Source organism: Echinops telfairi, unplaced genomic scaffold (assembly GCF_000313985.2).
Source record: "Echinops telfairi isolate 266 unplaced genomic scaffold, ASM31398v2 ScPeMD7_7424;HRSCAF=8462, whole genome shotgun sequence".
Lineage (NCBI taxonomy): Eukaryota > Metazoa > Chordata > Mammalia > Afrosoricida > Tenrecidae > Echinops > Echinops telfairi.
The window spans coordinates 62,760,717-62,832,805 of NW_022111324.1; the positions used below are offsets into that span (position 1 = coordinate 62,760,717).

At 39.7% G+C, this 72,089-nt stretch overlaps 1 non-coding gene across 1 annotated transcript; it reads right to left on the bottom strand.

The window, feature by feature from the left end:
• Window positions 1-41,529: 41,529 nt before the first annotated feature.
• Window positions 41,530-41,693, bottom strand: LOC115872461. The gene has a single exon (XR_004047861.1). It is a non-coding gene; the product is annotated as a U1 spliceosomal RNA (small nuclear RNA).
• Window positions 41,694-72,089: the final 30,396 nt, after the last annotated feature.

A 72,089-nucleotide genomic window follows, 5' to 3' on the forward strand; every position in this document is an offset into this window, starting at 1 on the left:
CATAACTAAAAGATACATAAAAATTTGATAATGTAACAGTAAAAAGAAAAGTGTGATAGGTTTTGTGTCAATTTCTCTTGGCCCATATTCTCACTGGTTTGATAGTTGAGGCCTTGTAACAACCTAGGATGTGACCACAAACACAATGTAATTAACTCCACAATCGAATCTACCGTAAATAGGCAAGCAGCTGTAAGATCATGGTGGAGTGTAACCCCCTTAATCAGGTCACCAGCCTGATGCAATTGAAAGGAAGTTTTCTCAGAGGTGTGCTGTGCTTCCTATATACGTGGATACTTTGGGAAAGCTTATTTGCTTTTTGCTGGGTCTGAATCCTACAACTAGCTCACTGACCTCTACACCAGTGGTCGAGAATCCACCAGTGGCCTGCCATCTGACCCACCAACCTTGACTGTATTCACCTCTCAGGTCATAAACCTCACCTGCTGAACTTGGATTTGCTCACATCTGTAGCTAACAGCTGTGGTCTTCCTGCTAATCCATTGATAAAATTGCCAGAGGACTTGAATGGACATTTCACCAAAGAGAACTTTAAATGGCCACCAAAGAAAAGAAAAGATGCCCAGAATTACTAGCCTTCAGAGAGATTCAAATCAAAACCACAATGAGATGCCATTTCACCCCGACTAGGATTGCTAAAATAAAACAAATATTAATAACAGAAAATAACAAATACTAATGAGGACATGGGGACATTGACCTCCCCCAACCCATTATTTATGGGAATGCAAAATGGTACAGCCATTGTGAAAAGCAGTATAGTGATTTTTGAGAAAACTAAAAATATAACTACCATTTGGACCAGCAACTCCACTGCTAAATGTATACTGAAAATATTTGAAAGCAAGGGTTCAAATAGAGAACATCAACATTTATTTTAGCCTTAAATATTATGCTCTTTTGAGATCTACCTATATGCAATCAAATTGATGAAAATAATTTGAAAAACTAGATAGGAACCTTGAGGAATAGTGAGCTTATTTTAATGAGAAAAGAACAACTTAGAAAAGAAAGGTGAAAATATTTCCACAACTAAAGAGTGGAGAGAAAATGTTTTGAGAATGATGAGGGCGATGAATGTACAAATGCGCTTTACACAATTGATGTGTGTATGGATTGTGATAAGAGTTGTATGAGCCCCTAATAAAATCAATTTTTTAAAAAGTGCAATCAATGTTACTATGTAGAAACAATTGAACCAGTCAGTGTATGTCTTGCTGTGTTTATTCTCAACAACAGGAATACAAACTAAAAGTTAGAAGAAAATATTAAATACTGACTGATTCTTGTGGGTCCAGTGGCGGTGGAGGCATCTCAGCACTGGCATGGGTCTCCACATGGCTCCTCCATCTCCAGTGCTCCGGCTCTACCAGCATAGCTCCATCTGGCTTGTCAGCAGGAAAATGAAGCAGAAAGAAAGTCAGTGAGTTATTTATCTCCATGGTGCCTCCAAATGAGGTCATCAAGCTGCCACCTGATTGACAGGCTAAGCTCCATCCCTTCACTCTTAATATCCTCAAGTTGCCACCAGATTATGTAACTACCGCAACGTCCATGAGACAATGTCCTACAATCCTCAGTTCTAAGGAGTCGTCTGACTAACTTCTTTCATGACAGATTTGTTCATTCTTCCGGCATTCATGACATATTCAATATTTTTCTGCAACACCGTAATTCGAAGTCACCAGTTCGTCTTTGATCTTTCTTATTCATTATCCAGCTTTCACGTGCATGTCAGATGATTGAAAATATCCTGGCTTGGGTCAGGCTCATCTTAGTCTTTAACACTTTTTTTTTCTTTCTTTTTTTTAAAAATCACCTTATTGGGGGCTCTTACAGCTCTTATAACATTCCATACATCAATTGTATCAAGCATATTTGTACATATGTTGCCGTCATCATTTCCAAAACATTTTCTACTTGAGCCCCTGCAAAGAGAATTTCTTTCTTTCATTCTTTTTTAATCATTTTATTGGGGACTTGTACAACTCTTTTTAATATTTTAAAGAGATCTACAGGGAAGAAACCTCAAATTTCTAAATTTCAAGTGATATATACAGTTGGTTTTTTATTTGTTTTTATTAGCAGAAAAGAGATATCAATGGATCTGGAATCAGAAGTTTCAGTTTCAATAGTAAATGTAAATTATTATTTTCTATTTGCTTATGATATTAATAATACTGAACAGAAATGGGTAAATCTTTAGTTGAATAATTGCCTAGTTGGTTGAAAACTTAACTGGTATGGTCATAATAGAAGCAAATTCATAAAACCTAAACCTTAAATTCACTATAACTTTTTTAGGGGACAAGAGGTGGGATTCTGTTAAAAATAAAAAAGTAAATTAACTCTATGGAGGCATATAATCTCAGGGAAAGAGGAAAAAAAATAATTGCACAGGAATCTTAATGTTGCTTTTAAATAGTTTGTCATTTTGCTTTGCTCACGCAGACAGGTTGTGCCCCAAATCTCCAGACAACCAAAAGGCTGCCAAGAGGGAGGCATGCAAGCCAAATAGCATCAACTGTTCTGTGAGTGTTATATTGATCTGTGACCCAGCCAGCCATATGGTGACAGCAAAATGAAAGCCATTATTATTATTTATGGAAAAGCAATAGCAAACAGTAGCAGATTCTCTATGGGGCAGTGCTTACCCTTCTCCAAAATACACAAGTCCATGCTTATGCTAAGGAACTCCAGTGATACCGTGGCTAACACCGTGGGGTAGTCCCAAACCCTGAGCCACTAGGCAGGGGAAAAAGAGGTCACATTTGGTTTCCTTCAAGATGTATGTCTTGAAAACACGTTGAGGGTAGTTCAAGGCTCTTGTCAGTGGCTAGTATCACTTTCAAAGTGTCCAGTCCTACCCTAGAGTGACCGACCCTGGTCAAGAACCACTCCACGTTGGGCAGCAAGACAGATAAGTGATTCAGTAGAAAATCAAGCCCCAGGAAACACTTTCACTGTAACCAGGACTGTGTCTGCGGACTTCCCAGTTTGCAAGGATTACAACATTTTTTACACTTGCCTGTTCTCTTACCATTACTGACCTATAGGTGGGAATTCACACAAACAAAAATGATAAGGATTCTCTTACAAATATTGACACACAGGTAAGACTTACCATAGGGGAAATATATTTCCCGTAGACTGTCTGGCTCTCTTGCACATATCAAAGGCTGCCTCCTATGGTCTACACCTCAAAAGATTCATGAGACTAGGAGTTAATGTGAAGACTCTTTTTTAACATCTCAATTTCCTGGTCTCTGGCTTTAGCAGATCTGCTCATTGGAGGCTAGAGCTACCACACCATATATTGCCAGGTTTGTGCTGTATGGTTCTGGATCTTCACTAGAAGTTCAAAACCAATTTCACTTGATCAACCAAATAAACAAACTCACTGCCACTGAATAGGTTCTGACGCATAGTGACCCTGTAGGACAGGGGAACCTAGCCCCTGTGGGTTTCCAAGACTCTAACTCTTTACCATTGTTTTTCTCCCACAGAGAAGCTGGTGGTTTCAAACTGCTGACCTTGAAGTTAGTAGCCAACACATAAGGAGTACACCACCAGAGCTTCGACTCCACTCGACAGCAATGGGTGATTATAGTGTGACGGGGCAGGCTCTCAATGGCTCTGGGCAGATGCTATGCCCGTGTCATTTCTGAGGAAGAACAGGGAAAAGCTGCACGGCTCCCGAGGTTGTTGCTCTTTTCTAGGCCTCTGCTTCAGGATCCACACCCCCCCACCCCCAGGCCTATGACTCCTGATACATTGGCTGGTATTGGCCATGGGGTGCTAAGCTATCCCAACATAGGGCTCACTCTGGACTCTGCCCTGCCCAGACAAGTAGGCTTATGCAGTTCCACTCACAAGCCTCCTAGATGATGCGTCTCAGCCCTCTCTGCGTGTGCCCGCAAACCTAGCGCAGTCACTTCTCTCTGTCTCTGTGGGCTGGCGTGCCTACTGAAGCCATTGAAGAATCTTCCTTCTTTCAGCATCTGCTGTCTGGTGTGGTCTGAATATGCTGCTGTGTTCTGCATCTTTCCAAAGTCAGTCTGGCTTCCTGGATTCAAATTCTGATTCTTGATGGGTTCCCATCCTGTTGACTGATTGAGACAGTACCCTGGGAAGCTGTTGCAAGCTCCAACTTTGAGGATTCTAATTCTGGGTTTCTACAGCCCCTTTCTGACCAAGTCATGTGTTCTACCTCCTACTGTTACCTGGACCAAAGGTCAGGAATTGCCTATCACGGTCTTGCCCAAAGACAGAGACAAGGTTGATTAGAGAATAAACTAAATTTATCTGCAAGCACAAGACAGAAAGAAACAATGAAATTTTCTACCTCTGCACTACTTAAAAAAGCCAATGGAAATCCAGGAAGCTATATTCCCCAAACTAAGTGACAAAAAGCAGGTGTTTCCATGCCACAGGAAACAGTTACCTATACCTACAAAGGGGTACCCTACCCCTACCCCGCCCTCCACACACACAAAACCCACAGAAAAAAGCTCCATTGATGTGAGGGGGATAGTGCATTTGGAGTTTGTTCCACCAGATCATACTGTTAATCATACTTTCTATTTAGAAGTTCTGAAAAGTTATGTAACAGTGCACGACAAAGAAGGCCTGATTTGTGGCAAGCGGGGGACTGGTTTTGGCACCATGACAATGCACTTGCTCACATAGCCATCTCAGTGCATCAGTTTGGGGCAAAAAACAGCATGACTCTCTTGCCCCAGGCACCTTACTCACCTGAACTCATTCTGTGTGACTTCTTTTTGTTTCCACAGATGCGGAGGGACATGAAAGGACAGGAATTTGACAATGTAGAAGAAATAAACAAGGGATGTGCTGTCATTCATCCAAACAGATGAGTTTGAAAAATGTTTCCAAAAATAGAATTGAAAATTTGGCAAATGTATTAAGTGTAATGAAGGGTACTTTGAAGGTGATAAGGTTGTTTTATAAAAATATTTTAAATGCATAGCTTTGAAAAAAATCCATTTTTATAGGTACCCCCTCATATCCAGGGGTTACCTGACCATCATAGCCTGAAATACCTTTGTCCATTTCTTATCTAGCTTACCACCTTCCTGGGTTAGAACATTCCAAATGATTAAGCATAAAAGGAATTTTTACTGCACAGGAGGAAACGAACATTTTGAATTTCCAACAACTGTATCTTAATTTATGTGGTATTTCTAGTATTTTTATAAACAGCAAGGTCATTATTTCACCCCCCTCTATCATGGCTTCTGGGGTTCAGTTAAATCTTTGATAATGAACAGCACAAATAAATATGAAGCACCCAATGTTTTTGCTTTCTTTTTCCTGAAACCATAGTATTCATCTATTTATTTATTATTTATATTTAATTATTTTATTGAGGTCTCTTAAAGATCTCATAATATCCCATACTTCAATTGTATCAAACATATTAGTACATATATTGCCATCATCATTTTCTAAACATTTACTTTATATTTGAGCCCTTGGTATCAACTCCTCTTTTTTCCCTCCCTCCCCTGCCCCACCCTCATGACCCCTTGATAAATTATAGTTTACTATTGTTTTTATAACTTACACTGACCATTGTCTCCCTTCACTCACATTTCTGTTGTTCTTTCCCCCCTCACCAGGGGGGGAGGGGGAGGGTTATGTGTCGATCATTGTGATCAGTTCCCCCTTCTTCCCCTCCCTTCCCTCACCTTCTGTCTGGTATTGCAACTCCCATTTCTGTTCCTGAGGAGTTTATCTAACCTAGATTCTGCGTGTTGAGAACTATCTGTACCAGTGTACATGATCTGGTCTAGCCAGAACTGAAAGGCAGGACTGGGGCCATGATAGTGGGGAGTGAGGAAGCCTCAAAGCACCAGAGGAATATTATGTGTATCATCAGTGCCCTAGCTAGCTCAACCCTTCTTTGTAACCCTTCTGTGAGGGGAAGTCCTATTATCTACTGATGGGTTTTGGATTTCTGCTCCGACCCACCTCATTCTCAACACTATGTTTTGTTGTTGTTGTTGTTTTGTTTGGGGTCTTCTGGTGCCTGTTACCTGATTCCATTGATATCTCATGATCGCACAGGCTGGTGTGCTTATTCCATGTAGGTTTGTTGCTTCTCTGCTAGAGGGCCACCTGTTTAACTTTAAGCCTTTAAAACCCCAGATGCTATATCTTTTGATAGCCAGGCACCATCAGCTTGCTTCACCACATTTGCTTATGCACACATTTGTCTTCAGAAATCCTGTCAGGAACATCACAGAATGTCATATTGTTAGAACAAAGTGTTCGTGCATTGAGGGAGGCTTTAACAGAGGCCCAAAGTCAGTCCATTTCCTCAATGTATTGCCATATAAATATAGGTATATAGGCCAATACCTGTATTTTTATGAATTAATATATTTACATAACTGCACACCTATGTTTATACCTCAATCCATAGATTTGCTTCCTAGATTTTTCCTGTTTCCTTTTACCTTCCTCCTTTCTCACCATCACACTTGCCCTTCTTCTGTTTCTTAGTAATGCCTCTCAGCTGGATTGCTGTTGCTCCGACTCTCCGGGATCTTTACATCCTCCTCGTTGTTGCTTTAAATTCCCTAGTTGTTCCCCTGTCTATTGTGTTGTTTGCTCACTGCTCCTTCTAACCATCACAGTGTCTGTGGGGAGAGTCCTATACATTAGCAAATTCCTGTCCCCTGTACAGATTTGTACCAGGATCCCTGGTACATCCTGGTTATGCATTGGGCTGCTAAATGTGGGATTAGCAGCTAAAAACCACTTGCCACTCCACAGGAGAAAGACAAGGCTTTCTACTCCCATAGAGTTACAGTCTTAGAAACGCAACAGGGGCAGTTCAACACGGCATCACCTGGATGGCAGTAAGTTTCTTTTTCCTTTTTGGTACAAAAATGGTGTGTTATGAAGGTCATGGAAAGGTAATTTGAGTTTAAATAATTCTCCAAATCTCTGATGTGATGAATTCCTCTGTTTTCCCTAGTAGATTATTCTAGGGGAGAAGTATGGAGTGAGATGGATTAAATATGAGGCCTCGCTCTCCCACTTATTAGTTGTATATCAATTAAAAAAAAACACGATTGCTGTCATACAATTTCTGACTCGAATGTCATCTGAATGGAATGGAGTCTTCTGACTTCTCCCACAGTACCACCAGGTGACTTCAAACCATCCACCTGCAGGCTGAGCAGAAACGAAATCACTTCATTTCCAGAAGTCTCAATACCATGTGGATTATATATCTATGACTGCTTCCAAGAAAAGGTATGTTTTTTAGCACTATTCTTTAGTCAATGCCTGGTGTCTATCCTAATCTCTTCTCGTGTTGTGCTTTACAGCAACTTTAAATAAAAGAAAACTCTCCTCATAGCCATCACTCGAGTGTTTATTCCTCCTTGTACTTACCTGGTCAGGTAAAGAGACAAAGCTGATATTTTCCCGCCATGTCTGACCCAGGAGTCGCCTGACTTTGGCCATTATCTCTGCAATCATGTCAGCTAACTTGTTAGCTTGTAAGTAAAGTAAATTCTCAACCTTCACAATCCTTGATAATCTCTTAGCTAGAAACCTGCATGGCTTAATTTTAAGTTCATTTTTCTTTCAGCTTGTTTTTGTTTTGTTTTTAATGGTCTTTGTACCTAGAGATGATAATCCAGCCCTAAAACCATATTTTGCATATTCCTGCTTGTTTTTATCTTTACTTTGCAGATAAATGTAAAAGCAATTTCTGGTATTTATTTACAAAAATTATCCATTTTGTTATCGACGTGAACAAACATCTTTTATGATGCTGACACATATGCATTTTTAAGGTCTAAAATCAATTGATGCCATTACTTCCCTTTGCTAAAATTAAGGTAGCTTTGTAATTCACAAAAGGCATAAGCGGACATTGTGATTAGAATGAACAAACAGGGAAAAGGGTCTGTTAAAATATGCATGTTCCCAGCAGTTTGGAATGCGTCAGAATATTCTCTTGCTCCCAATTGTGCCTGTAACAAGATCTTTGCTGTAGTGCAGGTGTGTTCCTGATACAGTCATCTTTGAAGAGAATAAGTACTGTACCAATCAATGAAAATACTTTTCCATTTTCCCATAGGAAAAATGTAATGGAATGGTACATAGTTTATAGAGCTTCATCAAAGCAATGCATTAATGCATGTCTTTCTGCCATTCTTCCTTCTCTAACACACTCACTATTTTGTCTGTTGCTATAAATCACTCACTGAAGCAAAAGAGTAAAAAAAAAGAATAAATACATAGTTCTACAGAGCCAAATGAATTTTCCATTGGCTGGCATTGACAAATTCTCAGTCTCTAAGGGGTTCTTAAAACTCAGCTCTTCAATATTGATTCTGTCAGGATGTTATAGTGAAGTCTTTCTCTTGGTCTTAATAAGTAGGAACATATTGAAGCTGTTATCTAAGAGAGCAAAGAGGTATAACATTGTTGCTATATCTCTAAAGCACTGTAATATTTGTTACAGTTAATGGTTTATCTTTGTTTCCCCACATTTAACGGAAGATATTTAAGGGATTTATCTATTTGTTCATTTCTAGCAATGGCAATGTCATTTTCCTAAAGGAAATTTAGTCGAAACTTTGAATGGTGGTAGCGAACTGTTTTCTCTCTGTCCCTTTGCCTTCCTGCTTGCTGAGACTCTGCTGCTAACCACGAGAGCTGTTGGCACTCTGCCATGTTTCCACCAGGTTGGGACCCATATGACTCTGCACCCACTGGTCTGTGATCTTTCTGCTTTTTGGTTCACCATTCTATGTCACCAGTATATGGCTGTGTGAGTCTTAAGTGGAACTATTGGATGCGCATCAGACTTATGGATTTTAATTATACAGTAGAACCCCGGTACACGACAACATCAGTACTCGACATAATCAGATTTTCATGTGAAATGTAGAGAAATTTTTGCATTGTAGCGCGAACAAACCCAGAAACTGGGTTTGTTCAACACACGTGATTTTTGTAAACAAAAGTAGTTCACGTTTCGGTCACTTAGCATTAGTTAGTATGCATTGTTTAAACCTTTTCCAGCTGTGTTCCAAGGTTTTTGCTATAATTTTCTTAGTTTTTGTGGATTTTTGTACTGTTTTTAGATAAGAAAAATCATGGATCCTAAGAAAGAGATTTTTTAAAAAGAATAATCATGATAAGGAACTGGCTAACTGTGTTATCAATATTGCTAATAATAATTTAGTAGACCCTTTTAGAAAACAGTTAAGGGAATGCCAACAACAGACCACATTAGACAGATTTTTTTTTTTAAGGGAAAGCCAGCCAGGTCCTAGTGAAAAAAAGGTAAATAAGGGGGGGAAAGCCTCTTGAATAGTAGCTACAAGTTGATTTTATGGAAGAGGATTCACTTGTCAAACAATGTCTCTCTCCATACCTCCTCTCCACATTCATGTTCACAGATCGAGATCCGCATCAATCTCAAGGTATGGACCATACTGAAGTTGTTAAAAAAAAAGTTGTTTCTTATTTAAATTATATTATTTAACTCTGAACTTATTCAACTTTGAAATTTCTGTATAATGTTTTGTATAAAAAGGCAAGGTTAGGTAAAAGGTTGGTGGTCAAGAGTGGATTAATCCATTTTCCGTTATTTCTTATGGGAAAGATTGATTCAGAACTCGACTGCATCGCATCTCGATGCTCCTTCTAGAAAGGATTAACATCTAGGTCTGGGGTTCTACTGTACTGGGCCAGAGATCCTTCTTGATGTTAAATTGCTTCTTAATGTAAACTTTTTCTGATGCACACATGAGTGTCACTGGATTTGTTTCTATAGACAACCCAGTCTAACATCCAGACTATCATAACTAACACACCAGCTACCATATCTAATAAATCAATACATAAAGTCAAATTACAATGAAGTATTCAATATTTTAATATTCTCTCTAGTTCTCAGCTGAAGACTTTTGTACCTGAATGGGATAATGAAACTCTGGTACCTACATATGATAGCATACTATGCATCTCAAAGAAATCATGATGAACCCAAAAAGCACCCCAGGACATGGATGGGCCTGGAGAATATGATGCTGACTGAAATTACCCAATCACAAAAAGACAAGCATTATATGAGACCACTGACATGAGGGGAAAAGAAAAACAAAACAAGGTAAAGATTCTCATACCAAAGAGAACTGGCTTTCGAAGTTGCCAAAGCAAATAGGAGTGGAGGAGGAGAGATGTGAAGGGCAGAGGAGGGAGATGGGGCAATGAGCTAGACCTGTTGATGGGTATTGACTTTGTGAAATGTATGGTGATCCACAGCGGGGTTGAGAGTGAATGGGGTTGGCTTATGGAGGGTTTAATTAGTGGTTTGGACTATGTAATGCAAAGTTGATGGTCTGAAATATAAATCCCCATGCAATTTACAATAAAAATCTGTTCAAAAAATAAACAGACCCCTTGAAAAAGAATTTCCATAGCATTACATAAAATAAACATTTTATTACAAATACAGATTTAAGTCATACACTTCACTAAAAAAACATCATTTTAAAAAAGCATAAGTGACCTATTTTAAATGCCCTATAATAGATTTTTCCCCAAATTTAAGCTATTCCTGATGTCTCACAAGATGAATTTCACACTTGAGAAGTCTCTTTGAACACTGACCTAATTAGTTGATGCACCCAAAACTGCCGTAGCAATTTCATGTAACTGGGAATAGTGTAGATCTCTTGGCATAGTGATTAAAGCACTTGACTGCTAACCTCACCTAACCAGTGGGTGATTTGAACTCATCAACTGCTCCATAAGAGAAAAAAATGTGGCAATTTGATTCCATAAAGATGTACAGTCTCGGTAAGTCAATGGGGCAGTGAGAGGCTCATCATGTGTTGGAACTGACTTGTTGGCAGTGGGATTTTGAAGGGTTGAAAATATTGTAGTTTTTTGCCCAAAATTCAATAATACTTTTTGTGTTTGGCTGGGTCCTCTAGAGAAGCAAAAATGGTGACGCATGTATGTGTATATAGACATTTCTATCATGAGATGGCTCAGATCATTGTAAAAGTAGATGAATCCAGTGTGGTTCGAGTGCAGGGGTCTGATAGTAAGCAGGAGATTTCTCCTGACTTGTGTAGCTGTAGGGGCAGATGAACCAGGAAGTGGGAAGACAGTGCAGGAAGGCCATAAGCTGGTGTATGCAGGGTCAAATGTATCCAATGTCGACACTCCAGTGACATCAACTGACAATATGGCAGGAGGTCAAGGAACCAAATGTAGGATCTGGATCCAACAAAGATGGAGCTTGCCCACAGAGTCCGTTTTTAAAAAGAGCAAGCCACATCCCTGATGAGTCTTTCTGCCAATTATATCAAGGCTGTGACCAAGTCTAAAGGACTGCATTCCACCACCGATTCTGGCTGATCACAGTGAATGGTGTTAGCTTTGATCCCATCTTGGAGCTGATTACATTGTATTATTATATCACACTGTGAGAATTTATGGCCAAACTACTGAGAACTCTGGCCCAGCCACGTTGACACAAAATCTATCATATTTTCCCCCTCTATACTCTTTATACACCATCAAAGCATATTAATAGAGTCAATATTAACAGTACAGGAATGTAATCTAAAGCTGGCTTTTATTCTTGTATTTTGAGAAATAATTCCAACCTATCAATGTCATCACTTGAAAGGAGAATAATTCCTGAATCACTTTCCCTTGTTACACTCGCAGTATTTTTCCTTCAGATTTTTTTATCATTTGCACAAACACTTTATAAATGCCATATGGTCTTCCCCTGAAATTCAGAACTAATTAGAATTTAATAACAAGGATCTAGATAAACTGCTCCAAATATGCTACTATATTCAATGGCAGCTTTCCCCTGACATTACATTTTTTAATTAATCTGTTCCCCAGTGTATGATTCCCATACCCATTGCCATCAAATGAATTCAAAATCATAAAGACCCTACAGGACTGTGTACAATTGCCACATTTCCAAGGGTGTAAATATTTAATGGAAGTAGACTGCCATGTCTTTTCTCCCAGCAAATGTTTGGTTGGTGTGAACTGCAGAACTTTCAGTCAGCAGCCAATTGGTTAACCACATGGTACCATCAGGGCTCCTAATGGATTATGAAGAATTCTTAATTCTGGCTTAGTTTCCACTCACATACCAAAAATATTGCTCACGGCTAATTGTTCACTTTGCAATCTTATTGAAACTTTCATTGGAGGTTTTTAAGTTGCCAAGATTAATTTGGCGTATACTATTTATCATTAGAAAAGTAATAGATTATTCTCTGCTAGTAGTTCTCAGAGATCTTTGCCTCCTAATAGGGGTTCTAACATGTTACAACTGTCTCATTTTATTGGAACATTACAGCTTCCTTAAATTCCAATTCATCTCCAGAAATTTGGTAGACAGTGTCAAAATATGAGGTATTCATACAAGTTCACCATGTTCTCCTAAAAATGATTCCTGTTCAGAAAACTTTATTGCATTTTTAGCAACTAATTAAAGTGTATGTTCCACACATTTTATTCCAGTCAATCTTTTCTTATAAACTTTGTCGTTCTCACCACACTCTCTGATTGCTAATGTCTGCAAGGCAGAGTCTTCAAAAATTGTCATTTCGCCCTAAAATTTGCCATTTAATTTCATAATGCTTCTTAGCAAAAATTTTAAATTAATCATATTAAATCCACTAAAGAGTAAATCTGTTGTAAATTAATGTTGTACTTCTTTAAAATTTACATGCAGTACTTTTTTATGTACAGAGTGTGTATCTATCTGTCTTTTAATTTTTTTCAACTCTAGTTTCAACAGATCTGTGTTACCACCTTGTGTGAGCTGAGAATTTATTCTTAGAATTGACCAACTCAGTTGGGGGAAATGGTAAGCTAAAAACAATGAGTATAAGAACAAAGTAAATGTTCTGAAATTTATTATGGTGGTGGTTGTGCAACCTGCTTATTATGAATGAACTATTGAGTTGTATGACATGAATTATATGCCATTGAAACTGCTTTTTAAAAAGACTGAACACAAGAAAATTGTGCCATAATTTCTATCTTTTCATTAAACCATCACACTTTAAGTTAAATGTGAATAACTTACATGTAACATATTTAGAGTCACCTGATAAATAACTGTTCACACTTGATAGAGGCTGTGTTCAGCAATTGCTCCATCTTAACCAGCTCTTTCAGATTTTTTGTTTAGGAGTGCTGTCACTCACCAAGCATTTCACCCAGCTTCAGTAGGGAGAGCTCACACTACTGAGAGAGAAGCCGAGCACAGACTGAAATCAGCAAATAGTCCCTCTGAGCGGCAGACATCACCTATCATTTCAGATGCACAGCGTCACTTGCTGAAACAATGGACAATGCCTTCACTGGCCATGTGCTCGAAAATCCTCCAGCATAAAAGGGCACCAGATGCAAATCAACCACATGGGGCCCAATGGTCTTAATTACAACTTAAAACATTGTCATTGAACCAACATTCGTGGGATGGTGGGGGGCGGGAGGATAATGCTTTTCTATTTGGTTTGGGGTTCAGAAACAAACAAATTAAAAAAACAAATAAAATTTGGGTTTCAGCTTTACTTCTACGAAGATGATTTTAGGTAACAGTTTTGTATTAGTTTCAAACTCCTGACAGAAAATATAAGACAACATTCTGAATATGTATGACTAAAAGATATTTTTTCCAAACCATTTAATTAGGAATTAATCCAGACATCATACCACTCCATAGTTTCACATCAGGTAGTATTGGATATTTGCTGAAATATATTTCAAACTTGATAATTCAATGATAAATCAGAATTATACAACATGCAATGTCAGAATATGTATGATTTTCCAACACTTTGATGATTCTAACTTCATGGGAGGGTACAAAGAGTCAGCTTCAGGGCAAGGCCCAGGAAGCTGCTTTACCATGAATGGGAGTGAGATGATTCCAAACTAGAATACTAGAAAATGTTTTACTGTGTCCAGATGATAGGTGACAAACTGCAGGTGGCAGGGCGTGTGGTAACGCTTTGAGAGATATCTTTGTGCCATTTAAGAAAAATCTTTTGAATTCACTTCAGAGGACAACACTGCAGCTACAGCTCAGGGAGAGGGGCACACCTGATCAGAGCACACATGAGTAAACGAACAGGGAAGGAGAGAGAGTGGAGCGCATCATCCCCACCAAACCCCAAGGACGATATCCTGCTCAGAGGAGCCAATGCACAGACAGGACCAGAGGGCCAGCCACATCACGTGACACAATATCCCTCACTGACCCATAGTACTATGAGGGACAACACTGGAGGCACACTGCGGGAGTTGTGTCCGTTCTGACCCCACCACACCTGGACCAATCGCTAAGGGCAAACAACAGAGTAGCAAGGGGAGTAGAGCAATGAAGTCCTGAAGGACTACTAAAAATAGACTTGGGGTGTTGCACCCTGTTTGTTTGGCCCTAAAGGTCAACAAGCAGACCTGTAACTATTTATAGGCTTTTCTTTTTGTGGTCGATGGTTTTATTTGTTGTTTGGGTTTTTTGTTTTCATTTGTTGTTTTGTTTTTCTCTGTTTTGGTTTTGTGCTTATTATTGTCTCTGCATGTTTATCTAGATAAGATAGGCGAGATAAACAATCCGGAGGGAAAAACAACAGCTTGGGTGGAGGGGGGGGTGAGGACAGGAGACGGGGAGGCGCGGCGGTGGGTGGGGGGAGATGTTGAGGGAGGAAATGGGTGATAACAAACCCAGGGACAAGGGAACAACAAGTGATCTAAAACCAATGGTGAGGAGGTCATGGGATGCCTGGTAGGGTTTAATCAGGGCAATGTAACCAAGAGGAATTACTGAAACCCAAATGAAAGCCGAACATGATAGTGGGGCAAGAGGAAAGGAACCTGATAGTGGGGCAAGAGAAAAGGAAAAAGAAATAGAGGAAAGAACTAGGAGGCAAAGGATATTTACAGGGGTCTAAATACTGGCATGTACATGTTATATAATATATATAATGATAGGGAAATAAATCTATGTACATATATTTATATGTTAGGTATTAAGGTAACAGATGGACATTGGGCCTCCACTCAAGTACTGCCTCAGCAAGAACACTTCGTTCTACCAACCTGGCATTCCATGATGCTCACCTTCCCCATAAGATTGCTGAAGAACAAATAGGTACATAAGCAATTGTGGTAAAGAAAGCTGATAGTCCCCAGCTATCAAAAGATATGCCATCAGGAGTCTTAAAGCCTTGAAAATAAACAAGCAGCCATCCAGCTGAGAAGCAACAAAGTCCACATGGAAGAAGCACACCAGTCTGTGTGATCATGAGATGTCAATGGAGTCAGGTGTAAGGCATCAAAGACCCAGAACAAAAAATTGTATCAATGTGAATGAAGGGGAGTGTCAAGTGGAGACCCAAATCCCATCTGTAGACAATTGGACATCCCCATACAGAAACAAGGAAGAGACGAGCCAGTCAAGATGCAGTATAGCACTAATGAAACGTACAACTTTCCTCTAGTTCTTTAATGCTTCCTCCCCCCTACTATCATGACCCCAATTCTACCTTAAAAATCCGTCTAGGCCAGAGGATGTACACGGATACAGATAAGAGCTGAAAACACAGGACAGATAAACCCCTCAGGACCAATAATGAGAGCAGCAATACCAGGAGGAGGAGAGGAAGGCAGCGGGGAGAAAAGTGGAACTGATCACAATGACCTACATATAACTCCCTCCCAGGGGGATGGACAACAGAAAATTGGGTGAAAAGAGTGATCAGTCAGTGTAATACATGAAAAAATAATAATAATTTATAAATCATCAAGGGTACATGAGGGAGGGGAAAATGAGAAGCTGATACCGAGGGCTCAAGTAGGAAGACAATGTTTTGAGAATGATGATGGCAACATATGTATAAATGTGCTTGACACAATAGATGGCTGAATGGATTGTGATAAGAGCTGTACAATTCCCCAATAAAATGATTTTTTAAAAGAAGAAGAAAGAAACGTCTTCCAAGAAGCAGAGTCATCAATGGTCTCAGCAGCTTCAGACAGGATTTACAATCTTTCTTCACAAAATCGATCTCAAACATCCTTGACTAGAAAGGCCACAACTGCATAAATAAACAGAGGCAGCAGCAATATATAAAAAGGCAGTAATACACAGACACCTTCAAAACACCTAAGAAAACTCACAATTTCATCCCTTCCATATGATCTGATCATGCACACAGTAATCATACAATTCTTGATACCATAAGAGGAATATGTATGTATGTATGTATGTATGTATGTATGTATGTATGTATACATATATTAGGTAAAAGAAGCAAGTTAGCCTTAATCACACTGCAATTTTGTGATGGTGAGTCTTGTTTTGAATCATAATAATCCTCTTTTAATGTTCTCTACCATAATTAGACTTGAGAAAACGTCTGTGTCAGTTTAGCCTTGGGCTTATATAAAATACTTTTATGGCCTGTATTTTCAAAGGAATGCCACTGACTGCCAACCAATCTGATACTTGCTGATCAGGTATACCCAAAACAGCCTGCCAATGCAAAATAGTGATTGTGAAACTCGCACATGTTCATACTAGGGAAATTTTGATTGTCCGATTTGATTTTTTCCCCCCAGGACTAATAAAAATGTTCTATCTCCTTTCTTTGAGCTTCTTCCTATTCAATAACATAAACACACAGGTTTCTTAGGACAGTTGGTTGAGCTGATTCAAAACAGAGAAGTGAGGTCAATTGTTTTGTGCTTGCCACACAATACCAGATATTATTCAAAGCTGTGCTGTATTGCTGATGAGATTGTTTTTACATGAAAAATTGTATATTAAATTTAAAACACACCTGTGAGTACTGCAAGGAGCTGGGCTAGTTCTATGCAGAGAACCAGCAAAGAATGGGGAAAAGAAATCCCCAAGCTTAGGTTGATTATGTTGATTTAAACATTTTAATTGATTCACCTTGTCAGAAATCTGGTAACTTCAGATATAGAAGATCGTATTACAAAAGCTAGTGCATATTACAGTTATAATAGAATGTGATTATCAAATTCAAGATGAAGAAAAAAATCAACAAAATAGCTATAGGGTATAATGTAACTACCAACTTCGTGACGTATTCTTTGGAAAATGTTATGGCCATATTGCATCATGTGATAAATGAAAGAAAAGTTATTACCAAGACAGTGTTCTGATGAATGCAATTTACTACAGACTTAGTGACTTTATTTTAAATTAATGAGTCCCTACAAACTGAGCCATGAAAAGCCCTGATTTGGATGTGGACATGGTAGGAAGAAGGAAGATAGGGTACTGCATGACCTAGGTCCTTAAAGAACCAAATGCATTAATGCTCCAAAAGTATTAAGATAGCACTTCAAATGTAGAGAACATGAGCTCCTGAAATGAGCACGGGGGGCATGCTGGGGGGGTCAATTACAGAAAGCCTCGGGTGGCACCTGAGCAATTAATTGATCCTCAGGACAAGTCTGGTCATTCTATTTCAAAATGGATTGCATTTTACCCAGGGAGAGGTTCTCTGTGTTATAAAATTCATTCAACAAAATCTGGTGTGGTAAGTGCTACAGGATGAGATCATAATTAAACGTGAGAATTGAGTAAATAAACTTGTAAACTAGCAAGTTTTGGTCTTGTTAAGGAGGGAAAGGGAAGATAGATAATATATGCATCTCTACTTAATATATATCTATATAAATATCTCTCTGTATGGATACATATATACATACATACATGCAACACATTCTTTATTTCTTCTTTGTTTAGTTCATCTATTAGATCAGATTACTTCATTTAAAGAAATGGACATCAAAGTACCTTAAGTCGGCTTCATAATCTGTGAGGGTTTGGGTCACAACAGATTAGTAATGATAGCGATAGAACTAATAATAGCTATCGCCATCCTTTTTATAAGCATCTCACTGAAATCCTTATAATAGTCCCTAGTAGGCATAATCATACTTGTCTTTTTCGGAAAATTATGCAGTAAAATATGGTTGACCAATAGGATGATTATTAATAAATCTGACAAAGTATGATTTATGTTTCCAGCAAGGAAATTCTGCTAATTCATGACATAGTTCTTATTTTCTGTTCACAACTTGGCAAGGATGTCATGTTTCAGCAGTTACTTATTCTCCTGGATTTTCTTGGAAATATGTCGTTTAAACAATGATTATAAAATTAAAACCTTAAAATTAGATGAGAGAAAATCCAGCAAAATGAACAGAAAGAAATAATTTCCCTGAGGGCAAGTTTATCTAGGTCAGCATCTGGCACATACATAATAGCTGCTCTGTAAATGTTTAATGAATGGGTCAATGACAGTAGGATTCAAATATATTGTTTGAATGTAAAGCTTCCAATTATGTATACATTTGTGAGATGTGGGCAAAAAATCCACACTTCTCATCAAATTGTCTAAAAGTATCAGTGAATGTGAGCTATGATCGGCTGACTGGAGGAAAGAGGGATGCTTACATTGTGGAGAGAGTGGGTCGGATGGCCTCTTAGGATGCCCAGAATCCCTAGGAAGTGCACAGTGTTAAATGGTTGGCTGTGAACCCAAAGATTGCCTATTCGAATTCACACAGAGGAGCCATAAGGAAGAAAGAAAAAGAATGCTAAAAAGAAAAATAATCTCATTCCAAAAAATCAGCCCGTGAACTCCTTGTGAAACAAAATTCTCCTCTAATTCATGGGATCACCGTGAATTAGAACCACCTCCAGGACAACTGGCTGGTAAGGGCTTTCCAGCTTGAACACTTGATCTCAAACACAATTATACCCCTGTTTAATATCAGTGTGTTTACACCTCACGCTGCCTTTGAACAAAAATTCTGACTTCTAATCATGAAATTGAAGATTCTCTTCCCATAAAAGTATTTTAACTAATAAGGAGCCTTGATGGCATAGTGGTTAAGCTTGGGGCTGCAAAGTCAGTAGTTCGGAACCACCAGCTGCGACGACGTGGCTTTCAATTCCAGTAAAGAAGCTCACAGAGACCCTTCTACTCCGTCCTTCAGGGCTGACGTCGACTTGATAGCAGTGATCTTGAGTATTGAACCATTGGTGAGTCCCAGGTGTTTCTAGAAATCTCATCACAGAAGGGACTTGCTGCCCTTTTGATCCAGGAAGACCCATCCTCCTTTTCCACTTCAGGATGGAGACACCAGATGCCCTCGACAGCATGTATTGGGAATTTTCAGGAATTCAAGTGGATTTGATGCAAAGGGGCAGCATTTCTTAGAGGATTGTCTTTTGTGATCAACAACTGCACTGTTATGCACAATTTCTAAGGAACGAATTAATGTATAGAGTCTGAAATATTTTTCATGTTTATCATATGGATCTAAAAATGAAATAACATAATTATAGATTTAACAAGTCCTCTATGTGAAAGAAGAATATGGAAGTAAGTCAAAAAGCATTGATACACAATTATAGAAACCTTTATTGGACACAAATATAAAAACTTGGACACAAATATAAAAACATGAAGCTATTATTGCTCAATATATTCTTCACCTAGGTCTATACATTTCTGGGGTTAGAGTCTCCATCTCTCTAATGTATCCCTAAAAAAGTCTGTACTCTGATTTACACCACAATTAAACAGCAGTTGGGGCACCCATGAAGGACTCAAATTTTGTTTTTTGGAAATTTATTTTTAGTTTGGGGAACAAATAGCAGTCTGAAGGGGGTCATGGATGGAGAGGCACGAGGTCAAGTTTCCCAATTAAATTCTCTTAGGGCCACTCTCACTACACTACAAGAGTGAGGTGACGCATTGTCATGTTAGGAAAAATTCCTTGGAACCACTTACTGGCCTTTCTTTCATCAACAAGTTTCCATTTTCTTAAACTTCATAATAATCTCATAGCCACCCTGTATCCTTCAAGAAAATCTATCAAGATGATTCCTTTGAAATAAAAACAGAAGTCACCCAAATTTCTGTGCTGACCTCTCTGCCTTGTATTGAAATGGCCCAGAAGTTCCCCTTCGAAGGCACGTTTTGGTTCAACAATTGTTAGAAGTCTCCCTAATGAGACTCAGAAAAAGGTGTTACTGAGGGAACTTTCTGTACCAGGGAGACGTGATTGAACCCGCTGTTTGCAAGAAACCCATGCATGTCTCCACTGGAGCCCCGGCAGCAATACTTTCGTACCCACCCTCATATTTATCAGCATATAACATACACATTCACACGGAAAATGAGGCTCAAAAAGTTTGTGGAGCTTTTTCATTAGATATTCCTCAACGTTTTTGAAGCTCCCTAGAATATATGATTCTGATGCTAACATTTTATGATTAAAAAAGGATAAAAAAAAATCAAAGGCCAGGAAATAGCTATTTCTCTGAAGCTTGGATTTTTTAAAAGTCAGATCCAAGGGCGGGACAGGGGATGAAACAGAGGAGGCTTTTTCTAGATGAGTCAGACTTTTTCTGACTCCTTTGACCGTACTTAAGATCATATCTTCCCTCAGAGCTTTCTCTTGAAGTCTGTAATATCCTGATTAATTCCCTGCCTTCCTTCCATCCTTGTGTCTTCATCTTCCCTCCATCTTCCCAAATGCACAGCAGTTAAGTCAATCCTGGCTTATGACAACCCTACACAGGGGGTTTGAGGCTGTGAATCTTCATGGGAAGAGACAGGCTCATCTTTCTCCCAGAGTAGCTGGTGAGTTTGAACCGGCAGCCTTGAGGTTAGGCAGTGCCACCCTACTTCTTCTTAAAGAAATCCTTCTAGCCTAGTATCATGCCCAGTCAATGTCACTCAATTGAACATATTGGATATCATTTCAATCCTATTATCCAGTCCTAAACTAAAGCTATGAAAAAGCCTGTATTGTACCCACAGTGTTATCCTTGAACTTGGAGCTGCATACGTGAAAATCAAGTGAAGCTATCATATTTCTATTAATGTCTTATAATCTTATCCAGGGAAATTAATGTTGTCTAACTATTCTCCACTGACCTCCACCATGAGGTCCTGATTCTATGCTATTTATTGACAATTATATAGCTGACCTTCAAGCTGGTTGATAGATTTCAACAGTGATGTTTAACCATGGGAAATAAATCAATTTTCCTTCCAACATTGTACTGGTGATGGTTCCTACTTTCTTAGTTATATTACTTATTATCCTCTTCTAATATAAATATGTAATGGAAAGTAAATTAATATGGCATTGACCTATTAATTACATTAGAATTTGAAAAACTGCAGCTAATACAATGTCACTGAGAAATAGAACAAAGTACTTGAGATAAGAAAATGCTTTCCTAAAATAATGAGGTTTAAATCAAATGCTTCAGTCTATACTTTGTGTTTATAAAGTCTGATACAACAGAATCAAATGCTTATCAATATAAAGTTTTAATGGCAATAAATTTTCATTTTGAAGGAAGCACGAATATAGAACATAGGTTAAATCTCCTGTTTCTCTTTGCAATACTTAGGTTTTTTAATTTTTCATATACTCTACTTGTGTCTACTAAATAAAAAGTACATGTATTATTCTTAACTGCATATATATGTCTTTTGTATTTAAAAATTATAAACATTTTATTTCAGGCAATTTTTTTATTTTAGAAAAATTATGTGTATTAAAAGTACTTGAAAACTATCAAAATGTTACTTAAATATTTTAACTATGACTAAGTAGTCTTTTAATAAAAATAAGTTGAGATTATTTCCATTGTACATTATTTTGTAGGAATATTTACAAATTTAAGTCCTCACATAAACAGAATATGCTGCTTATAAGCTTATTCTTATTAAAGATAAAATTATCCAAACTGTGCTTCTATAGAGTTCATACTTCTCTACTTGATGATATTATACACTGCTTATAACAGGCAAGTATCTTACATTTTAACCTGAATTAAAAGACAGACTGAGGCCTCTATGTATTTTGCAGTTTAAAGATACCTGATTTGAAATTCCATCCAAATTGATTCAAACTTTAAAAGGGGAGGAGGGAACTTGTATCGCTTGAAAAGAATTATAAATTAACTAGAGCTATTTAGATATGTCATTAGGAGGGGGCATCCCCTGAAGAAAGACATCACACTTGGTAAAGTGGAAATACAATAACGAAGACCCTCAACAATATTGTCTCTCCAATAAGGGGCTCAAACATAAGGAAAATTGAGAGGATAGCACAAAACCAGGTGGTGCTTTGTTCCGTTGTACACAGGGTCATTGTGAGTCAGAACTGACTCGAAGATACCTAACCACTGCATCGCTCTTTCAGAACTGCTCCTGTGGGCTTCCTGAGACTGGGATTCCTTCGGTAGTAGAAAGCCCCATCCTTCTCCCCCAGAGCGGCTGGGAGTTTGTAAACTGCTGACTTGGTGGTTAGCAATCCAACGTATAATCACTGTGTCTGCCCCCCCGGCCCCTCCAGGGCTTGTATGAGCTACACATTATCCATAAAAAAAGTTTGATCGATTGCAGATTTAGTGTAGCCAATGCCAGAGATTGTAGATATGTACATGAGGGGTAGTCAAAAATATTACTATAAAAAATCATAGAAACATTTATTATATAAAAATACCAAAATAGAAAGCTATTGTTTCCTAATGTATCCTCCCTTTATTTTAGGTCGATACATCTCTGAAAGCAGTGTTTCCATCTCTTCCCCAAAGAACTGTGCACTCTTACTCACACATCAAAATGGCTGGTTGGACACACTCAAGTTACACAAATTGTGTTCCTTTTCAATGGCCTTTGAGTATGGGAACAAAAAGAAGTTGGAAAGGGAAAGGTAAGTGATGGAACGTGTGTATGGTAACGTTTTTCAACAAGATTGTCGTGGGACAGACCTCAAAAAAATGAGCAGGGGCAGCACCCTGATAGAAGAAGAAAATATTCCTCAGTTCACCATCCCTGATCTTTTTCCTCACCAATGCAGTTTTCTGCTTTCTTAAAGCTTCTTCATAATGAATCCTTGTAGTCAGCCCATGTTCGTCCATAAAATCTATCAAAATTACCCCCAAACTGTCTTTTTTTAAAAACTTTTTGTTGTGAATTAGGAGGGATTATACATCAGATCATCATTTTTTGCATTCAATACCTTCAACAACTTATGAAACCTCTTATCCGCAAAGAACTCATCAACAACTTATCCAATGGCTTGCCCAGTCTACCTATCTGTCTCTGTTACCCACCCCTTTTCCCCCTGTAAGGATCGTCACTTCCCCATCATCACCATCTTTTGAGCTCACTTTTCTGCCTTGAATTGAACTAGCCCAGCAGAGTCCCTCCGAAGCCACTGTTGCAGATAGATTAGGTGATCCCCAACACTGTTTTTTTGAATTCCGAATTAGATAGAGGTTTACATTTCAGATGATCAATTTTGTGTTTTAAAGGCACCCTAACAAGACTAAGACAAGCGCATTCCTTGCAGCGAAACATGTTCCTTGGAGGAAACATGTTCAAACATGTTTGGACAAAACTCGTGGAAGAAAATTGAAACCCTAAAAGCAAAATATTTTAATAAGTCAGAAAGTCTTGACTTTGAAAAATGCCAAGGCACTTTGAAAAATATTTGTATGTGAACGTCTGACTATGACTTTTATTACTATAAAATGTTTTTGACTTTGGGATAGGTTACCAACCTGAAAACAGTGGGAAGTCTTTCCCTGGGTATTTGCTAAAACCAGATAGAGAGCTGTTTCGACAAGTAGACTTGATTATTTCCTGGAGAGAAATATTATTCTTATTCTGTGAAACTTTTGAAAGTCTTTTTTATTTTGCCCGTGTATAAAACTGCCTCAGGCTACAAGATTAATATTGGTATTCTGCAAGGTCTCTTTGACTTTAGGCTTTTATTTCCATTTCCTTTAGCCAGGCAGAATCCAATCTAGGTAGTAAGTAACAGCATTGGGGTTATAGTACTTGAAGATTCTCTCTTCGTTTCTTTGATTTCTAATGTGAGATGTGCAGCAATGCTTCGTGGTAGGAGACTGTGAGCACTATGTGACAATCCTGGAACAAATGAATTGTGTACGCTGTCTCTGGAATTCCCAGAGTTATTGCCCGCTTCTCAAATCATGCTTCATCAGGGCGTAACATCACAGTGGATACATACCCTTGCAAATTCAGTATGAACTTAATGGCTAACCATAGAATCCAAATGTTCAGCAGCCATTGCCCCGATGCCTACCCAATGTGCCCTTCACAGAGCCGCGATCTGTGGACATGGTTTCACATCGATCTGTGGACATGGTTTCACATCGTCTATATTTTCAAGAGAGTGTTTACATACCATTATTTCCATTTGTTTTGTTGTTTCTTTTACTTTATTTTTGATGGGTATATTTTCAGTTTAGAGAAATATGTATGTAGAAATATCCTCTGCCAAATACATATATTTGACACATAGATATTTGTGGATAAAGTTCCATTCTCTACCCACACCTATTCCATTTGCATGTCTGTCTATGCATCTACCTGTAGACTATTGTCATTCCTGGATGATTTCTGTAACAGCATTTACCTCTCTTGCCTTTTTGTTTTTTAACCCCTCCCAGTGTCTTTCCTAGAGTTTCAATGTGAAGGAGAAGAAAAAAGTAGAGAAGGAGTCATGTAGTAGCATGATGGTGAGTTCCCTCGGAAGACAGCTACTGTAATTTGATTGTCAACACTAGGACCTTTATGAGAACGACATGAAGGGAGGTCAAGTATGACCGTCCTACTGCACACACGAGCCCTGGTGCAGGACAGTCAAGAATGGCTGCTGGCGGAAGGATGCTTCTTAACATTCCTAGTCTCTCTGGGTGGCACAGAAGTTAAAGTACTTGGCTATTAACTAGAAGGTTAGAGGTCACTGACAGACATGTTGGAAGAAATACCTCATTATCTACCTCTGAAAAAAATCAGTCCTATGGAACACAGTACTATTCTGACATACATGAAGTTATCATATGTTGAAATCAGCTCCACAGCAACTGGTTTAGACACATACTAAAAAGATAAAAGTTAAGTGGAGAAATATAGAAGTGCAGTAGCAGTTTTTTCTTTAATGTTCTAATCCCTTTTCTATTTTGACAAAACATAAAGTTTTCCTAAATTTTAATTTCAGTAATGCATTAGTTTACAACAATTAAAGTACCTGCTTTTATTTTAAGGGCATTTGTTTGGGTGCCGACAATTCCAACATGTTGCTCAAGCCATATCAAACAGTGGAATAAGACCAAAGCAATCGTTTATTGTCTCTCAGGAGGTTGACGGGGCTTGACTAAGCAATTCTTACTGAAGGTCTTCCATGGGATTGCAACCAGATGATGCCCGGTGCTAGGACAATACCAAAGGCTTCTTTATTCTCCACGTCTGGAGTCAGTGCTGGCCATCAGGTTACTCCGGTGAGAACACCGACACAAGCCTTCTAAATGTGACCTAAACTTCATCATCGCGTGAATGACGGGTTTCAAGAGCAAGTGTCTCAAGAAAAAGAACAAGGAGGAAGCGGTATTGCCTTTGGGGATAGTCTTGTAAGTCACATCCAATCACACCCACACCGAGATGATGAAAACCACAGCGATCTAACCAGCTTGAAGGGGAAGGAGCTTAAATTCTGCCTCTACATGGAAGCGTGGCCAGGTCACCTTGTAAAAATAGCATGAGCTGGGAGATATTTTCATGGTCATCAACGGAAAACATACTCTGCAAGAGAGGATATTTAAGTGATGCAGCAAGGAAGCATAACTTGAATTTTTGTAATAAACTAATTGCTGCATTGAATGCCCTTATTCAATTGAATTCATAGTTTGAAACTTCTGAATATTTTCTAAATGAAACATTTGAAATGTTGTTGTTGTGTGTCACCAAGTGGATCTCAATGCCTTCCGGCCCCTATAACCAAGGGAAATGATGCTGTAGGATTTCCTAGGATGAACCCTTTACAGGAACAGGTTGCGAGGCCTTTGGTTCCACGAAGCAGCCGGAGGGCTTGAGGTGCCATTTGGTTTAGCCACCAAGTTCTGCTTCACGATCGCTCCACCAGTGATGGCTTTTTATTGAAGAAATGTAATCTTCAAAAAGAAGGATGCATGTGCACTGCCATAGCTTAAATTGTTTAAAAATTCCGGTTATAATCAATTCTATTTGCAGAGTCCTGCCTGAATTCGTCTTTATATTTTGTCCTCTGAATATTTGCCATTATTGAGCTTTTACTATTCTCTCGCTGCAGTTCCTTTTTGACACTGAGTCTGCCTATTTACAGGCAGTCCTCGGGTTACAAATAGCTGGCTTATGGAACCCAGAGCTGTACTCTAACTCCCAACCCCATTGGCTGCAGTCGGGCTGATTCTGAAACATCCTGATCTGAGGTAGCAAAGCGTCTTCCACTGGGCGTCACAACTCACTGAACGTGAGAGTTTACAAAAATTTGGCAAGAGTAAAAGGTTTCTGAACATACAATGGAAAATGAAGGAAAAATCAACCACATGATGAATCCAAGGTGTTTCGGATGGCACTTGTCCATGTGACATCGCATGATTTCACTGCAGCCATGATTCTGAAAACACAGCGCGCTCACTGTGCAGTACCGCACTCGCCATCATGCCAGGCAGTGCCCGAAACACCTCTGCTCGGATTCTAGCCTCTTGCATGTTATGAAACATAGGGTTATCATGCACACCCAGTGATACATCCTGCCCTTACCAAAACACGATAGCTTAATTATGGAAAATAAAGACAGTTAATATTTTCTAACCGGCATTCCTCAGCATGTGTGTCCAATTAGTACATCTTTCATTGTATTTGTTTAGGATGTTTGATTTTTTTTAATGTGCTATAATCTCTTTTTCCAGAAACATAAGTGTTTAATTGCAGCAAGTTAAAATGAAAGCTCTTTAATAAAATGTCTCTACCATCACCTCTGTATGTGTATGTAAATGTGAATATCATTTTTAACTAAACACAAATATAATTTCATAAACTAAGGCTTTTATTTATTTGAGAAACAATTGTCTATTTACATTTTAGGAAAAATATTTTTCAGTTATGGATAAGTGGCTAAATTTAAACAGAAGAGGTAAAAATACTGGGGAGAATGTGGCAGAGTCTTTTCTACAAGGTTATAGTACACAAAAAGCAAAAATATATCAAATAATTTTTGCAATATAGATTTATTTCTAATAATGGTGATGGTGTGGAAAACCTCCTTGCTGGATTATAATGCAGTTTCGGCTGCAGAGAGCATGAAATGAACCCCAATAAAATGGCATCTTAATACGAAGCATGCAGCATACTACAATAAAACAAGGAAATATCTTGGATTACTTTTAAAATATTCAAACAAATAAAAACACTGATTTGAGAAATTTGTTTCTATCAATGTAAAGTGTTTACTTGCATCTCTGACAATTACAAAAAGTAAAAATCACTAGGAATAGGTAAAGATCTCGTTACCTACTGCTATTAAAATATCAGAAATAGTTCATGGGAAAAAATATGGGGATAAAATTTGTAAAATTCCTTTATCAAATGATACTATTTCCAAAATAATTTCTGTATAGTGATGACCAATCCATTATTACCAGCCTTAAGGGCATACTTACTCACTAGTCTGTTACAATTCTTATTTTTATAATGAAGGAAATGCCACTCATTCAAATTTTCCCTTGCACTTGAAGTATTGAATTTAATGATGTACACAAATAAAAGCTGAGGTAACCTAAAGAGATTACATGAATTATGATGTCATTTAACATGAAAGAAAATGCACTTGAAAGAGAGATATTCCTACAGGTGGTTCAGTTCACCTTCATCAGGGAAAATCACGGAAATGACATTAATAATGGATTAGAGTCAGACTCATTTTGAATTGCTTTAGGGCAAACTTTGATTCTGACAATTAATTATCATTAGTTATTAGCTGTCTTGCAAGAACGTGTGTAAGAATTAATTTGGAGATGCAAAAGAGCATCTTTAAACTTAACAGAATTGATCGATTTCTCAGTAATCGCTCTTCCAATGAGATGTACTTTCAATCATTATAGGTTCAAATTTTGAAGAATGATCTCCTTAAATTGTGATATTCCCAATACCATTTTGTGCAAACTTCTCAAGGTCAAAAGTCAAGCACAGAACCAGTGTCAGCTGGCAGATAAGGATGCACAGGAAATGGGGGTGATGATGGTGGCAAAATTCTGGGGAAATGGCTCAGGATATCACACTGAAGCAGTTCGATAGACACCTTGCTCACAGAAGGCTCTAGAGCAAAGATTATAGGCTGGAGATGATGAATCCCAAGAGCCTTCGTGGCATAGTGAGTTATACCTTGGACTGCTGTCTGCAAGGTCAACAGTTCGAAAGCACCAGCAGCTAGTTCTAATCTGTCCTATAGGGTCACTGTGGGTTGGAATAAACCCTATAACAGTGGGTTTGGTTTTTTTTTGAGGAGCTGAGAGGTTGAAACCATGGACCAGACATATCTGGTATATAAACCAATACTGATTCTACCCTTATGCCTAAAAGTTTTATCTAAAAGACAAGTTCTGCTTCCTAAATGATATCTAATTTGATGTAAATTGTTACTGATATGGAGAATTTTTTTTTATCCCATGTCAACTTGGGAAGGGCATGTGCAAACATTAAGTCATGATGCATTTGTCCCTAATATTTTCACAATTATAAAAAGCATCAAAATATACAGACATCTTGTCAGAAATCTTTAGAGTTTATCAATATAAATTTAAATAGATGTCTTTAAAACATACTTGGTATTCCAATTACTGTTTTTACTATAACAATAGTTATAACTTTTTCTGGAATAAATTATTAATATTTTAGTTAAAAGCAGTATAACTCTGAGGGAAAGAACACAGCTTAGGATTCTGAATCTACAACTCACTAGCTGCCTAATCTTGGAAAAGTTACTTAACTTTCCTGAGTTTCAATTTTCTTATTCGTTAAAGCAGGATAGTATACCAGGTATTAGTATGCAAAGCTAGTAACTATCCATACTAGATATTAGTGCAATATTTTACCATGAATCTCATAGAAATCAAAGGCAGCATAGTCTACCCATACAATCTGGAGATGTTTGCTCAAGCAGAAGCCACTGAAAATTTGTTGTTTAAAACTTAAATCCCTAAACCTCAAATTCTTGTTAACTACTGCCCTATCCATAAATACATCCACATTGAGATGACTTCGACACTATATGGTATTGTGAATTCTAATCATTCAAAATGTTATTGGCAAATGATTAGTTCTCTGTTCAAAAGTTAATCCTTCATTTAATGGTAAAAAGGGGAACATGTCAAATGTGGGAGTTGTGGGGGGGTTACTTTGTTTACAGGAAGCTCCCTGCTGTTAAGTCAACTCTGACTCCAAGAGACCCCAGAGGGCAGAGTAGCATCACCTTTGGGGATTTCGGAAGCATCAAGACTTTATGAGAGCAGACAGCCTCATCCTTCTCCCTCAGAAAAACTGGTGGGTGCGTGACCTTGCGGCCAGCAGCTCAGTAGGGAGTCTACTGCACCACCAGACAGCTATTAACTCATGACCATTAGGATTTACAGGCCTTCCATAAAGAAAAGTGATACATGCTTTCAGGACCATCTTGCTCGGATAATGTTTAAGATGTTTGGGGAGTATTGCCAAGTTGATTGATTCCATTGGCCTATGAGGGAGTTTTAGAGATTCTGAGGCTATGGAAGCTAACTAACCTCTTTTTGCTCCAATATGTTTGCTCCATCATGTGGATGGAATCTTTTCATTTAGAGTTATTATAAATATAATATATTATCTTAGAGTTCAGAATCAATTTAGAGTAATATGAGGAAACATCCATTAGTACTTTTTTGTATAAAGTTTCCCAAGTATTTTAGGACTAGATTCTGGGATGTGCTTATTCGGTGGCAAAGACTAACCAGATCATAACTTGTTTGCACTAGAGCAAGTTCAAAGTCAGAAAGAGGATAAATAAAGGAATACTCTTTTTACATCCTCAAAAATTTCACGTGGAATAGTATGAAAATAAGAGAATAACCAATAAATGGGAGAAGGGACAAGGAAACTGATGGTATTTTAAAATACTGGAGAATAGACATTTCCAATGGCATGAATCTCCATTTGTTTTTTATGTTTGCATAGGACTTAAGTCAATTCCTTGCTTAAGTTAGACGGGGTCTTTACGGGTATTGCTTTTCACGCAGACCTCTAAATGAGAAGCTCTTTCCTCTTTTGTGCCCTGTGTACTGAACCCTTCTGAATGCATATGCGTTCTGATCGCCACTGCTTCATTTTCTACTTGTCCAGGAAAAGTCTCTATATTTAGATGAAGGTTTTAGAACCCGGTTTACTGTGTCATTTAAAAAAAAGATTCCAGGTCTCCAATGTGGTGGTTCTTTGATGCCCTCCAGTACCATTATGTTGTTGTTAGTGTTGCTGTCAGTTGCCATCAAGTCAACCTGAACTTCGTTCCCCCATGAGAGAGAGTATAACTGCCTCGTAGAATGGACTTGACTGTGACCCCCATGGAAGCAAATTATCAGGTCTTTTTCCCATGCAGCTGCTGGTTAGATTGGAAACACCAACCTTTTGATCAGAAGTGAAGCACTTAACCATGTGTGCCACTAGGACTCTTTGTAATACTAATAATCCAAATAAATGATTTCAATGTATATTATATACCCCAAAGCAAATCTCTATAAGAACCTTTTCATTAGACATTTATCCCCCATTTACAGATGAGAAAACTGAATTAAGAAAGTGTTTATTTAACTTTGACTTAAACCACTGTTAAGTGTTGGGACTGATATATACAGCAAAGTCTGTGATTTTTCAAATAATAAATTATTAATAACCATGTTATACTCCCTCTCAATTATTTTTACCTCAATTTAATTTCATTTACTCATTACCAAGGAACTGTATCATAAACTTCATTGGTGTTCAATCTAATTCAATTCTGAAGTCTTGAAGTCTGAAATTTCTGGTTGCATCTGCATTCATTCCATCTTTAGCTCCTCTGACTAAACCTGCTTTGCAGCCTCACTGCATCTTGGCATCTCCTTTTTTCCTAATTTGGCTTTAGTGTCTCTTTTCTTATCCTGAATCTCATTAATTAAATAATCCAACTACATCTCCAATTTCCTCCTATACTTGACTTGCCACAACCTGTTAGCCAGTTTGCCAATTTCCAGCCTGGGCTCAACAAAACTATTCTTTTTCTCTACTTTAGTGCCATGGTGACAAATATTACTGAAGAAAGCCTTGATTAATTTAATAAATTTTAACAGGCGTTTATTTTGATTATATATGCACACATATATACGTACAGTGAACCCTCGTTTATCGTGGTTAATCGGTTCTAGACCCTACCGTGATAAATGAAATTCCGCGAAGTAGGATTCCTTATTTGTAAATCAAATATTTTCATAGTTAGAGCATAGAGGACATGAAAAAACACCCTTTAGTAACCATTACACTCGTATTACCCAATTTATTAAACGAAAAAGGGAAAATACAGTAAAACATTTTGGACGTTACAATGTTCATTTATTATTTATATTATTTATGGCATCTAGTTTACAGTATTACATATTTCACATACAGTATTATTATACATAGTTCTTACAAATACTATAATCAATAGCCTATGACATGACTTAAGGGATGTACTCTACAGGTGGGTCGCCGTCTTTTTCCTCTGAAGGAGCCGGTGTAGGCAGTGGGTGCTGTTACGCAAAAACCGCGATAGAGTGAAGCCGCGGAAGTCGAAGCACGAAGTGGCGAGGGTTCACTGTATATATATTTATAATCTAAGGAGCTAGAGTATATGAAGAACACAGCATCAGGACTGAAGGAAAGCTAGATTAACAGCCAGTGCATTACACACGTTGCTTGCTGAAAGCAAATAACAGTTGAGGCACTTATTGATGAGAATCAAAGACTACACTTCAGCACAAAGAACACAAAAGCCCTCACAATTGCAACCATAAACAACATTGCGGTGAAGGAAGAAAAAGCATAACCTCATCAAGAATTACCTTTTACTTGGTTCCACAAGCAACACGGAAGGAAATAGCAGTCAAGAATCAAATGAGATATTGCATTGCAAAAATCTGCTGCAAAAGACCTGTTTAAAGGGTTAAAATAAGTTAACAAATAAAGCAAAGATGTCAGTTTGAGAACTGGGGTGCATCTGAACCAAGTCAGAGTACTTTCAAGTCCCTCATATTCATTCAACAGCAGGACATGAATAAAGAAGACCAAAGAAGAATAGTGAGATAGTTAAGGCTTATTGTGCCAACCCGGCCGATAAGCAACCTGGGATTAACTGAAAGGTGGAGACATAAATGACTCAGTGAGCCCGGTCATTCTAGTTCTCTGGTCTCTTGTTTTCTGGTGGTCCGACCAGGGTGCAGCTGCCTTAGCCAGTTCCCTGCTTCAGCTAGCAAGGCTTACTTCCTGCAAGACATCCCTGAGGAGAAGCCACATGGACTTACCCTGATGCAGCCCTGGGTGCTGGAGCAGCCATGTGGAGACCCCTGCCAGCACTGAGATGCTTACACACTCACTGATTCGGTTTTCCTCCTAAAGTTGGCATCATTCTGTGCGTTTTGTGAGACTGAGGAGGACTTTGTAGATTGGTGTCAGACATATGGGCTAATGTTGGACTTGTGGACTTGGACAGCACTGGGTTGAGATGCTTTTTTAATCACCCTTACCCTTTATATAAAACTCTCTCTTATACATATGAGTTTCTGTGGATTAGTTTCCCTGGTTTACCCAGACAAACACAAGTAGCTATATTTAAATTGCTGTATTAGGCCTGGTTGACTAGAGAAACAAATCTAGGGACATCCATATATATATGAAAGAGCTTTATATCAAAGAGTATTGTATATTAAGAAAACATCCCAGCCCAGTCCAGATCAAATCCGTAGTTCAATATTAGCCCATAAGTCCAGCACTAGTCCCAAAATACTTCTTCACTGTGGTAGTTACATAATCTGGTGTCAATTTGGGACTTGAAGGGATTAAAAGTGAAGTCGTGGAGCCTAGTCTGTCAATCAGGTTATAGCCAATGAGTCCTTTGTGTGGGCATGACCTTCTCTGGAGATTTCTGGGAACTCCTGTATTTCCTCCTTGAAGGCAGAACACACTTATCTCTCTGTTCACTCTGAGAGATGCTCTACTGACAAGACACATGGCACTACGCTGATAGACCCCACTCCCTGGGAACTGGAGGAGCCATGTGGAGACCCTTTCCAGACCTGAGATGCTTCTACCACCACTGGATTCACAAGACTTTGCACCCATTGGCCTGTGATCTTCCTGCACTTATGAGTTTGAAGAGGACTTTTAGATTGATATCGAACATATTGGGTAATATTAGACTTATGGACTTGATCTGGACTGAGCTGAAATGCTTTCTCAACATTCAATTGTTCTTTTATATAAACCTCTTTCTTATACACATGAGTCTCCCTGGATTTGTTTCTCTAGTCTACCAAAACTAACACATTCACACTCACGCAGTCACATGTAAAATGCAAAATGCAGGACAATCACAGTTTGGTGAGTGAAAAGTCTTGTGGATCCAATGGTGGTGGAAGCATCTCAGTGCTGGCTTGTGTCTCCGTGTGACCCCTCCAGCTCTCTGAAGTTGGCTCTTCAATGGAAAAGTGAAGCAGCAAGTGCAGCCTGCCTCTCAGAAGGAAAGAGAGGAAGTTCCCAGAACCCTCATGAGAAGGCCACACCCACAAGGAAGCATCATCAGACTTTGACCTGCTTGACAGGCTAGACTCCACCCCTACACTTATTTATCAAGTTGACATGAAATTATGTTACTACCACACCACCATTGTGCTGTTGGCAAAGAATATTGAATGTAGTACAAAGTAAAACCCAAATGCTCCTTAGAAGAGAAGATAACAGGCTTCATCATCTCGTATTCTGTACATATTACCAAGAATGGCCAGTCCTTGCAAAAGGGTATCATGCTTGGTAAAGCAGAGGGTCACTGGAAGAGATGAAGCCCCTCGCTGAGATGGGAAACACAGTAGCTGCAGCAATGGATGGACACAGCAACAATTGTAAGGTTGGCACAGACCAGGAATCACTTCACTCTGTTGTACGTAGAGTTGCTATGAATCCCAACCAACTCAACGGCAGCAGACAATGTCTGTTGGCGTGGTGATTAAGCATTAGGCAGCTAAGTCAAAGTTATGTGATTCCAACCCACCATGATTCTGCTGGAGAAAAGACCTGGTGATGGCCTAGCACGCCCTATGGGGAAGTTCTACTTTGTCATATAAGGTTACTATGAGTCTGAATAGACATACTGACACACAAGAACATCAATAAATCATACCAGTTCATATGTTAGGATAAAGATATATAACCCCAGCCTCAAAAATATATGTAATCTGATGGAACAAGCATGCAAATTATTAAGTATAATAAATGTTATTTAAGTAGTTTACTTGTATCAAAGGCAGATTAAGATTCATGTAAATCCAGGATGTCAACAAAAGATTAAAACAAACTATTATATGGTCATGTATGCAAACATTTAAATATCATAGAAGGCTGGCAGATATTTGAGTGAAAGAATAAAGAAAAAAGTAAGCCCTTTGTAAAAGCTCTTCTTTATCATATTGGTGAATTAAAATTGACAGACAAGATGTGCAAAAACAATGAACAACTATAAAAGCAACATAGGAAATATTGAAGTTACAATGGGAACCATTGTTTTTCCTCTTCTTCTGGCAACCACCCTGACTTTCCTTTGGGAATGTACGCTCTACCGCTCTGTCCAAAGTGGGTCCAAATATAGTAACCATTAGTAGAAGGCTGACACCGGGGCTGAAACAAAGGGCTCAAACATAATAACAATTATGATGGTGGCACAGGACCAGACAGTGCTTCATTCTGTTATACACGAGGTCACTATGAGTCAGAACCAACTCAATAGCACCTAACCACGTCAATGCCCCAAACGAAATCCTGTTTCCAACCCAAGCTACTGCAGCAATTTGGCCATGACATAGAGTCCACATACCAAAGTCTGCATAGTGTATCTAAGTTCCTGACCAAGTAAGAGCTCTAATAGTATATGAGAGCCTCAAATTAAACCATGCCTAAAACCAGTCTGATGCTTGGACCACTTTTCAGGTACAAGGGTGTGGAGGTTACATATCTGCTGTCAATTTGAGATTTAAGAGTGAATGGGGTGGAAGTTAGCCTGTCAATCCGGTCACAGCTTGATGACCTCATTTGGAGGTGCTTAGAAGATAAATAGCTCACCAGAGGTAGGACAAATGCTCACTCCCTGTGAGACATTGCAGATGACAAGCCTGACGGAGCTAAGCTAATGAAGCCAGAGCTCTGGAGCTGGAGGAGTCACATGGAGATCCCTGCCAGCACTGAGATCTTTACAATGCCACTGGATCCACAAGATATTCCACTCACTGGCCTGTGATCTTCCTCCATTCGACTGTCACTGCATGTGTTTTGTGAGTCTGAAGAGGACTTTATAGATTGGTATTGGACATATGGGCTAATATCAGACGTATGGACTTGATCTGGACTGGGATGGGATGTTTTCTCAATATTCAATTGCTCTTGGGTATAAAGCTCTTTCTTATACACATATGATTGTGTCTATGAATTTGTTTCTCTAGTCTACCCAGACCAACACAATGGGTTATTGGAGTTTTTAATAATTATTATTCCAACGCAATTTGAATCCCATGTTTCTGCTACCTGCAACTAAAAATAAACTGACAAAACAGGAACAATATGGAGATCAGATAGAGCTAAGCCAAAATGATTGCTATGTGACTTTCACATTTAAAGAAAAAAATTAGAAACGAGATGAATAGTCGATACTTTCATAAGCAGACTGACTGGATTTCAACTCAAGCTTTACTTCTTACTAGCAGTATGATATTGGACAAGTAATTTAACTTCTTTGTATATTTCATTCTTTATTTGTAAAATGAGAATTGTAGGAGTTCTTATCTCACAAATGTGCTATAAGGATTAAGTGGATTGTATCTTGAAACAATATCTTTCCTATTTGTCAAAGCAGGCTGATTTAGGAAAGGTGGGAATATGGAAGGCAAAGGAGGGAGAAGAAGTAGAAAGAATAAAAATCGATTCATAGAAAAATGCAACAGTGTATCCAGGTGGGATGGGAAAGTAGAAGCAAAGACAAGATACCACATAGGCACATGTCAAGAAGTTTTAGAAGGGAATTATAGAATAAGGCTCCCAGGTGTGAGAAAATGAGATGCATGGGGAAAGGCGGAGATTTTATGGTGCGTTTTATGATTTACGAGTTGGTTTGTATTTCACAGAGAAGAGCAAAAGCAACCAAGGAAAGTGAGATGAGCCAGTTGGATTTCATGACGATAGAATTTTATTTCTGTAAAAGCCTTTGTTCACTGCAGGGAAATCTTCCAATCAGTCCATGATGTACAAGAAGATGTGTGTGTGCCGATGTACATACATTGTAAATGCTTCTCTGAATAATAAATATGCCAGATTCACTGCTGATTCTATACCTCATATCATGTTGTACCTCGATATGAAATAGGGAAAAAAATATACACCCCACCTTAGCTACTGTTGATTTATAATGTGATTGCGGTATCTGAGGAAGCATGCATAAGATATTCCAAGTATGTTCTCACTGTATTTAAAATACTCAATAGTTTAATATTGGTGGACTAATTGTATAAGCATCCAGCTAATACATACGACTATATTCAGTATGGAAATATTTTGCGTAAAAAATCCAAGGACAACCTAAACATCCACTAAAAACAGAATTACTGAATAAATCATGGCATAACTAAAATATTTCAGCATTATCTAAACTAGTTACAAATATATATTACTTTTTGAAATTAAAGTGTTCAATGTAAAATTCTATAAGTATGATAATGTGCTATGCAGAAGTTCCACTACTTATTGGTGAGTTTGTAATACAGTGGAGACTTGGATATTGCTATGATGGTGAAAGCTATACACATGCTGTTTAAAATATCAACAGTCATCCATGAATAGGTTTCAGCTGAGCTTTCAGACTAAGAAAAAGACCTGGTGATTTGTTTTTATTTAAATTGGCCATTGAACGTCTTATGAGTCACAGCAGAACATTGTCTGATATATGAATGGGTACCCCCCCCCCCAAAAAAAAAAAAAGAATTTTTTTTCTCCAAAGCTATGTACTTAATTTAAAAACAAAAACAAAAACCTTATCACTTTCAAAGTACTCTCCATTACACTAATACATTTGTCAAATCTGCGATTCCATCCTTGGAAACATTTTTAAAATTCATCTCTTTGGATGGCTAACCGCCATCCTCTTTTTTTTTTTTTTTTTTTCGCCTCTTCTATGTCATCAAATTTGATGTTTATTTTTTTATGTCCCTCTTCATTTGTGTAAACAAAAAGAAGTCACACAGAGTGAGCTCAGGTGAGTAAGGTGCATGGGGCAAGAGAGGCATGCTGTGTTTTGCCAGGTACATCGTGGTGGCAAAACCAGTCACCCATCTGCCACAATCAGGCCTCTTTTGTCACACACTGTTACACAATCTTTTCAGAACATCTAAATAGAAAACTTGATTAACAGTCTGACCTGCTGGAACGAACTCCAAATGCACGACGAGCCAACATTTTTGTCCATTCAGGAAGCTGATGGACAACCAGAATGAGGTTCGTCATCAGTTGGCATTTCCCCTTTTTTGAAAGGAGAAAACCACTGTACACTTGAGTTTTTCCCATAGTGCTGTCCTTGTAAACTGTGGCCAACATCACATAGTTTCTGCGGCAATTTTCTCAAGTAAGAAGCAAAATTTCACAGCCACATGCTGTTCTCTTAAATCAACTCACAAACACGCACAAAAATGAGGTTTGAGCAAAACTGCTTCTATGAAAATATTCACTGTGACCAGAGAACCTTCCCAGGTGATGCCACTGGTGCATTAACTCAGAGTGAGTTGCTTGATGCTTGCCTAGTGGGGAAAATGTATGCTACGAAAGCTCTGCCCAGTGAAATTCCATTTGGGGGGTACCCCCTCATAGTGTCAAGAGATGAGCCCACAAGTGGAAAGGCACTCAATATACTAATGGAAAAGAGCTGCTTCCTCAAAGTAGAACTGAACTTAATGACACAAATGAAGTACAGTTTCAGGACCTTCATTTGTTGATGTGGCAAGACTCAAAATGAGAAGAAAGTTACGAACACCCTTTAATAATTGGAACACAGATTTATGAACCTAGGGAAGTTAGCGATTGTCAAAACGGAATGCTAGAAATTAATACCTTAGGCACGAGTGAGCTGATAGGGAATCATTTTGGTTATTTTTAATCAGACAATTAATATGGTCTACTATGGTGAGAATGAAAAATTGAAGTGAAAAGCCATCAAATCTATTGTCAAAAAGAACATTTCAACATCCATCCTAAAATTCAGCTCTGTATTGACCCAGCAGACACCCATGGAAGTCACTGCTTTGATGGGACCTCTTGTTCAGAGTCACCTAAACAAAAGTGAGACAAGTGCATTACTAAGGGAACTTGTCTACAGTCATCCACTGACCTCTGAGACATATTGAAACACTGTTTGGAATAGAACCCTAGTAGAATACTTTTGAAGTTACCTCAAACAAATGGACATCCCTGAATGGACCACAAGAAATATCTTTCTTTAAAAAACAAACAAACAAAAAAAAAAAAACATTTATTGGGGGCTCATACAACTCTTATCAAAATCCATACACACATCCATTGTGTCAAGCAGATTTTGTACATTTGTTGCATCATCATTCTCAAAACATTTGCTTTCTACTTGAGCCTTTGATATCAGCTTCTCATTTTTCCCCTTACTCCACATCCTCCCTCCCATGGGGTAGAAAGGGGGAACCAATCACAAAGATCTACATATAACCCCCTCCCTGGGGGATGGACAAAAGAAAAGTGGGTGAAGGTCAAACAGTGTAAGAAATACCTTATTAGCAATGTTGATAAAATCTATATTCTTATATAAGATGAATACAGGAAGTCTAGGTAATTATAGTGGTGCTTGACTGAGAAACAGAAGTAAATTTGGATGTTTGATTTCAGATTTACCTGAGGATCAGTTTAAATATTAGAGTACTGTCCCTTTTTGCATCTTATAGAAGTTGAAATAGTTTATTGTGCCAGCCTGGCCGATAAACACAGGTGGGATTAACTGAAGGGCAGAGAGATAAATGCCTTGGTGAGTCTTGCCTTTCTTGTCTTTCTCTCTTTGATCATCGGACCAGTGTGTGGCTGCCTTGCCTGTCCTGTGCCTCAATTTAAAGGCTACACTACCTGTGGGATGCCTAGCCTGTGGACTGTGTCGCTGTAAGTTGAGGTCCCTTTAAGACATCGCTGGAGCTGGGGACTGGCAGTTGGTGACCTGGCTGGCAGTTGGTGACCTGCCTTCTGATTGGCTGCTGTGCTGACATAGCCTAGCTCTCTCTATAAATAGAGGAAGATCTGGCAGCAGATCGGACTGGAAGGACTGCTAGTCTCTCACATCTCTCTCAAGGCAGTGAGTTGAATTGAGCCATTTGTAGTGTTTTATAATTTAACTGTTTCTTTCTTGTATTATATATTTAACTGTATATGATTTAACAGTTCATTCCTTGTTATATATCTACTTATCTTTATAAATAAATATATTAAATTATCCTTGTTATATATCTACTTATCTTTATAAATAAATATATTAAATTATCAGCAATTTGGTTTTATCTCTCTAGAGAACCCTGTCTAACACAGAAGCATAATTGAATAAACTTGATATTAAACTGATAATGTAATAAGAATTTTATAAATAAAATGAAATTACTTTTGTCAGTTATTTTTCCCCCTAAGGAGAATTATCATTTTTTATGCCACCATTATTTTATTATTTTAAAATTACCATTTTTGCTAAATGTACCAAGGGTTCAAAGATAGTCTTAGTCCAAAAGCAAGGCCATAACATTAACGTATAGAGTGGTGAGTGGTATTCAGTGAGTTTTTATAACATATTCTTAAATTATTTATTGTATATACTCATGTATAAGCTGAGTTTTTCAGCACATTTTTAATGTAGTTTTGTGGTAAAATTAGGTGCCTCGGCTGATATTCAGGTCAGCTGATAGTAAAGTATACATGGTATATAGCATTTTGCAAGTTTTTAAAATATATTTTTATATAGCTTCAGGAGTCCTTGGGTGGCACAAATGTTTAAGTGCTCATATCTAACAAAGAATGTTGGCTGTTCAAATCTACCCAGAAGTACCCTCCCCAGCCTCACCCCCCAAAAAAGCCCCGTTGCCAAAGGGTGACTCCATTGAAAGCCAGATGGAGGACAGTTCTTCTCTGAAACCGATGAAGTCACCATAAGTTAGCTTGGCTGGTTTTATTTTTTGTATGTAGTTTGTGTAGGTTGCATCTATAAGAATACCTTTGGAATTAGTGAAGCTTCTATTTGTTACTGAAATGGGAGGTTTATTTTAGAAACAATATCTGAACCCACAGGTTATCCAAGACATCATGACAAATTAATAAGATAGATTGATTTTGAAACACCATTGGAGAAGAAAATATGGTTAATAGAGTGTTGGCTCCATACTAGAAAGGGGTCCCTCTTCCTTCTGCACACCATTGTGCCCGTGACGACATGGAGAAAGGTAGGGAAGGAGTGTAGTGAATGTCTGTTCTAGCTTCCTCTGTTTTAGGAAATTTCACTTATGCAAATCTTTTTTTCCTTTAAGTATTAAATGAAAGATATAAATTAACCTGGAAGTGAATCCACTCCCAGGCATCAGCTTTCAGTCAGATAATATTGTTGTTGTTAGATGCCATTGGCTTGGTGATCCCGTGTGAGACAGAGTAATACACTGCTCAGTCCTGCTCTATTCTTACATTTGTTGAATTTGTTACTGTCTTCCAGCACTATAACAGACACTCATAGACTTTCAGTGGCTAAATTTTTAGTTCTCCTGTCCTCTCTTCCTTGTCTTAGTCTGAAAGCTCCACTGAGTCTGTCTATTCTGGGTGCCCTGCTAATATTTAACGTACTGGTGACATAGGTTTTCAATATCACAGCAACACACAAGCCAATACAGTACCACATGCAATAAACCGACAGGTGAAAAAGAAACACGTCTATCAAGTGGACAATAATGCCCATGAGAAACGTACTCTTCAAAATACTCAACTGTAGCAAAGCAAATGGTCGGCATTTACCCAAAACTGCCGTTCAGGAAATAGAAAGGTGCAGGAGAGAGGCACAGATGGAAACAGGGAGCCCAGACAAAAGTGGGAGGAGCTGTTACATTGAGGAGATCACAACTAATGTTATGAATCAAACTGTATATAAACCGTGAGATGAAAAACAAACAAGCTCTGCAAAGTTCCACAAAAATTACAATTAAATCTTTTTTTTCAGGGGAGCGCACGAACGCAGTCGCCCACTACCACAAATTGTGCAGTCGAGTTTCCCACGTTTGGGGAAATCGCAGGGGTCAGCACATCCGGAGTGCAATGGATAAGCCTCGCCCTGGGAAAACCACCTTCGTGATCCTGGTATCTCCCCGGCCAGGTAAGTATCTATTTTTAAAATATTTTAATACTAATGAGGGTGTAGAGAATAGGTCCCACTCCTACTTTGTGAGACTGTCGATGATAATGTAGATGATAATTTGGTAATATCAATCCACTCCAAAAGCAGTGTCTTCATTATTCAAGCTCTGTGATGTGATTTCATCCACGTTGTAGGCAAATGCTAACATTTCTCCTTCCTATCCCTGTGATAGGTTTATTGTGCCAACTGAGCTCCTGAAGGAGCATGTGGGTGGAGTTAAAAAAGGTCGAAGCTTCATTGGGGGGTGACCGAGACAAATGGCTGTCCAGGGCTGGCTTCTTCCTTTTTTTCTCCCTGGTGATCAGACCAGTGTGCTGCTACTGAGCTAGTTCTTTGCCTCAACCGAGTGCTGTGCTACCTGTGGGCTGAGCCAACCTGTGGATTATGTCGCTTTGCCAAGTATTGTTCGTGCTTGAGGCTCCATCAGGACCTGCTTCATTATGTCCCTGCAGTACTGGCCTCTGCTATGCTTCAACTTCTCATCTACTTGCAGTTGCCACCCCACCCTGCTGTGTCTGCTGCCTGCAGGCTGATTCTTCTTGTCTTAGCTGAGGGCAGATTCTGCTGTCTGCTTCCTTGGCATTGGCCCAGCAGCAGGCGTGAGTTGAAGGACCTTCAGTATATTAACTGTTCCATGAAAGTGAGTTGAACTGAGCCCTCTATACTGTGTGTGGACTAATTAACTGTTGAATTCCTTTTTGCTATACATATATAAAATCATAAGTGTCCTGCTTTTGTTTCTCTAGAGGACCCTGCCTAAAACAACCCTACTTCAAATATGATCCTTTGGAATTTTTATTTTGATTCTTTAAGTTTCCCAAATTCCTTTTTTAAAAGTTCACATCATGTTTAAATTGTGCAGAATCACTTTTTTTCCTCCTTATCTAAAAGCCTTGGTTGGGACCACAGAGGCTTATTTGGGGAGAGAGAAGAAAGTATCTAAACATTCCAGCACGATAAATTCTCAGGCAACCTCTTGGGAAGAATAGAATCTTCGGTTCCTTCGATGAACAGCAGGACATGGTGTTAGCAGCATGGACTCGAAGCAATACTCTCTGTGGTTGCATCCTTGACGACCTGACACTTACTTGCTAAGTGTCTTTGAACAAGAAAAGTTCCTGTTTCTCCATGTGTAAAATGAACATCATGATAGTGTCTATCTCACGGGACTGTTTTAAATTTCACTTCAGTTAGTATTTAGAGTAAGACCTGGCAGAGAAAATAGAACAGTGCATGCGTTAGAAACAAATAGCAACACCATTCAAAATCCAGAATTCTATTCAAAGATGAAACCAGTCAGTTGTACTTATACCATATTCATTCTCTCCAAGTGCTAGGGAAAGGTCTCAGGAAGTATTTTTGTGTGTAGTAAACTAGTCTATGACTAATGCAAGTTCACCTAAGCAGTGTTCTATTTGTTGTTGGTGCTGTGTGCTGTTAAGGAGAACTGAATTCATAAAAACTATGTAGTATAGAGCAGAAATGCTGATAAGGATGTTCCAAGCTTTAAACCTTCCCATAAGGATCCATGGTGGTGCCTTGTGTTAAACACTGAGCTGCTAATCCAAAGGTCTTCACTTCAAACTCACCATCCCTCAAGTGGGAGGAAAATGAGGCAGTGGGTTTGAAACCAGGGGCTGGTGGGTTTGAAACCTTTCAGTTAGTAGTTGAATATCCCTTCAGTTCCTAGAGATAATATCCAAAACTCTCAGTCAAACCCCTTGTCATCAAGCCAAGTCTAACGAATTCTAACTCATCGAAACCCTGTATGGGAGTTCCCAGGCTGTAAAGCTTTCTCGCACGTGTGTTTAGCAAACCAACGCTCACCCATAGCACCACAAGGGCTCCTCAAATCAAACTCACGGCCATCAAGTCAATTCCTGTTCATCATGGCCCTATAGGACAGAACGGAACTCCCCTGTGGGTTTCTGAGACTCTAACGCTAAGGGGGTAGACAGCTGCGCCTTTCTCCCATGATGGGAACAGTGGTTTCTAACGACTGGCCTTGCTGTTAGCCCAAAGTGTAACCACGACACCACCAGGACTCCTCTCTCCACCTAACCATACCCGCTTGTCTCTAAGTCTGTATCCACGGACACATCTTTCTTTCTCCTATAGAATGGCTAATGGGTTCCAACCGTTGACCACTGCACCAATAGGGGTACTTGCCTTAACAAAGGGGGTCCTCAAAAATGCTTACAGAATTGAATTTTATTCAGCTGTCAGTGTGCATTATATTTTCTTCAAAAATAGCTGAAGAAGGAAATTTGAAGAGGAAAAACAGCAATCCACAATGCTGATTAAGACAAATGAATATCTTTCAACTTAGTAACGGCTGGGTCCTTTTTAATGTGGTTATTAGCAAGTCATTTTGAACTCTAAGTCCATGACCCATCATTTTTGTGGAGGGGGGAGGGGTTTGGGGAACAATTTACAAAGGGAAAGAGGCCTGCCAAATATGACTTAATCAACAATCCCAATCATTTAGGATGCAGAAGGAGCAGCAGAACTGTTGCTTTCCCCTTTCTTGGTTCAGAGAGGAATATTTTAAAGAGCTGAAGCTCGTCTTTGGCTTTTTCTCGCGGCTTCTCTAAACTACCAGATGCTCATTGTTCTGCTTCCCCGCGAAGCCCTCTGGACCAAAATTCCTTTATGAACACTACCAACCCCGAAATATCCTTGGTACCCCCATCGCAGAAAGAGGCCCAGTGCAAACAATCGCCAAGACAACCTGAAGGAAGATAATCTGTTTAACCCACCAATTAAAAATGAAAACCCACAGTCCCTTAAACCTTCCAGAGGAGGGGTGCGTCTTACGATGTGATAAGCAACTCTGTCGGTGAGGTTCGGGGAAAGAACCGGTGAGTGCACACATTGGAAAGCGCTGGGACAGTACCTGACAGAGCTCAATAGATGTTGCTGGGTTCCTGTTGTTAATAATGCTGTTGCCAAACACTCCTCCCAAGGTGAAAACGTGTGGAACGTGTCACAAAGGCCACTCAGATCAGGAGATCAAGCAAGTGGACAGGCCAATGGGGTTTAGAATCTGACCATGTTACCTTAGCACTCACATGGCCCACATTGTATGGGTGTAGCCAAAAATCTCCAAAGCAAAATTTTTTTCTCAAGTGGATGTATGTTTATCTTCCTTAGTCTCTAGTAGATCTTTTAAAAATGAAGTAGTGCATACAGTAGAAGCAAGAGTTCCCAATTTGAAAAATGCCTAAGCATGAGAAAGAAAGTCTTGTGAACCAGATTGAAGAGAAATCCAAGGTGCAAAATCAGATTTTTTTAAAATCATAAACATTAGAATTATCAAATGAATACTATAGAATAAATACGTTTAACATACTTTAAAAAGTAAAAGCGGCTTTCAAATGTGGGGATTAAAAGATATCAAAATGGACCAACCATAATTAAAAGTAAAGAAGAAAAGAGGAGAGATATACTTCTTTAAATAAATACAAGCAGTCCCTGGGTTAGAGGTGTCTGAAGTATAGACAACCCTGTTTGCCCTCTAATGTAGGGCTTCAAGCAGGGTCTGTCATGGCTGATGAAGGGGGGAGAAGGACCAGCTGGAACTTTAACAGGTAAAATAATAAAGACAAGGGTATAGACTATTACGCTTATATATAAAAAAGAAGAAGAGGACTTCAAAATGTTGAGCTAAGCATTCAGCGTATAACCAGTGATGAAGACAGCGTTGGTCTGTGGAGTTCTATCACGCACTCCATGGCGTCGTTTCTATCACCAACTGCTTTACAACTACTATTCCTTCTTCTTTTACATTTGCTCTAGTTTTTGTTATTTTCTGCTATCTTTTCAATTGATTTTTTTCCCTGTTTTCTTTTATTGGAGTATTTTGAGATTTTTGTTTTTGTATATTTTTCTTTAGGTGAAGTTCAGGATGGGTAAATCTAAAGAGACAGTAAGTGGAGTAATTGTTTCTTAAGGTTGTTGCAGGGGAGGTTGGAGGAAATTAGACACTATTTCTGATGAATACAGGAAGGAGAAAATGTTTTAAATTGATTTTGGTGATGATTCCAAACCTCTTTTGATATATTTGAACCATTGGATGATATCATATGTAATTAAAAACTATTAAGCATTCTTTAATTGTCCCTCAAGTATTACAGTGAAATTAGAACATTTCCAGATGAAAGGAAATTGAAAAACCCAAACCAAAAATTTTTTTTTAAATGCTAAAAGGAGTTCTCAAGACAGAAAATCACAACAGTGGGCAACAACCGGAGATGAACACACATGACATCACCCAGAAGCTAACCTAGAAACAGAAGCATCCAGGTGCATGAACCTTACAATGAAAATAGGGAACCAGAGATGAATTTGTCAACGCGGACAACGGCAAAGTGAAAACGGAACCCAGCGCGTGGCGACAGCGCTGACAAACAGTGAGGAAGGAGCCCTGGTGTTGAGACACAACGAACTGTACTAAACTCGCAGAGAAAACAATGAAGGACTGGACAAGCTCAAAAATCATTCATAAACTTTCTCATCAAAATAAAAAGAAACACCATAAAGATTGAGCAAACATTAAAAGAAGAACAAAGGAACTGATAAGAAAATCCACAAACAAAATGAACTCAATACAGAAATTATTGTGAAATAAAGAAATCAGTATAACGTCAAAAAACACGTAACAAATGACAACAATAAATTCGTACCTACTGATAATCACACTTACGGTAAATGGATGAAATATACCAGTCAAGAGATAACGAACATTGAAGTTTTCATTTTTTTCTTGGAAAACTGTGGTTTTCTTTCCGATTTCAAAACCGTTTGACTACTAATTGTCTACTCTGCTCCCTCTCCTCTTGTTTATTTGTGTGTTTTTTATCTTCAGAGCGGAATGTTTTTTATGATTCCTTGTTTCAATTCATTTAGTTCCCTGTCACTTTGAGTAGGCTTAAATAGAATGTTTTCTCCATAATCATTTCTTTTCTGACGTTTTTAGGTTGCCGACTGTTTCTGTTCTGCTTTGTTCTTTCACGATGTTGTCCAGTTCTAATAATTCGGTGTTTGCCTTTCGTATTTCCTTTGAAGTTGTATTATTTCAAACTTTTCATTCATCCTGTCAGAATTTTCCTTTAAGGCAGTCCTGAGTTCTTGAATTGTGGCCTGTGTTTCTTCTCTATTTCCGATTTTCCCTCCTGTCAGTGAAAGAAACTGGAGACACCCATCTCTGTAGTCTCCTATGGGAGGGTCCTCCGTCCTCTCCTCCGAGAGCTTGGCTGGCTCCATGTCTGTGTGTGTACTTACCTGGGCTGTTTTCTCCTGTTTCAGCAAATAGAGCTTGACTGCAGCTTCCAGGACATAGTGTGTGTGTGTGTGTGTGTGTGTGTGTGTGTGTGTGTGTGACTCTGAACACAGAGTTACCCCACACACACCTATTTCGGAACCTGCGGAGTCACAGGTGACTAGGCAATTCCGCACCAGCCTCCCCTCAGCAGGAGCAGAAGGTGACAAATAAACATGGCCCCCGTCAAAGTGCTGGTTGTCAGGCTGGTTCCCAAGTCGCTAGGAATTAATAACAAACCAGCGCATTGAGGGAGAGAAGTGACTGGAACAGTATTCACCAAAACTATCTCCTGTAGGTCCTATATGTCAACGGTGGGCCTGATTACTGTTTGGGCATGGGGTTGTGGGCAGGCCATTGTTCAGCAGTTCGAGTCCTGGCCCTCGAAGAAACACTCACTGACTACTGAGCCCTTAGACACCCACCCCCCACCCCACTAAGATGTGCCCTCTTGAGTCTTAGAAATCTGTCAATCTGACTGATTCTTAGAATCTGTCAATCCTCCTATTGCTCCAGGGAAACTGCCACAATCCAAAGCCCAAGAAATCCAGTCAAATGCTGGGAGCCAGTCCACAACAGACCCAGATCTCCCCAACCCAGCCTGCATGCAATAAGCAAGTCCGGAACCTCCCAGTCCCAGGGATCGGAGGCCCGTGTAGCTTCCCAGTCCACTTCCCACTCAGCCTCCCCCAGTTATGCTGGGGGAGCTGTGTTAATCACTGTCATGAGAGGGGTGGGGGAGTGTGGGGGTAAGACATGGAGAAGGGAAGCTATAGGGTCACCACTGTGGTCCAGAGTGGCTGGTACAGTTAACAGCCTGCTGGGGTGAAAAAGAATCCAGGGCTTTTTTTCTTTTTTCCAGGCCTTTTTTTTTTTTTCATCTTTCCATAACTTCAAAAGTTTTGCTTGAGAGAACAATTAAGAGCAACTCCAACAATGCAGCCATTAATGCTGTTCACAGTAAATGGGGAAGAGATTTTTTTCTCCATTTATCCTGATGTTACCTACTGATACAGTTGTGAGGATTTCGGTTTTCTTTACAGTGAGCTGTAGTCCATATGGAAACGACAATCCTTGACTTCAGTCCTGCTCGCTTTCAGCCAGCAAGGTTGTATCATCAGCACATCGCAAGTTGTTAATAAGCCTTCCTCCAACCCTGATCTTCCATTCTTCTTCATATAACCGTCTCTGATCATTTGCTCAGCACACAGATTGAATCCGTATGGGGAGGGAACACAACCGTGATGCACACCTTTCCTGATTTTAACCACGTGCTATTCCCTTGTTCATACAACTCCCTCTTGATCCATGTATCAGCTCCTCAGCACAGTGAAGCGTTCTGGAATTCCCATTCTTCTCAAGATTTTTCATTGTTTGTTATGATCCACACAGTCGAATGCCTTGGCATTGCCAATAAAACACAAGCAATTGGTCTTACAAAGGTAAATATTTATTAACACCATTATTATAAGGAAAAACAAAGGGAAAAATATGGTTTATACACCAAAAGATTAGACTTTGATCACTACAAGAAGACCAGGGATTCTGGTGGGAAAGGGAAAGGAGAGGAGTAAGATGTTGAGGAAGGAGAGAGGCATGATGGGGAGGTAGAGAGTACCATGTGGGATATTATTGTTGATTTCATTTCTTGAGATGGGCTGTGTAAATAGATACAATGTGCTTCTTTAACAACAGAAACACCACTGGATTTCTTTTCCCTCAACCCTAAATATTGGTCTGAGTGCCTTTAAAAAAGGAGGAAAAAGTACAACTGAAATGGACTTGGAGTCTTTACTGACAAGCAAGGCCACTTCAAACAAGCAAACAGAAAAGAGGAGTAGTAGAGTGGGTAAGAAAACATGACCCACATGTATGCTGCCAACAAGAGACATACCATAGACCCAAAGACAAAAATAGACTCTATGTATATGCATATATTTAAGCAAATGACAACCAAAAAGGAGCAGGAGTGGAATATAAATTTCTGAAAATAGACTTGCAACGGCAATGAATTAAAATGTGGCTCTTCTAGCTAAAATCTCCCACCAAGGCTCTTTTTCCTGCATAGGTCTGATAAGAAGGTGGGGGGCGATGTTGGTAGGATTCACCCATAAGTAATTGTGAACAGCATCCCCTGGAATGCCAGCATGGACCAGACTTCCTAACACACAGGGCAAAAAGAACTGAGAACTTTTGAAGTCTCACAGTATACTTTCTAAAGAGCCCTAGTGGGAGAACAATTAAAGCAGTCTGCTGCTAATCAAAAAATCAACAGTTCAAACCCACCAGATGGTCCTTGGGAGAAGGATGTTGTCTGTTTCTGTAGCGATGATATCCTTGGGAACTCTGTGGAGTCAGCTCCAGGCTGTCCTACAAACACTCTATGAGTCAGACGCAACTCAGACAATAGGTTTGATTTTGCTTGGTTTAGTTGGGTAGCAAAAAGGATTTGCCTTCAATTCCTGGCTTAACGGTTGGTGATTCACACATACCCAGTGGTGTTGCCAATAAAAGGACTAGTAAGTTGCTTCCATCAAAATTTCAACCAAGAAAACCCTGGGGCGCAGTTCTACTCCGACTCTGGAGTCTCCGTCTGTCAGAATTGGCTCAAGAACGCCAGGTTTGGGTTGTATTTTGTATGTGTGTGTATTCTTTTTAACGGGCAGAAAGTTACCAAGAATGATTGTCTATTCCCATTGATGAGAATGCTGAACTTAAGTATTTATTATTCTTCTGTCACAAAAGCCTATTTCAAAATCGAACTGTCATGAAACCCTTTTTGGAACTTAATTATTAATAAAAATTTATGCTTTCAAATACTGTGCCAATTCAGCAGGAAAATGTTAGATATGCCTCTAATCCTCAGTAGCCAGCGTGATTCATTATTCACCTCTCACTGTCTCTTCACTGTGGTGAAATCTATACAAATAGGACACCCTCCTGTTGGTTACATAAACACGGCTCTTCTGCTTAGGCATCAACAAGTTAGAAGAATGTACACTATGTAAGAGAAATCTTCCATCAATTACAAAATCCAGAAAAGCTAATCTGTACTGATGAAAGATCTGACCCATTGATTGTCAACCTAGATTGATTCTACCCCCAGGGCCATGTCTTTATAGGTTTTAAAGGAGCCTGGTGACATAGTTGTTAAGCATTGGGCACCTGCCTGCAGGGTCAGCAGTTCAGAACTACCAGCTCTCCTCAGGAGAAAGACAGGACTTTCTACTCCCATAAAGAGTTACAGTCTCTGAAACTCACAGGGGCCGTCTACCCTGTCCTTTTGGAGTACTATGAGTCAGCACTGACCTGAGGCAGTGAGTTTCGGGGTCAGGTGGCAAAGAGGGTTTATACACTCAACAGTTTGAATTCACTAGCCAATCTGCAGAAGAGAGATGTCTTTCTAATTCCATGAAGAGTCTCAGAAACACACAGCGGGCAGTACTACTCTGTCCTATAGAGTTGCTATGAGTCAGAATTAGATGGATGGCATTGAGTTTGGTTGAGTTTTTGTTCCTGTGACTTGTTTGTCACAACTAAGAGGTGCTACTGGCATCTAGTGGAATGAAGGTGAGATGCTGCCAAACCTCCCATCTGCACAGAACAGTCTCCCTCAACAAAGACATCTCACCCGCAATGTCCATCGTGCACCAGAGAAGAAGTCCTGCCCCACCAGTTTCGTTTTTGTGAAGTCTGTATAACCATAGTGAGTGCTACATACATGTTCATTGGAGTCATTCACAGGAGGTATTTTTCTAATCACTGTCATAGATGCCCCATAAATGTGTGTTGAGAAGAGATCAGTAATCTTTCACTTACAAACCGAACTCACGGACTGAATTCTTGTCAGTAAGATGTCTTGTTGATTTCTTCCACTTGCTTCAAAGCGAAATCAGTGCAGGGTTCCTGCTTCAACCATCCTTTCCTGGAACTGACTAACCGGGGTCCGTGATCATAGCTTGCAGGTCCTATGGAATATAGTTCTCCTCTAGCAAATACGGGGTCTTGGTGAGTCAAAAGCAACTCTACAGCAACTATCAACATCCCCCAGGACCCCTCTAAGTCAGAGTTCCCCAAAGTGTCTGCCTGCCCGTTGCTTGCTCATGGATCAGCTTCTGCAACTCCCTTCCCAGAATGTCTGAGACTGTGCACTGCTCGTGGTTATTCTTCTTCCAGGAAAGCTGTTAAAGAGTCTCCGACTGCAAGGACTTCATGCTGTTTCTCAGCAGCAGCAGCCTCCCCCTGAAGAGGATGTGTTGGGAGCAAGCTGGATTCCATGTTGTTCAGCAGCTTGACTATAACCCAAACCAACCTTAGTGCCCGGAGTCAATACTGACTCAAAGCAACCCCCTGTGGGCTTCCCGGACTGTCGCTGTTTACGGGAGTAGAAAACCAGTCTTCCTCCCAACGAGCTGCTTTTTCCTCTCAAGGAGCGGCTGGTGGTTTCGAACTGTGGATTGCAGCCTAACCCATAACCACCACACCAACAGGGCTCCTTGACTATGATTGGTCCTCAGTAAACATTTGTTGTTGCTTTAAGTCCCCCTCCTTCCAGTTAAGGCTATCACTCATTTATTTTCTGTCCTCAATAAATCATGCATTCAACATCTGGGTTTCTAGGATATCGAGACAGAATAAATCTGGATTTCTAGGAAGTGTCGTTTAAGTAGCTTGCTGGGCTCTTTTTGATTTTACACTCATTATTAGGTTTCTTTGTGCATGTATGTCTCACGTGCACATATACTCACACAATTCTGAGAAACAAACGACAGCGTTTCCTGGATTTGCTATTGCCATAAGATCAAGATCATATTTTTCTTCCGTTCTGATATTTAAAGCTATTTATGCTGATCTTTTTGAAACCTTATAGTAAATGATTAAGACTTTAGTTAGTAAAACCTGTGAGAGGAGCAACTCAGTGGGACTGCCTTGATTTCCTGGGCGTCACATGCTTTCCACTGTTGACCAGGTGGCGGCACCAATTTTCTATCATTCTCTGTGGCTTCCTTTGATGGGATTCTCCCTAATACTGGCTCTAGATTTCACAGGGTTCCTATCTTCTGAAACCACCATGAATTTCATAGGGTGTTGTATTTCATCAAGCTCGATTTACTGAGCACATTTTAAAGGGAAGGAGTGCCGCAGTGTGGTTACCGTAGCTCATTTCATGCAAACATCATCCAAACCACTTTTCAACTGTTAAAATGTGACAGATGTTTTTCCTAATAAAGTTTTCTTCTACATGCTACAAATTATAATTTGTTTAAACATCTGTCAAATAGTTAACTTAAAATTCCACCTAAATATACATGTATATGCTAATTAATAATATTATTAGTCATGATTAGGAGCCCTGCTAGTGTAGTGGCTTATAAATTGAGCTACTGGATAGAAGGTCAGCAGTTCAAACCCAATAGCTGCTCCTGGGGCTAGAGATGAGGATTTGGGCTCCTGTAAATATTTACAGACCCGGAAACCCAAGGAAGCTGTTCTACTCTGTCCTGTATGGTCACTGTGAGTTTGGATCTACTCAATGGTAGTGAGTTTTGAGCAAGATGTCAACCCAAAATCAATGAGATATCATCTCATGTCAACTTTAGTAACAGAATTAAAGAACAAAACAACGAATGCTGAAAATGATGTGGAGAGAGTGGAACCCTCACACACTGCTGATGGAGCTGTAAAATGACACAACCACTATGAAAAATGGTATGGCTCTTCTTTAAAAGTTAGACATTGAAATACCATATGTTCCCGTTAGATCCATTAATGGGTATCTACAACCTCAAAACACAAGAGCTGTAACACAAAACAAATGTGTTAGTCTGGGTAAACTAGGGAAACAAATCCACAGAAACTCATATATGTATAAAAGAGAGTTTTGTATAAAGGGTAAGAGTATATTCAGATAGCATCCCAACCCCATCCAATCCAAGCCCGTAAGTCCGACTTAGCCCATATGTCCAACACCGATCTACAAAGCCCTCCTTAATCTCACAACACACACACAGTGTTGCTGAATGCAGGAGGATCACAGGCCAGTGGATAGAAAGTCTTTGAAGCCAGTGGCGGTGTAAGCATCTCAGCGCTGGCAAGGGTCTCTGCAGCGGCTCCAGCACCCAGGGCTGCATCAGGGTGGGTCCATGTGGCTTCTCCTCAGGGATGTCTCGCAGGAAGTGAGCCTTGTGAAGCAGGGAACTAGCTAAGGCAGTCGCACACTGGTCTGACCATCAGAAAGCAAGAGACAAGAGAAATAGAAAGGCGAGGCTCACAGAGCCATTTATCTCTCCACCCTTTAATTAATCCCACATGTGTTTATCGGCCATATGATCGGCCAACAAATATGAGGGGGCTTCGAAAAGTTCATGGGAAAATTCTATTATCTTTTCATTTACTTTTGCTCCACAGACTTTTCAAAGCTCCTTGGTATTTGCACACCCACGTTTATTGTACCATTATTAATAATCGCCAAGAGATGGAGACAGCCTAAGGACCTATCAAGAAATGAATGGATAAGCAAACTAGAATACATACACACAAGGAGATACTATGCAATAATCAGGTCAAAAGATTGCCCTGGCAGGAATATCAAAGTCCGTCCATGCGATGACAGTGAGAGCAGTAATCTATGCGTGGAGACACAGATAATCATGCAGGCAGAGTGGGTGTGGGCAGATGAATGCGACTCCATCCACAAATGAGGTCATAGTGGGAAAGGTAGTAGTGAGGGCGAAAAACTGTGCCCTGAAGGGGGACGAGCCCTGTTCTAAGCGCTCTACATGTACTATTCCATTCCATCACTTTATTTATTTATTTATTTATTTATTTATTGCAAATTCCTTCGCCTGGGCCTGCACTGACACTGCGAAGACGTTTGGCTGTGTGGATTGCAACAGATTATGGGTGACATTGAGAAGAATGGGAATTCCAGAAAAACTCCGTTGGGACCTGTGCCTGAACCAAGAGACAGTCAAGTAAAAGGAGTAAGAGATGCTTCAAGCTGGGCATCTGCTTGTATGCTTGCACCATACTTCTCCAAGCTGTGTGCTCAAATCAGAAGACTAGCTACATTTTTTAATATTACATTGTTGTCAAAAACTAGGTGGCACAATGACTTTAAGGATATTTTCCACATCCGCGTGTACACGAGCACGTGTGCACGCACTTAACATACACAGTAGAAATTGAGCTTAAACCCCCTGCTTTAAGTTTTGTTTTATGGCTTGTTTATGAATGCAGTGTGTGGCAGCATGGAAGCAGTGCAGAGAATTTTAGGAAGACAATTTTGTTACCTAATTGGGGGCCAGAATTTGGGCACAACAAGTGGCAGAGTGTACAAACAGCTAAGTTCTTTTAGGGTTCATTCAACAAACCAATCTCTGGACTCCTGTGTGTAGCAGACACCCATCCCAGGTTAAAGACCCAGTCCCTGTGCTCAGGAGAAAACAGCGGAACGAGAAAGATCACGAACGTACCATTAGGCCATGGATGAGTGCTGCGATTGAGATCCGCACAGGAAGTGCCAGGTGCAGCAAAAACCACAGAAGAGAGATGGTCCTCTTTGCCGTTAAGGGCCAAGGGGAGGCTGGAGATGTCAGGGAGCAGGTAACATCTGGAAAAACTGAAAATGGCAGAAAAATTTCCTCAAGAGTAGCATATGTAGCGGTACTGATGAGAAAGGATTAGAAATTGGAAGATAATTTCTTCCCAAACTGGTCAATGGATCTTTCATGTCTGGATGTGTAGGTCTTTTTCAATAAAAACCACTTGTCAGAGGGGATTCATCAGAAGCTTCAGCCATGTGGGGACCTTGCAAATGGATTGGGGTTTCCACTGTCATTCAGAGCCTTCTGCAAATTGGTCTTCAAAATTTACGGTCTGATATTGTTTCCTCCTTCGAATTTGAATTTTATTATTTGCAATCCTTAGCTAGCACAGACCGGTGTGCTTCCTCCATATGGACTGATTCATGCATCACTTGGGATGTGACTAGCCTTGCTATCGGAGTGCATTGCAAATGCATTGATGGTCGATGCAGACAGGGTAAAATGTAACACCGTATCATTCGATCTTCCTTTTGACCTATTTTAAAGTTGTTTGTTTTTAATATTTTCTACTTCTTTTCGATCAAGGTTTTTCTGTGTTTTGTCCAGTCATTGTTGCTGTTGTTTTGGATTATTTGCTTCTGTTTGTGTTTTATATGACCTCCTGTATATGAAACCGAGGGTAAGTACATCTACAGGGGCAGTAAATGGATTAATAACTACCTAGGTGCATGACAGAGGAGGTTGGGAGAAATGGGGAGCTAACAACAATGAATACGAGAAGAAAGTGTTTGAAATTCATTGTTACTCTTCTTAATATGATTGAAGCATTAAATTGTATGATGTGTGAATTATTTTTCAATAAAACTATTTAAAGAAACTTGTTGTAGCGTTTTAACTTAGGGTGACCCCGGGTGTGTCAGAACAGAACCGTGCCCCACCGGCTCTCCAATGACCACTGTTTTCAGAAGTCAAGCACCAGATCTTTCTGGCAACTCTAACCTCTAAGGGTACTCAACCGTCGACTTTTCCATTAACAGTCAAGAACATTAGCCAGGGACACCAGCATCCTTTTTGTTCACTTAATGCCTTCTTCACAGAATACACAACAAAATAATGTTAGAATCAAGAGTTGCATCATTCTATTGATGGTGTACAATAGTAAATCCTGAACATTTAGAGCATATAACCATATTTGCATTTTACATGATATAAATATAACCATGTTTGCATTTCTCTGGGATTGTGCTGCCATCTAGCGGTATAGCTGAGGTATTTTCTTGTATCAGTGTAGGGAAACCTCTGCCATGGAATCAATTCCACTTACGGCAACGTCTGAAGTTACAGAGAAAAACTGCTCTGCAGGGTTTGTTTGGCTGTAATCTTGGAGGAAACAAATATCCAGACCATTTATGCCACCCAGGGGCCTCATACGTCAATCTATCTCTTAAAAAGTTATGAGTTAACCTTGATGTTACTTTGATGAGATTGCAATGAATGTGATGAAACAGTGTGTACGAATGCTCGAACGTAAACCTGATTATCCGCTCTGTAAACCTACACCTAACGAAGGGAAATAAAGCTATGAGTTAGTCTGAGATTTATTTGTAAAAAAACAAAGGTTTGGTTTGGTTTTGAATCATTTTTTTGGGAGCTCGCTTACAGATGTTGTAACAATTCATAATTCAATCAGATCAAGCATAACTGTGCATTGTTGCTGCCATCAGTTTCAAAACATCTCCTTTCCTATTGAGCTCCTTGATATTAGCTCCCTTTATCCCCTCCCTCCGTCCCCTGCCCTCCCCACTCCCCAGGGACCCTTATGCTTATGTGATATATTATTATTATTAATCATTTTCCATGACTTACACCATCCAATATACCCCCACCTACAATTCTGTTATTCGCTCCCCTCAAGTGGGATTATACAGTCATCATTAATATCGAAAGCTTTATTAGGCATTACATACAAGGGGGTACCCCCTAGAAAGGATTTTTTTAGGATATATATTTTTAAATTTTTTACAAAACAATGTTATCACCTTCAAAGAACGCTCCACTACACTTAATGCATTTGTCAAATCTGCGATTCCATTCTGGGAAACACTCTTCAAACTCATCTGTTAGGATGGCTGACAGCACCTCCCTCGCTTTCTTCACCTCTTCTAGTCATCACTGCCCTTTCATGTCCCTCTGCATTCACAGAAGCAAAAACAAGTCGCACAGACTGAGGTCAAGTGAGGAAGGTGCACGGGGCAACAGAGGCATTCTGTTTATGACCCTAAACTGGCACACTGAGATGGGTGCATGAGCAGGTGCATTGTTGTGGTGGCAAAACCAGTCCCCCATCTGCCACAAATCAGGCCTTTTTTGTTGCACACTGTTATGCAATCTTTTCAGAACCTCTAAATAGAAAGCTTAATTAACAGTCTGACCTGGTGGAGTCAACCCCAAATGCACCATGAGTCGACATTTTCATCCGTTTGGGAAATTGATGGACATTCAGAACAAGATTTGTCATCAATCAACATTTCGCCTTTCTGAACGGAGAAAACCACTCGTACACTGAGTTTTTTCCCATAGCACTGTCCTTGTAAGCTGTGTTCAACATCACAACAGTTTCTGAAGCATTTTTCCCAAGCAGGAAACAAAATTTCACAGTCACATGCTGTTCTCTTTAATTGGCTATCACACACAAAAAACAAGGTTTGAGTGAAACTGCTTTCATGAAAAAATTCACGGTGACCCTAGAGAACCTTCCCAGGTGACACCACTGGGTGCACTAAATCAGAGCAGGTTGCTTGACGCTTGCCTAGCAGGAAATGTGTACTAGGAAAACTCCCAGAGGAGCTTTTTTCCAGTTTTGAGGGTAACCCCTCGTAAAGGTTTACAGATTAGGCAATCAGTTTTATATTCAGCAATTCATACATATTTTGTCTCAATTTATACATTACAAACCCCACCCATCAGTCATCCACTTCCTTTCTACGTTTCCTGCTTCCACCCCTCCTTCTTTCCTCACCTGCTGAAGTTGTCCTTGGTAAACGCTGCCCTTTAGATCTTGAATGGTTGCTTATTCTAACAAGAGAGTTAGTTCATTCCAGATCTGAAGAGCTATAGTCTTGGGTTCTATTCATCTCTTCTTTTTTTCTTTTTAAAGAGAATATGTTAAGTCTTAAACAGAGCAAAGACAATACAACTTCAGAGACATTAGCACTAGGCCATAATGGTGTCCAAGGGTTTACTGTGATAAATAGCTTTAAAAAGGACATGGGAGGTCAGAGAAAATTGTCACTTAAATATAGTTGGCAGCAGATCAATTCAACAGTTACTGGGGGAACTGTAGCTGGCCTATGAAGGGGGTGTGTGCATTATGGAAGACAGAGGAACTTACAATATTGGTCCAGAGGCTTCTTTAAGGCAGTCACGGCCTTACTCGTGGCTATGCAACCTCCAGTATGGTGATCTCCATCAAGGACATGCCCAGGGGAACCACTAAGGGAGATTGTCCCTCCCTGGGATGGTCTACTTTCCAAAGCACTCTGTATGAGGAGAAGATTATTCATATCCCTGATCAATGATCAAAGGGTATTCAACAGATGCTTAATCCACATGGGGACTCTGCAAATGGATTTTGGGCTTTCACTGTCGTTCATAGCCTTCTGCAAAATGGGTGCTCAGAATTTAAGTCCTAACTCAATTCCCTATTGTGGTTGTGAAATGTATTTTTAGACATCCTTGTATCACACAAGCTGATTTACTCCTTCTACATAAACTTAGTTACCACCTCCCCTGTATGGTTGCTTGCTTTAAGAAGCCTTGAAGATCCCAGAAGCGATTCTTTCTGTTGGTCAGTCACCATCTAATCTCATACTTAAGGCTGAAGTCCTTGATCTTCAACAACAAGTGCTTCAAATTCTTCTCACTGTCACCAAGCAGGGTGGTGTCAGCTGCATATGGCAGGTTGTTAGTAAGCCTTCCCCCACTCCTGATGCCCGTGCTTCTTCATAGAATCAGGCTTCTCTGATGATTTGCTTTTAATATATATTGATAAGTATGATGAAAGGATACACTGCTGATGCACACTTTTCCTGATTTTCAATCGTGCAGTATTCCCTTGTTCTGGTCACAAAACTGCCTCTTGATCCACGTATAAGTTCCCCGCTTGAGCACAATAAAGCATTCTGGAATTCCCATTCTTTTCAAGGTTCTCCATTGTTTGGTATGATACTTTGCCACAGCACTCATCTTTCCAGTGATAACTGCATGAGGGCAGCAGGGCCACATCATCAGAACTATTTGTTCTTAGATTAGGGCAGGCTCAACATCCATTCGTACAGCTAAGGCTTACTCGTATATCCCTGTCCAACTTAGAGGGAGCATTACTAGCTTCTTGACAAGTAATATAAGTAACCTACATGCAATGTTTGGTAATTCTAATAATAATCATTGATGCCACCAATAGTACAGAATTTAAAATATTAGTTAAAAAAGGATAATATACATATATGAGAATTTCTTAGACTACAATGCATGGGACCTTTACTTGTACAGATTAAAAACTTAAGTGACTGAAGAATTGCTTCAGAAAACAAGGGGTAGACACAGGCAAAAACATCAATACCGGTCAAAAATATCATTACCGGTCATTCACTGAGGCAAAACTATGTCTGCAGAACTACGTAATGTCACAGAAAGCACAGAAAATATGAAAATAGCAAATATATGTTGGTTTTAAATAGCCAATTATCGGGCAACTTCAAAAACAAAATATTGAAACCAAAGTCCGATGACTCCAGAGTTCACAACCTTGGGGTGGCTGTTACTGGCTTCTTCTCACTGTGCGGTGTTTCCCCTTTAAGTCCGAAGGAGCATTTAAGTTCTTTTAATCTGTAACATATGTGTTTAAGGTAAAGACTAGCTCATTTAGGGGGGTTTCCAAATCAAATCCTTCTGGTGTGGCCCATCAGAAAATACTACACACCTTGAAAAGCCGAAATCTAAAATCCAGGTAGCCTATAACACAGAGCCTGGGTCACCAGAGGTAGAAAAGAAAGGCCCTCAGAAATGGCGAGTCTCCCCTTGGGAGAAGCACTCGTGTACATGTAATGTTAAGTATTGTTGCCGAGGGCAACCTGCCTCTCCCTAGTTTACCCACCAACAGAAGTGAAATCCCTTTCTCCAAGGCAGACCCATCTCCCCGCCCTTGGAACATTTCCTTCTGTTGGAGTTCACGAAGCACCACGGTGGAAGTGTCCACTGGACACTTGTCTATATGTCCAGATTTGGTGCTATCACTTCCTGTGTGTGTGTGCGTGTGTGTGTGTGTGTGTGTGTGTGTGTTTCTGTATTTGTTGTGGTGGTTTTATTGGTTGATTTGTCCTTCCTCTATGTCTGTGCTCTTTGAAATACTGTTTTCAGTGTGTCGATTTCTGGGTGGTGTTGTCCAATATGTTGTTCTTAGATTTGTCTGCTTTTCTTGTTGATTCTCTGTCCCAAGCGTTCTCCTTAGTGTTTTTTGTAATGTGGGCTTAATTTTGAAAATTCCTTTCATTTCTCCCTCATATTTGGGAGAGAGCTTTTCTGGATAATAGATTCTTGGTTGACATGGTTGTTTGTTTTTTGCTTTTATTTCTTTCAGGATGTGATAGATGTCACGCCATTTTCCCCAAACCTGCATGGTGTCTACTGAGCAGTCCAAGCCTGTTTTTCTTGGTTTTCCCTTCAGGTGACGGTTCTTTTCCCTGCCAGTCTCCGATGCTCTCCTTTCCCTGGAAACTGGAGTCTGAACCCCACATGGCATGATGGTTTTCTTTGGGCCTCTATCCTGTGTTGGGTTCTCTCTGCTTGTTGAATAGTAATTTTCTCCTCTTATATTGTATTCAAGGAGGCCTCTTCCATAGTTTTGTAGTCTTTTCTCTGTAGATTTATTCCTTTGTTTTGCTTTCTGCTGCAAAATCCAAGTGAGACATAGGTTGTTCCCACATAATTCTTACACTTTCTTTAGATTCCTTTGTACTTTTCGATGATTGTTTCTCTTGTCAGTTGAGGAAATTGTCCTCAAGCTCACAAATTTAACTTTCTATTTCCCCATTTCTATTATTCGGCTCTTTTACCATATTTTCTAATTCTATTATCTTATTATTTGTCTTCTGGAACTCTAGTTAATGTAAGGTTTCTAGTTGTTCTATTTTTTTCCATTACTCTCGCAAACATTTCCTCTTCCGTTGAGAGTACCTGGACATAATTCTTCTGAATTCTACTTCTGTTCATTCCAGGAATTTTCTTTAGAATATCCCTTTGGATCTGGCATTAGTTTGGTTGGTTACACCTCTTTTTCTTGTGTGTGTGTGTGTGTGTGTGTGTGTGTGTGTGTCAGTCATACAGAACATTCTGATGGCTCGTAGGGTTGGCAGTTGGTTGGCTTGGGTCCAAAGAACTGGAGGTTGATGAGCCAGATGTAAAGTCTAGACCAGCAAGAGACAAATAAGCTTTCCACAGCAACTACTTATACAGTAGTAGAGCACACCTCTGAGGAATAACCTTTCAATTGCATTGAAACTGTGACCTGATTGAGACTGTGACCCATCGTGGAATGTATTACATTATATTAGATCACATCATGGACAAAACCTCAACTGCCAAGTGCTATCCTAACTATCGTAGTCAACCCCTGTCAACTTGGGATCTGGATACATCTCCTTAACCCATGCATCATCTCTAAACAAGGACAACAGTAAAGTCATATTGGCACCTAACATAGTACAACTAATGGGCAAACCTAAATCATACACCATTTACATCTTATATTCTATCAATGAATGGATAAAAATAAATGATACATAATACATACATATTTTATAAATGAATAGCATAAAATTATATGATACATACATACAAAGGAAATAATTATTATAGTTGCAATCTTGCAACTAATCATGTGGCCATAGCTGGCATTTAGAACTACCTTCTTCCACCCCCCAGTCTATGATGTCAGTTGGTCATGGTTCTTGGCGTGGTGGGGTGACCCAAACCTTCATTCATGAAGATTGTAGGCCATTAGTAGTCTGTCAGAATTTAATTGCTGTAGTTTATCATTGACTTTAATCACAGAACATGTGTGTTAGTCCAGATTGACTAAAAAAAACAAATCCAGAGACACACATATGTGTAAGAGAGAGCTCTATATCATAGAGAAATTTTATATTAAGAAAACATCCCAACCCTGTCCAGATCAAGTCCATAAGTCCAATATTAGCCCATACGTCCGATGCTGGTCCATAAATTCCTCTTTAGACTCATGCAGCACATGCAATGATGCTGACAGCAAGAAGACCACAGGCTGGTAGATATAAAGTCTCGTGGATCCAATGCCAGTGGAAGCATCTCAGAGGTGGCTCCTCCAGTTCTCCGAGTGTGGCTCCTCAACAGGAAGGTGAAGCACCTTCCTGACATGATTACTGAAGTCAAAATGTGTGCATAAGTGAATGTGGTGAAGAAAGCTGGTGGTCCCTGGCTATTAGAAGATATAACATCTGGGGGTCTTAAAGGCTTGGCGTTAAACAAGTGACCATCTAGCAGGGAAAGAACAAAGCACACATGAAAGAAGCACACCAGCCTGTGTGATCATGAGGTGTCGATAGGATCAGGTATCAAGCAACAGAAAACCCCAAACAAGCAACCATATCAATGCAAACGAGGGGGTCAGAGTGAAGAGGCAAAGCCCATGTGTAGACAACTGGACATCCCCTCACAAAAGGGTCACAAGGAAGGAGGAGACAGCCGAAGTTTTTCCTCTAGTTCTTTAATGTTTCTTCCCCGCTTTTCTACTATCATGACCCCAATTCTACCTTACAAATAGGCTAGACTGGAGCATGCACACTGGTACAGATAACAGCTCTCAACACACAGAACCCAGATAAACCCCTCAAGACAGTAATGGGAATAGTGATACTATGAGGGGAAGGGGAAGGTGGGGGAATAAGGGGGATAAAGAGGGAATGATCAATATATAACATCCCCACCGCAGGGGTATGATAAACAGAAATGTGGGTGAAGGGAGACAGCAGACAATGTAAGATATGAAAATAATAATAATTTATCATTTACCAAGGATCCACAAGAGTGGGAAAGTGGGGGAGGGGGGAAATAAGAGGAACTCATACTAAGGGCTCAAATAGAAAGAAAATGTTTTGAAAATGATGATGGCAGCATATGTACAAATGGGCTTGATACAATTGATGTATGCATTGTTTAAGAGCTGTAAGAGCCCCCAGTAAGATGATTTATAAAAGCAAACAAATCAGGAAGGTGAAGCAGAGAGAAAGTGGCCGCCTCTTCTGAAGGCAGAATCAAGAAAGAGGAAGTTCCCATAATCCTCATGAGGCCAAGCCCACACAGAGGCATCATAGGCTATGACCTCATTGACAGGCTAGACTCCACCCTTTCACTCATAATATCCTCAAGTTGATGTGAGATTATATAACTACCACAACTTGGTAGTACTAAGAGATGACCTAAGGAATCTCTTGAATTCCAGGCATTTTTTCTTTATTCCCATTATATAACACCAAGTTTCCCTTGATAATCATGAGCAGTCACACCCTTCTTTGCCCATTGATCTACAAGCATGAGGCACCCAAGTGTCCAGGGACTTTTTAATTTACAGTTAAGCGGAATCACTGTTGTGTCTCCAAGTGGCAGTATTACTTTGGATATGAGAGCATCCTTTGGAAATCAGATCTCTAGATCTGAGGAGCATAGGGTGGCAAGTACAAGAAGCAAAAATATTGCTAGTGGGTCATGAGGAGTAATAGTGAGTGGCTCCACTTCCATTTCTACCCTTTGGTTCCTGGGCCTGTGAGTCCTGGCTATTGGAGAGACTGTACCATATATTGGAGATTGGTTTAAAACATACACAGTCCAGGGAAGAACATTTCCCCAAGTCTACAAGGTCTTGCCATCTAGCCAGTACCATCATTATTTCTTTCAAAGGTCATTCCATTATTCTTTCAAGCCAGTTGCTTCAGTATGATGAAGCATATTAAAAAGAATTATGCAATCATCACCACAATCAATTTTAGATTATTTTATTTTTTGTTTTAGTTATTGCTTTTAGCCCACCACCTCCCTTGCCATGTCCCTAGACAATTATGACTCTAGTTACTGTCATTATATATTTACCGATCCTGGGTTTTATAGAAAGGGAAAAAAAAGGTATAAAACAAAATTAAGTAACAAGTAAGAAAACAAGGCTAAAAACAATAGAAAAATAAAATGGAGAACAAGCTCAAGCAGAAAATATTAAAAACTGAAACAAATTTAAAATCGGTCAAAAGGTATATCAAATGCTAACGTGATACATTTTAACCTAAATACACCTGCCTTAATTGACTTTCCAATGCTCTTTGTGAAAACTAGGAGCTTTTTTTTTTAACCAGAATGCGTTAAAACCAGGACCAAGAATTGATGGAATGCCAATTGAAGCGTTTCAACAAGCTGATGAAGCACTACAGGCTCTCACTTGTCTGTGCCCGGAAACTTAGGTGACAGTTATGTGGCCAACTGACTGAAAGAGATCAATATTTGTACCCATTCTAAGGAAAGGGGACCCAACAGAATGCACAAATTAGAGAGCAACATCATTAAAGTTAGATGGGAGTAACCTTTTGCCGAAAATCATGAAATCCTGGTTGCAGCAGTACCTTGACAGGGAGCTGCCAGAGGTTCAGCCTGGATTCAGAAGAGCATGTGGAAACAGGGATACATTGCTGACATTAGATGGATCTTGGCTGAAAGCAGAGGACATCAGAAAGCTGTCTACTTATGTTTGATTGACTATGCTAGAGCATTCGACTGTGTGGACCATTAAAAAACTATAGATAGATTTGATAAGAATAGGAATCCCACTGCACAAGACTACGTTGTGCTTGTGTGGAACCTGCACAAGGATCAAGAGGCAGTTGTGGAAACAGGACAAATGCATACTGTGTGGTTTTGAATCAGGAAAGATATTGGTCAGGCTTGCATCTTCTCACCACACTTATCCAGTCTGTCTGGTGGGCAAATAACCCGAGGAACTGGATTATATGAAGAAGAAAGAGTATGAAATCAGTTTGTCAACCACCGGCGATATGCAGAAGACACAATTTTGCCAGCGAAAAGTGAGGCGGTCTAGAAGCGGTTGTGGATGAAAACGTACTCACTGGGTTTCAGGGGCTGTTCATCTGAAATGGACAATCCACTTCTTCGTGGTCTGTTCTTAATCTGCTAACTCTGCTAACGCCTATTGTTCTTTATATAGTCCCTTCAATGTAGCTCTACTTAGCCCACTTCCCCCCTGGGTTTCCTGTTTCAAGTCTTCCTTCTTTCCTAACTTTATCCTTGGATAAATGCTGCCCTTTTTGTTTTAAACTGTGTTATTTTTTTTCTCTTACCAATCCATCTACTCTGCCTGAGTTTTTTCCCACAGGGACATGTTCTGCTCCAGACCTGTAGGGTGACTGACCATAGGCTGGAAGTTGGCCTATGGAATAATATTAGACTCTCTTGATCAAATGCAGCATGTAGTAGCTCCTGAATGATTCTGTCCTTTCTTAACAGTTACTGTGAGTAATTTGCTTTCCTCTTGGGGTAGGTAGTAGAAAAACACAACTTTGGGGACCATCTTTATATTCATCAATGCTTCTATTATTGTGATTACAAAATACTATTTTGCTTTTGCTCAAAATCTTTTATCCATGAAATGCTGTATTTCAAAACCACGTATATTGCACATAAAACCATGCTGGTTTCATAGGCATTCACCAACAATCGTGTTGTTGGAACCAACTCTCTTTGCCCTGTCTTGGTATATTTCATCTTGACCTCTACCCTGTATCTTGACTAAGAAGTATTCCTTGAATTTTCCTTTTCCATAAAAATGTTTCCCACAAAACCTGAAGATGAGACCTACTAGTTTGAATAATATAATTTTTATTGACCAAATTTCTTCAAGAAAGTAGACAAAACTCTTTCAGAAGAAGGGTACTCACTGCCTAGGGGATGCTTGATCCAAACGGGGAAATGTACACAGAAAAATTGCAAATTGTATGCAGTGATATCAGACATCAAAATGACAGACCCAGCATGCATTCCCAGGGAACAAAAGGTCATGATTTAAACTATTTGTGCATGTGAAGAATGCATCAACATATAAACAGTGTGTGTGTGCGCGCGTATGTCACTGATCACATTCCTTTATAATCAAACCACCTGGTGCCATTCAAGAGCTAGAGCATTCTTAGTTGTCAAGTGACCTTTAGATTTCAAAGAACTTCTGTTTCAGCTCTTTAGGTTGAAACTCTTACACCTCTTATCTCTGACATTTCAACTAACGTCAGAGAATTTCCTGAGTTGAAATTCTTGAGTTGAAAATTGGATAAAACCCCAGAATAGCCAAGTGCTAAAGAAAGACGAGTCCTGCAACCACATTGGAGAAACTACACTGGCTAAGCAGTGGAGAATAAAAGTGTGCTCTCCAGGGACCTGCCCTCCCATTGCTGGCAAGCAGTGCCCTCTACTGACAAACGTGATACCTTGCTGGTTGGCAAAAAAAAAAAAAAAAAAGGAGTGCCTGGGTTACACAAAGAGCTAAGCCCTTGATTAACGGGTCATTCAAACCCACCCAGAGGGGCTCAAAAGAAAGGCTTAGCTCTGGTTTCAAAGGTCACAGTCTTGAAAACCTGTGGGATGATATCACTTTTTCCATACTTTTACTTTATTTTCATCCATGTATTTTTATTTAAATTGGTATGTTCCAGAAAGTTGGCTTTTGATTTTTTAAAACTACAACCTAGTAATCTCTACATTTTAATAACTGTATGTAGACCATTAATGCCAATCTTCATAAAACTTAGACCCAGTTTTACTATTTTGTTCATTTTGTCCAATTTGCTTCATTTTTCATTCCTCTTATCTTTCTCTTAACTTTTTGATTAAACATTTTTTCCAAAATAATAACAATAATGTTTGATTGTCTTGGAGGCAAACGGGTTTAAAACTGCATTGTAGTGTCGGGTACAGCAGAGGCCTGGAGGGCGGCGCCCATGGGGGCTCTTCCCTGGGGTGGGGTGGAGGCTCTCCTTCTCTCAGTCTTCAGACCATGAGTGCAATCTTCTCCTCAAAGAGACCCTGAAACAACCACCAACGTTGATGACAGAAAAGGTGAAGCGCTGACACAATTGCCTGCAGCCTGGAGAGAGCTGCGCTGGTGCAGAGCCCATGGGGGCACGTTCCTGCAGGACGGGGGCCTGGGACACCCATGTAGGTGAACTATGGAAGTGTCTATGGCCCTGCACAATTTCAGTCCCCCACCGCCCAAGGACCACCAGTTCTCGCTCAGGAAAAGCCTCCAGGTGAGCAGTGCCCAGAGTGAGGCTTGTGGAAACAGGAGGGGATGATTAAACATGTTTTATGATTCAAATTTTATAAATTTAATATATAAACGGGGTGGCTAATGAACCCATTTTTTTAAAAAAGCTTTCCTTTTTACTACTGAACATTTCAAAAAATAAAACTTTTATTACAATATTTTCGCTAAGTGCCAAAGAACTGGATATAGTTTAATATATAAACTGGGTGGCTAATAAATCCATTTTTTTTAAAAAGCTTTCCTTTTTACTACTGAACATTTCGAAAAATAAAACTTTTATTACAATATTTTCGCTAAGTGCCAAAGAACTGGATATAGTGTCTTAGGTCCTGAAAGATAGCTTCTAGAATTCCCTAGCAATCAAGATGTCTTTGTCTTATAAAAGAACCAAAACACACTAAAAAGTATACAAATGACTGGATGCCATAAAGACTACCCCTGGTCATCTAACCTCAGAAAGGGAAAAGGGGACATGATGGAACTGATCTTGAAATACTGAATGATTCAATGAATCACATCTCTACAACGAGGCTTCCACAATAACAATGCTCTGAAGCCTATGAAAGATCTGGATCACAGAAGTATTTGAGGTTTCCTTGTTGACAAGGATATGTGATCATAGGAGGTTCGTGCAGCTTTGGGGACAAAGGAAACTTCACACCCAAATTCCTTGCAGACTTCACTCTGCATGTCCCCTCACTTGAATTCCTTTAGGTTATAATAAATGGGACACTTTTACATACATTCTTCCTGTGGATTTGGTGAACCTAAGGGATTAATGAGCCCACAGGGACAATGAAAATCAGCAGTGAAGGTCTCAAAATCCTTCTAACTTTAAACTCTTATTCAGCTCCAGGTGGATAGCATCAGAGAAGGGCTGCATGGGGCAGAAGGTCCAAAGATAAGGGAGAAACAAGTATAAAGGTAGGGGACTAAGTATGCTGAATTAATGACCAGTTCTCCTTAATCGAAACATGGGGTAGGGGTGAGGTTTGAGGATTAGGGAGAATGCCACTTGGAGTGACTGGCAATAAGGTTTGAAGCGTGGGAAGGTTGGCCTTGGATTCATTCTAATCCTTATCATGCCATTCACAATAAAGATGAAATCTGTCCCCTAGGGCCCTTGTTTAGTACAATCAGCTTAGAATGAGAAATTATAGAACTAGAGTAACATTTTGATGTTACAAAGTAAAACATACTTTCAACCTGGTTATGTTTTAAAATGGAAAGAGAAAAACTACTAGCAAGGAGCCAGGCAAGATGGCAATCAGGTAGGCAGTTTGCACTGGGAGCTCTGTGGAGTTTGGTGACTGGGGAGATCTGAGGGCTGAGCAGAGGTTCTGAGATTGTCGTTTAATTCCCACAAAAATTAGGGCTCTTCCCTGAACCAGGAGCTGACGTATAGCCCATCTCATGCACATGCAGGAACTGGTCGACCCCAGCTGCCAGCCGAAGTTTGATATCCCAAATAACACAGCGCACTCCCGCTGCCCATTGGCAGATCCCTCCTCCAAAACCAACACTTTCTTTCTTACCTTTTCCCTGGCCTTCCCTGAATTCCCCACCTCTCTAACAGATGCAGCTGGGCCCTATTTTTTGCCCACCTGTCTGTCCATAGCACCTCTATCTGGGAGCAGGTAACCCTGACTCCAGTCCCATCCCCACCCCCTGAGTTTCATGCTCCTGCACCAGGGCAAGCACTTTCCTTCAGACCAAAGCCTGTACAACTGCAAACAGCCCCTACAGAGTCCTGAGGGTTGTTGGAGCACAACACAGGCTGACCTCAGATCCTAATTACTAAGAGATACAACCAACCTGCCCTCCAAAAAAAACAGAGTCATGATAGGATAGACTGAGAGGGAAACCCCACTGGGACAAAGGTGAAACACAACCCCTCAGGGCAATTGGCTAAAGGCAACCTGCAGAAACATTAATACCAACCTCCCAAAGATAGAGCCCAGGGATCTTTGATTCCCAGGAAAATGCCACCTAGTTCCTCCAAAATGTTGTAGAAACACCAAGCTGCCTCAACAGCCTGAACAAGAAAAGAAGAGAAACAAAATCCAATGTCAGAGGATGACCTGGAACTAATAGCTATCATCGAAGAGGCAGACATTGACCAGCCACAGGGAAAAATCTTTGGAATTCTGCTTAGAGTCATATAGGATATGAGGGAAGCAATAGAGAAAAAGGATGAAATGATAGAGGAGATAAAGGGGACACACCAAAGGGAAATACAAGAGCTAAGGGACGAGATAACAAAAACCAGTAGCAAATTCACAGCAAATTCAACAGACTGGAGAAGACAAAGAATCTAACCAGTGACCTACAGGATAACCAGGCAGACTTCAACAGGGGAAAGTGAAATAAGATCATCAAAGAAACTGAGGGAAACCTGAGAGCAATGTCTGATGCTATGAAGAGAAACAACATCAGAATAATTGGATTACCAGAATAAGACAAAATGAAGAAGTCGATGGCAAAATAGCAACGGAATTCTTAAAGGAAAACTTCCCAAGCTTAATGAATTAAAACCAAGCAACCATTCAGGAGGCCAAAATAACACTAGCTATATGGAAGTCACCAAGAAGTCACCACGGCATATAATAGTTAAACTACCCAACTTTGAGGAAAAGGAGAAAATCATCAGAGAAGCTAGAGAACAAAATGCAGCCACCTATTGTGTTAGGCAGAGTTCTCTACAGAAACAAAAACAGGACACTTAGGATTATATATGTAGGATTATAAAAGGATATCTTTATACAGAAAGAAGGAATATAACAGCTATTTAGTCCAGAGAACAATACAGAGGCCTCTGTTCAACTCAATCCTGAGGAACAATTAATATTCTGGAAGGGCTGCCAGGTCCAAGGTCAAGGAATCAGACAGCTGAGTCTTCCCTTGGGCAATTCAGGCAGAGTCCACTCACAGACAACAAACAGCAGGGAGGGTCACCAACATTCAACTGCTCAGTAGCTTAGCGATGCAGGTCTGGATGTGATATCAAACTCAAGCAATGCAAGACGACAGGATCCACCAACTTCGAGCTCAAGTGATGTACACACCAGCAGCATGGTAAAGCAGGTCTCAAAGGAACCTCAAGCTCTAGCACACTGGTTCTCAACCTTCCTAAAGCTGTGACCCTTTAATACAGTTACTCATGTTGTGGTGACCCCCAGCCATAAAATTATCTTCATTTCTACTTTATAACTGTAATTTTGATATTGTTATGAATCATAATGTAAATATCTGACATGCGGGATATACTTTCATTGTTACAAATTAAACATAATTTAAGCATAGTGCTTAATCACATAAAAAATAATTATATATTGTGAAATATTTATTTCTAATTACAAATAAATGAAATTTTGTCTTGAAGCATGGTGCAGCATGGGTAACAGTCTTAATATAACAGCAATAAACTACATTGCTACATTTTGCAACCATATGTGTAAAAAGCCAATGTCAGTGTGAAGGCTGAAATAGCTTCTTTCTCACCAGATCAGCATATCTGCATGTGGGTGGTCCTGCCTGGAAACAGATAGAGGAGTGATGTCTTGGCTCCTAAGACTATCAGAAATATGTGTTTTCTGGTGGTCTTAGGTGACCCAGGTGAAAGAGTCATTCAAACCACAAAGGGGTTGCAACTCACTAGTTGAGAACCACTGTTCTAGCGACAGGATCCACATGTTGGCTGTCACACAGGTAGCATAGCTCACAAGTTAAGGCAGAGAACTTCTTACTAAAGCAGTCGAATGCTGGTCCGATCACCAGAGAGCAAGAGAGCGAAGGGTGGGCCTTGCCCACCATTTATCTCTTTGCCCCCCAATCACTATGGGACCTGATTAATCCTATATGCTCCCATTGGCAAGGTTGGCATGATAAACTTACTTATCACAGTCCACTCTTTGCCAACTTGGCACCTGTACACAATTCTTTAGCTGTATACAATTTCCAGACATTAATGAAATCACATTTACATCTAACATCATACATATAAAACAAATTGTATCTGGTACATCTAATTGTATTTAGTACATCATACACGAACAAGGAAAGATATTCAATAAACACATATAAAGAACATAAACTGACAATCATAAACCTAGTTTTTGCAATTGGTCATGTGGTTCATAACTGATAGGTAGAACTACCATCTTCTTTACCTTTGCCCTCAGCCAGGACCTCAGCAGGCCATGGTTCTTTGCCTGGTGAGGTGACCCAGACCTTCTCCCGAGTGGTCTGGGTCATTAGATATCCTGTCAGGAATAGGTTACTGTGGTTTACCATTTACTTTAATCACAGGAAATGGTAGTACTAAGAGAGGAACTACGGCATTTCCTGGGCTCCAGACATATTCTTTATTTCCATTATGTAGCACCAGTCCAATTTCTCCTTGGTAGTCAGGATCAATCACACCACTCAGTACTGTGACACCCTTCCTGATCTGTCGATCCAAAAGCATAAGGAGCCCAAAGTGGCCAGAGGAAATTCTCAGCTGCCAGTTCAGTGGAATCAGTGCTGTGTTTCCAGGTGGGGGAGTTCCTTCCTTTAGGATTAGGACCTCCAGGCCTGAGTAACACAGGGTTGCTGGGCCAGGAAGCAAAAATGCTGTAAGTGGATCACTAAGAGTAATAGTGTGTGGTGCCACTCCAGCTTCCACCCCTTGGTTCCTGGACTCATGAATCCTGGCTATTGGAGATATAGAACCATATATTGGCTGCTGATTTATAGCATATACAGCCTTCTGCAGAACAATGCTCCAGCCATGTAAATTGTTGCCACCTAGCTGGCTCTGTAATTGTGTCTTTAGGAAGCCATTCCATCATTGTATCAAGCCAGCTACTTCAGGATCATGAGGAACATAATATGACCAGTGGATCCCATGGGCATGAGACCACTGCCACATTTCATTTGCTATAAAGTGAGTTCCTTGATCTGAAGCAATGTATGTGGGATGCCATGCCGGTGGATAAGGCATTCTGTAAGTCCATGAATGGTAGTTTTGGCAGAAGAATTGTGTGCACAGAAGGAAAATCCATATCTACTTTAGATCTCCTGGAATTAGTGTCAGTTCAGAGCC